Source organism: Emydura macquarii, unplaced genomic scaffold (assembly GCF_026122565.2).
Source record: "Emydura macquarii macquarii isolate MOO-44397 ecotype Brisbane River unplaced genomic scaffold, CSIRO-AGI_Emac_v2 contig_3305, whole genome shotgun sequence".
NCBI lineage: Eukaryota > Metazoa > Chordata > Testudines > Chelidae > Emydura > Emydura macquarii.
In genome coordinates, this window is record NW_027133442.1 from 4,127,128 (window position 1) to 4,199,216 (window position 72,089).

The 72,089-nt window shown below is 46.7% G+C and overlaps 1 protein-coding gene across 1 annotated transcript; it reads right to left on the reverse strand.

The window, feature by feature from the left end:
• Positions 1-9,176: 9,176 nt before the first annotated feature.
• FBLN7 (fibulin 7) lies at positions 9,177-59,477 on the reverse strand. The gene is made up of 8 exons (XM_067532825.1): positions 59,108-59,477; positions 45,508-45,667; positions 31,420-31,590; positions 26,173-26,298; positions 24,574-24,711; positions 22,547-22,684; positions 13,822-13,960; positions 9,177-11,649 (listed from the first exon to the last, which is right to left on the reverse strand). Exons 1-8 carry the CDS (start codon positions 59,180-59,182, stop codon positions 11,277-11,279), a joined length of 1,320 nt encoding a protein of 439 aa, XP_067388926.1. The 5' UTR covers positions 59,183-59,477; the 3' UTR covers positions 9,177-11,276.
• Positions 59,478-72,089: the final 12,612 nt, after the last annotated feature.

Below are 72,089 nucleotides of genomic sequence, written 5' to 3' on the forward strand. Positions count from 1 at the left end.
TCCTTTCCAAGTCTCAATCTCTTCATCCTCTTGCCCCTTCAGTTTTCATTTCACGCCAGTAGATGACAAGTTGGCCGATGACTTAACCTCCACTCTACTCTAGAGATACTGTCCTGGGTTTGTTTTGGGTTTTGCCTAAATCATGGCAAACACTGTGAATCAAACTATAACTTGAAGTAGTTTCCTTAAAGTTCCCCCTGTGAATGAACGGTTGGGATTGTGACATTCCTGTGCTAGTCCCAGCTGTGACAAGAACTGGCTAGACTGTCAGCAAAAGACAGCCTCGAGAGCAAAGGGCACAACACTGAAGCTGCATCTCCTACATGAAGACCCCTGGGGCTGCTCTGACCAAAGTTTTGGCAAATGTGTTGTTAACTCACAAGCTCCTTGTTGATGTAAAGCTGTCAAAGATGCCCCAGGATTCCTTGAACTCATGTTTATCCTTGACCCAAAGAGCTCACAGCCTGAAAGGAGAAGACGGGCAGTGGGTGGGAAACAGGGAGTGTTATCTTTCCCGCAGAACCCAAAGTCTCATGGTGAGTCTGTGGCCTAGCCAGGAATTGAACTCGGATCTGAGTCCCAAGCCAGGGCCCTGGCCATAAGACCAGCCTGCCTAGCAACAACCGACAGCAATTCACAATGTTTGGACAGGTTCTGTTTAAGGTGGCACGGGTCTGTAACATTGCATGTCCATGTATGCATGCATACCTTACATTTACCCAGCATCTCTGTCCCTCTCTAGTGGCTGGGCCAGAGCAGTTTATAAATCTGTCTCAGTCTTTGCGCTAACAGAGCTGTGCCTTTTAGCTCAGGCAGGAGCAGCTTGTGCTTTTAGGCCTAGGACTGAGTTAGTCCCTACTGCCAACCTCCCACCCTGGGCATGGCACCACGCACACGTGTATGCATGTATGCACACACTCAGAGCACATGATTCCCTAACCCATTACTCCTGCTTAACCCCAGGTGGGGTCCAATGACTGCAGTGGAGTTTCTCTGACTGAAGCTGCATTAACACTGCTGACCCAGCTCTAGTTTTCACAGCTTTTGGGACACCTTTTGCACTGCTCGCCAAACCAGGCTCTGTGGGTCCTTGTTTCATGCTCTCCTGGAGTGACCTGGTTCCAAACCTTACCTGGCCTTTCAGCACCTCTGCAGGCGCTGGCTCTGGGAAATATTTGATTCCCTTTGCACCAGCTCAGGGGTGAGGTTTTTCAGCTTCCTTCAAGGCTTGCTCTTTACAGTGAGCCTAATAAGAGCTGCCTTCAGGATCCCAGTGAAACCCACCAAGAGAAGGGCAGTCTGCACACTGAAGTTGAAGCATTTGAATGCTTGCTTGGCTAGATTTAACAGCTCTGCTGAACAGTTCCTAGAAGCTGCGACTGAGGTTTTGTCTTTTCTCTCTGGCTGATTTAAGCTCACATTCACAGTTGCTGCCAGTCCTAATTTGGAGGGAAATTCATTTTTATTCCTACTATGCCCCACATCACTGACTCCTGTCCCATTTGTGCTGAGCGCTGGTATTTTGGTTCCATTCAGTATTTTGTACCCTATCATGGCAGTGGGCGAGATGTCAAAGCACTTCAGACCTGGTACTTCAGTTCTGTTCAGTATTTTGCATCCTATCATGGCAGTTGGGAAGACAAGTGTGTCGGAGAAGAGTGGCGAGGAATTAGCTCCCACTATAAATCTTTGCTGGGGTGACATGAGAAAGGAACCAAACCTGACTCATGCTTTAAGTGCTGATTTTCTTTCCAGAGACAGAGCTGTAAATTTATTTAACAGAGACTAATCTAAGGAAAGGCTGATGAGAGAGCTACTAGGAAACCTAGAGGCCTGATTGCTGTTTCCAACTGGAAAGGCTGTCTGTATAATAGGGTTGTTTACTTTTTTCCCCTTTTGGCAGATAAAGATTTCCTCTCTCCCAGATAATAGAATTCCTAGTATTTTGGGTTGAATTCCAGATAAACCACAAGGCTCTATCCTTTGAAAGGGTTTAAGGTGTCATTTCTTGATATTAATTACAAATCCCCAGTGCCCAAGGAAGAGAAATAACATGTTGCCTCACAATACATATTTTTTGTGAATTTACAACAATGAGCACAGTGTTTGTTAAAGACGTATCCAACCATCCTGGGCTTGCTAAGAGTGGAATGTGCCTGGTTTGAGTCTAACTCTGCTCCAGTGTTTCTTCCCGTTGGAGTTGTAGCTCTATTCCTTGTCATGATTAATGGCCTTATTTATGAAGATATTGTTTCAATCTAGTTTCTGACAAAAAGTAACTTTGGGTGTCACACACACCCCATTTGAGGGAAAAAATGGAGCAGTGAGAAAGAACTGGAGTGTTTTTGATTTCCTATGGTTGATAACTCCTTGCAGATTTTTGGAAGCAAAGGGGGAGCTCAACCAGTTTTCTGCCTAGTCTGACTGGCATGCCGTTTCTGAAGCTTTAAGGCCTCTGCTTTCCATAATTAAAGACTTCAATATTTATCTTGTCAGATCATTTCTGAAAGGAATGGAAGCCTTCCCCTCCCATCCCTTTGTAAGGAACCCTCATACACATAAAACCCACTAAACTATTAATAATCCAAAGTAATCTAACATTTTCAGCATGGAACATTGGGACCAATCCTATGCTCCTTGTTCAGACAATTTCATGATTTTATAACCATGACCACCGTTCTCCTTTCCCCTCCTTCCTTTTGTCAGTCACACACTCATTCTGTCTTGTTTACAACAGCATCGTAAGCAGAGCTGGCGAAATCTTTCAGGCAAATAGTTTATTTGCCAAACAGGCAGTTTCGGGTCGACTGAAACGATTTGCAAATTGGTGCCAAGACTGAACGGGAAAAGTCAAAGTGTTGCAGTAAATGGCAAATAAAAATGTTTCATTTGGTTAGGAAAAAATTCATTTTGATTTTCAGGCGTTTTGACAAAAACCAGGGGGAAGACGATTAATCACAAATCAGCTGAGGACAGGGAAATGCTGCCACTGATGCCACCCCTATAAGCGTTAGCCCAGTAGTCAAGGCACTCACTTGGGATGGGGGAGACCTCATCACTTGACTATAGAGCCATTCTTACACTGAGTTTGTCCCAATGACCCCATCTTCTCCTGGGCTTCATCTACAAATGATATGGCTCATGGCTGTGCTTTCCCTCCCCAGGATTAGCTGGGGGGTGGCGCGGTGGACCAGCTGCCAGACTGCTCCTGCGGTGACGGGATCAGAGCTCAGAATGAGTGGGGTGTGGGGTAGGGGTGATACATACAGGATGGGTAGGTGGAAAATGAACAGGTGGGCCGGGTGGCACACAAAACAGGTGGGTGTGGAGTGTGGGGGTGCAGGTGCAGAGAGAGTAGCTCTATGTGTGTAGAACAAGTGTGGGATGAATGGTGGTAGTTGGTGCCCAGAGGAATGTGCTTGTACTGAGTGGATGGGTGGAAAGAGAAGATGCAGTGACAGCGGGAGTGGAAGGAATGCTAACTGAGAAGCATGGAGTAACTATGAGTAGGACAAACAAGCAACATGTCTCTCACCTGATGCAAATATATGCAAATATATGTCAAATAGAATTTACCAGTTGTTTGTTTGCAAATGTAGGTGGGTTTGCCTTGAACCCCTCCTCAGGATATGGACATTTTACCAACAAGGCGAAAGCAGAGGCAGGTCACAGCAGGGCAGAAATTCCCCTGGACAATAGCTGCATCGGGTGCTGGTGGCAGAGCAACTTAGCTTTGAGACTAAGGGCTTGTCTACACTTACAGCGCTGCAACCAGTGCAGCTCTGCTGCTGCAGCACTTAGTGAAGACGCTGCCTACGCTGATGGGCCGGCACAACGCTGTCTCCAGCAGGACTGGGCAGGGTGTAACCGCGTTACTCCGAGGGGTGGATTTTCCACCCCCGAGCGACATTGTTATACTGACAGATATCTATAGTGGAGACCAGTCTTAGGGCAGCCCAGAGATGTGGGGGGAGAGGAGATGTGAGTTACTCTGCAAATTGCTCTGGGTTTGGATGCAGGGGATGGTGTTTGCTGAGAGCCTTAGTCACTGCCCCTCATTTACATAAATGTAGTCAGTTTTCAGCTTCAGGCTCGTTCCTCAGACAAATAGGCAGGCTGACGGGAAAGATGGAAGGGCCCATGCTAAAGAAGAAGCCAATCAGAGTGAGTGACACTTGGATGTAGCTTGAATATTAGGTCCTGTCTGCACAGCTTTACTCATGGCAACTGTTAACAACCCGCCAAAGAGATTTAATATTCCAGGTCATGTTGCCACAGGTGCCCCTTTTGAGAATAAAGCTCAAGCAACATTGCCAAAAGGTGTGAAGTGTTTTATTTTTTTCTTGCAGGCAAAATCTACAGCATTATTTAATCACAATAAGCAGGTGTCTTGAAGAAGCATGCACAAGGTAGTGTTTCATGGCTAACATAAGAAAGCACTGAACCTGGAAAACAGCTCCCTACCAATGGAAGCGGTGATAACTCGTTACTATACTGTGTATGTGGAATTCTCATCTCTGCAGATGCAAGCAATGCAGATTATTTCTGAATCAGAAGTGTTGCCTTTTACAACTGCTTAAACAAAACTGAGAGCATAGGCGGTGGTTTATCAAAAATGAAATATTCACATCTCAAGTTGCCTTAGCTCAAGCCCTAAATGCTATCAAGGTATTTTTCCCCCCAATAATGAATAAAATTCATAGTCACTGTAAAGTATTTTTGTTATAATCTCTTGAAGTTTTTCCTTAGGACTCACTTTTTAGGATAAAAACAGCAGTTACAACATTTTTTTAAAAATGACTTCAATGATGTAGTGGTAGAAAATGTATATGGCTTAGATTAAAACAACCTATGGTTGAATTGTTTGGTGCCTTTGTTAAATGGTCAACTATTGTAATGTGTGTCAAGGGAAACTGTCACAATTTTGGACGCACAGGTGGAGATCTTTGATTCCTTTAGAATAAACCACAATGCTATCAACAATGCAATTCATAAGGAGACTTGGAGGAACAGAAAACGAGGCATAAATTCACTTTTCAATGGATTCCATCACATGTTGGCTTATATGGGAGTGAGGCAGCTGATGATCTGGCAAAAACTGGAAGATTGGAAAGTCAGGTTGGAGTGACAACAGTTGAGGCTATTGATGCCCTGTCATGGGAAATATTAGTTGAAGCAAATGGTCAAAAGATGAAAGATCCTATGATTGATATTAAAGCAGCAGCAGATTCACGTGGCTATAGAGTAGCCATGGGGTCGCACAAAATGAATTTTCATCTCAAACGGTCCCTTGCAAGCCTTCTTCCTTCGTCAATATTCAGTCTATCAGCTTTCCATCTCAGCCCTTCTGAAGCTAAGAGGATGCGGAATGTAACCTTCCATGGCAAGGCAAATTGCCCACGATCCTAACCCCCATTACCTAGGAGTCACTCTCAATGGCAGCCTTACTTATCAACAACATATGAGGCAGGTGAGCCATGAAATGAAGATACCCATCACTATAATCTAAAAGCTAGCAGGTCCTGGCTGGGGTTGTGATGCTTGAATGCGACAAATGGGAATGCTGCCTGGAGTTTATTCCATGGCTGAGTAATGTGCACCTGTTTGGGGAAGGAGCTCGCACATGCCCCTCATTGATATCCAGCTAACTGTGGCTAGGGGCCTTGTAACGGGGACTTGTAACTTCCACTGTTCAGTCCACTGCTGTGGCATCCAGTCCTTGCAAACATCCTTCCTCCAATCATCCAGCGAGAGATGGCGACATTGTGTGAGTACAAGAAAGCTCTCACTAACCAAAAGCTCCCTAACCATGACAGCCTTGTTCAACCACCTTGCACTCGCCGTAAGTCTTGCTGACCCATTCTGGGACGCTGAAGAAGCTCTTCTGTCATCCCGCTCTAACCCAGAGGACCCCGGCGGATACAATGGACAGGCTGTGATATAAACAACAAGCTCCTCATAAATGATCCCACCATTGAACCACCTGGCTTCTTGCTCCATCAAAGACAGTGGATGACCATCAACCATATTAAGATGTTACATGGAAGATGTGTGCACCTGATGTGCAAACGGAGAATCAATGATTCACCATAGTGCATTGAACACACTGTGAAGAAGTACCTCATCTTTTCATTTGCAGGAGGTATAGCAAATGTACACTCTGCATCTTCTGAAGCCTTTGAATGGCTTTTAAATCTTTGTATTAACTTGTAAATGTTGCTATTTCCATATGAAAGAAGAAGAGTCAGTATGGGAGGATTTAGGCTTCTTAAATCCCTCAAAAATTGCATCTTTTCACCTCATTTGTGGATGACCTCATACTCTACATCCTTCGACCTCAGCCCTTTAAACCTTCGGTAGAAGCATACCTTCTTCTGCACATTAGACATGACCACACCATTGCAGTCATCTTGTTCTTAGCTGGTGCAAGGCTAAGGCAAGCAGTGTAACTTGCCGGGATCGACTCATTTGTGAGAAAGCAACTTGGAAATAACATCCACTACCATGAGATTGCAGAAAGATCATACTGCAGGCATGAAAATCAATAGAGAAGAGACCAGGATAGATTCTCTCTGCAAGATGTGTCAGGAGCATGCTTCAACATTTGTGCACACTGTTCAATGTAATATTGTAAGGAAAGCGAAGCTTTTCAGATTGGACACCTTGGCTCAAGGCCTCACAGAGGACCTGGTATGGGTCGCCTGATTCATTCTCAAACTTTGTGGCCTGATATGATCATTGTGGGACAAGACGACAACAACCACTGTCACAATGCATTCTGAATGGAAACCATTTTAATTAATACACACGCTCTAAGCAGACAGAATTGGTTCCCCGGCACGGTCTCTCTGATAAGCAACCTCAGAACTGTAATGATTTGAATGCTGTCACTCAAGAGAGCACAGAAATTCAATTTCCAAGTAGCTGAGCTACTGAGGCCTGCTTCTGAACCACTGAAATCTGAATGTGAGCATAACATATTGCCCAACACCTTCGGCTGCATTCTCCTCCTCATCGTCCCAGAACTGAGGATGTGCAGGCAGCTCTAAACCTCTCCCTGTATCAGCAGGACAGGAATTAGGTGCTGCAGGCTGGCACTGAACTTCAGAGTTTCTGGGCAGCCTTTTCGTGCTGCCCTGGTGGTTCCCTGCTCTGCCTGACCCTTTTCGCAGTGTGAAGTGCGTTACCATTGACACAGCGCTACGCCACTTGCGGGGGTGGATTAACAGCGTTGACTTCTGGATTGACTGAGTGGGTCTTCACTGACCACTCAGTCGATCCAGATAAATCTATCTGACGGTGGCGACTTTGCTGCCGTCAGTGTAGACATAGCCTGAGTATGGGTGTCTCCTCCCCAGGCATGACCCAGATCCAAAGTCTGGTTGAAACGTTGACCTCAATTCTCCTCCTCTGTTTCTTTCTGCCCCCTCCCACCACCTAGCTGTGACTGCCAGCCTAAGGGCTCTAGCTATGGCTCAGCTGGCAGTGGGCATTGGCCCAGCCGGTCCTGGAGCTGCTCAGGTGACTGTATGGTTCAAATCTCCCATTCCTCCAAGGGCAGGCCAATCATGTCACTTCTGTCATGGACGGGGTCTCAAAATCAAGCCCAAAGCCACTCTCAAAACTAGAGCTGTATGTGCTGCTACTAAGTCACCATGGAGGTCTGTCTGGGCAGGTTCTCCTGTTGGCGCCCAGCAATCTGAGCATCTCTCTGTTTTATTATTTTTTAGTGGCTGGAAAAGCTGTGCCAGGGTATCAAGGGGAAGCATCCAAAAGAAGAAGCGGGTTTATGAAATCGAGTTTAGCCACAGGGCATTTGTTCTCCCAGTCCAGCTGATAGTACTTACAATCAAATAGCTCTGGGGAAGGGGCCTTTCACGGAAAGGCGGGGTCAGGGGCTAGGCTTCATTTGATTGGTTAAGCTCAGGCGCGCAAGCTGGATAGGGAACACATTTCTCTTCCTTCGCCTTCGGTCATTGCCTGCCACAGAGCTGAGCAATGGCGTGCTTCTGCTCAGCAGTGAGACCCAGGCGGGGACATGTGCAGTAAGTTAAGAATGTGCCCACCTAGCCAAACTTCTGAAAGCTCATTGGTGACCTTGGCTGCCAGCAATGCTGATTGCCCAGGAGAAGCAGTGCTATTTTGTCTCTGCAGTTCCGTTTGCAGTGATCTCCGCACAGCATCACAGAATTGCTTTGAAGATGTGACACAACTCAGTCCTTGCTGGGAAAATGCCTAGCGCACTGACCTGGGACTCAGGAGATATGGGTTCAGCCGCTGGCCTGCCAGGTGACTGTGGGCAAGCCCCTTCACCTCTCTGTGACTTAGTTTCCCCTTCTGTAAAATGGGAGTAAAGTGCTTTGCGATCCACTGATGAAAAGCACTCTGAAAGAGCTGTGTGGTGTATAGAGCCAGGCTGTGCTTTACTACTCAAGAGGAGTAAAAGGTCGAGGAGAGGATGAGGAGCTGGGAGCCCACTCACACCGCTGTACAGCAGCGGGACACCAGTGCATTCTCTGTGCTCCGGCCTCTGGCCTCGCTAGGCAGGAGCACTCCTGGAGTCCTCAGGGGAAGTGCACATCTGCCTATTGGCTGCAGCTAGCTGTGCTTGAACTGACAGGAGAGAGCCCCTAATCTGTCTCCGGAGTGGCTGCATCCAGCTCTAACACAGATGCACAGGCCTATGCCTGGGAGATGTTATTGGACTGGTAGAGCAGTTACAAAGCAACCTTTTAATTGCATGTGTCTTTAGATTAAACAACAACAAGGATTTCAAACTTCAGATGTAAATTGCTTCAAGATTACACAAAAATAATGGGCCATCTTGTCAGGTGCTGTAGGTGAGCTTCTCAGTGGAGCAACCCCCAGCTATACCGGCTGAGAATCTGGCCCCGTATTGGTACCATGTGCCAGGGGGAAGAAACACCCAGGGTCCTATAGCTAACTACTCCACTAGTGGGTTATTTGCAGTGCTGTGCAACAGGGATCAGACCCAAAGCCTTGGGGGAAAGTCTGTGGGTTCTAGTCTCCCATGAATGTGCTGGGGAGATTTCCATGGGGAATCGCCCTCAGCATGAGTAGATATTGTGCGTAAGACTCTTGGATGTATTCATAGGAGCATGGTCTCTAGTGTCCTTCATGTATCTGATGCTACTACACCAGAAAATGAAGGATCATGAACCTCTCATCCCAGTGTGTTGGTGCTGGAATAAAACAGACCCATTTCCTCTGGCTGATGGACGCTTGAGAAACAGCCATTTGGGTAACGTGCTGAGGCGCCCTGGTAATGAGAGCAGGATTAAAAACCGAATGAACCAACAAAAAACAAATCCCTAGCTTCACAGCAGTTGAATGCACAGCACCAAGTTCTACTGTCAGCTTCATTGCTTATAAACCCATTGGGCCAAATTCTTCCCTGTACTAACTCCAGTGATTTACCCCAGCGCAAATTTGACTTACGAGCTTCTCTAGGGCTGCACAAGTGAAACTGGCAGCAGAATTTGTCCCAAGCACTGTGCAAGAGCACACACTATTCTGCATTAAAAATGCAACACCGTGGGCCCGGATGATCTCAAAAAAACGTTCATTTTCATAGTCAGATGTGAATGAATAATACAAGGATTAAAAAGAGACAAAGTCTAAATTGTGCATTTAGTAACTCCACTGAAATCAATGGAACTATGCGGAGTCACCCCACGTCAGGATCTGGCCCATAGAATGTAATGCAGAATGACTCCTTTTAATATTTTTAAAACCATCCAAGAGAATTCTATAGCAGGGCTCCATTAAAAGCGGGGGAGGGTCTATCAGACTCTATAGGATGGATCAAAATTCCTATAGAAAGCTTAGCAGCCAGTAAAATCCAACAATTTTTTTCATGAGAAATTTAAACCTTAATTGCTTTCTCATAAATATATTTTTTAACAAATAGTTTTACTCTGAAATGTAGAGCAGGCCTGGATTTTTTTTTTTTTTTTTTTTTAAGGCTAAGTAGTATCTCCATGATACAGATGTTGGGTGTTTTCTGTTAATAAAACCACAAATATATTACCCCTTTTAGGGAGGGAGTCAAGGTACTGTACTCTGTAATTGTAGCACATTGTGCTGTTGGTCTGGGTTGTTTTGTGCCATTTTCCATCATGCTAAACACGAGACTTGGATTCTACCTCTAGCTCTGTTATGAGTGAAAGGAATTGGTGGTCTCAGTCTACCCCCTGGAAATCCATCCACGCCCCAGAACTCCCACACATTTTGGTGCAGTTCAGACTCAAGGAACTTTATTCTGCACCACTAAATTAATGAAAGTTTTCCCCCTGATTTGAACAGGAGCCTGATCATGTCCTTGGAAGGCTGTGCTCAGTAGCAACAAACATAGGACTAGAATGACAGGAGTAATGGAGCCATCAACACTGAACAGAGAATCTTGCAGCGCCAGGTACCTAGCTCGGATGTGCGATCAGCTCTTTGCATTTGTATACACCGCTGTTCAACAAACCAATTCAATTGAGTTTTCTAAAAAATGTTCCTGGCCTTAGTTAATTTACATCAACAGCCTGCAGTCCTTTATTGAGGCGAATGCTTTGGGACATTTTTTTAAGGGGATTGGACAAAGGAGTTATAAGCAACATCCATCTGTTCAAAGAGTTCACACTAGCCCATCTTTAATTGGCGCGGAAGCTACTTGTTGTTAGAGTAACTGATAACTGCTGGGCGTATGCCCTGTTGCTAATCTGACTCAGGGCAGACCAGATTTCCAGGTGGGAGCAGCTGCCTGCTGCTGGATCCGCATGATTTCATTCACACTGCACTGGCTGTTTGTCATGGACATGCATGTAAAACCAACCAGGAGACAGAGCAGACAAATCAACCCTAAATCAGATGGAAGGAAATTTACTCTAAGGAGGTTAACATAGGCTATAATCTGGACTTCATTGCTACATCTCTGTTACTGTGATTAGTGTTCCTGGCTGCATGGGCTACAGAAGATGGTGAGAAACAAAGTCAGAAGTGTCCAGAGTCACAACATCCCAAGAACAAATGAGTTTGAGATTATTGCAAGCCCTATCCAAAGGACCCTGCTATTGCCAGAGTAATGTGGTTTCTCTTGTCTCTCAGTACCGAGCTTTTAATCTCCTGTTTTTTAGAGCTGCTGCAGCGCCGGGGCCTTTCACAATTGCGAAAGGAAGGAATTTCGTTTGAGTCAGTGCTGAAAGAAAGCGATGGACAGGGCCGTCCTTGCGGCTGCTTATTTGCTGATTTGTAGAAATGATGTCTCTTTAAAACTCATAGGGAGACACAAAGACTGTGATCTTGGAAACATGCTTCGCCTGGAAGGTGCGATCCAGATACTCGGACATGTCCACCTCCACCTCGATTGTCTGGGCGCCTTTCAGACTTTGCACAAGAATCAGTTCTCCCGTCTGCCGGTCTGAGCGCTGCATCACAAAATGCCCTCGGCTGTTGCCCCCGATGATCCCGAAGCGCAAGCTGTCAGGCCCAGGCCGTCCCGGAGCAGAGGCAGTCGCCATACGGAAGAGAGGGGTGGGTGTTATTAGGTTGGAAGGCAGAGGGAGATAATGGAAGGAGATGGACTTTGGGGCGTGATGGCACGATCTGCTGTCCATTGGGCAGGGATTGCGTTCACATTGGCTAGCAACAAAAGAAAGGACAAGGGTTAAGGCTCCCACTACTTCTATGTCATTGCCATTGGGCCTTTGTGCTCTGTTCGGTTTCAGAGGGGCCATTTGTGATAATGCAGAGAATTGATTGTCATGTATATTGCCCACGCATTTCCTAAACCACCGCCACCCAACCAACTTTGGGACAAAGCAGCATTCACTGCTGGATAGCCAGGACCCCACAGACATGGGGCAGCACTGCCATGGCTTGGAATCCTGCAAAGGAGCATCCCGGGGGCCACATTCTGTTCTCAGTTACACCAAAGCAAATCTAGGGTAACTCCACTGAAGTCAATGAAATTACTTTGGGTTTACACCTCCATAGCTAAGCATAGAATCTGACTGAACTAGGATCCTCCCATGCTGAAGGTGCGAGCCTCTCCTGGTGTGCTACAGGGGAGGAGGGAGTGACCCTCCCAGACTGGGTAAACAGATTCATGCTAGTGGGGGTTGAGTTAGCACGCTGAAAATAGCTGGGTGGATGTTGCAGAGGTTCTGGCTAGCCACCCAAACTTAGACCCACCCTTCCCGCTGCATCCAAGCTCCTGTGAATAGCCCAGGCTTCCATCACTGCTGCAACACCCACACTGCTATTCTTAGGGTGCTAGCATGAGTGGGGGCTGGGAGGCTCACTTCCACCTGCAGTGTAAAACAAACAAACAAAAAAAAAACCAACGAGACTGCTGTAGCACTTTAAAGACTAACAAATTTAATTTCTGCAGGCATAAGCTTTCATGGGCTGTAACCCACTTCGTCAGATGTAAGGAATAGAAATCACATAGGAGTTATATATATACATATCCAAGGGTAAGTAACAACAAGGGGGAAGGTAGATAAAAGCAAAGTCCATTCAGTTAGAGTAGTTGAGGCCTATTCACAACCATTGATTAGGAGGTGAGAATGTGTGAACAGTGACATGCCATCATGTGCCAGCAATGCCCCTCTGCCATGTACATTGGCCAAACTGAATTGTCACTACGCAAAAGAATAAATGGACACAAATCAGACAAAAAATAATAACATCCATAAACCAGTTGGAGGGCACTTCAATCTCCCAGGACACTCTGTCACTGACTTGAAAGTTGTCATTCTTCAACAAAAAAACTTCAAAAGCAGACTTCAAAGAGAAACTGCAGAGCTGGAAATCATCTGCAAACTTGACACAATCAGATTGGGTCTAAATAGGGACTTGGAATGGTTCTCTCATTACATTACACTGTTCACACATTCTCACCTCCTAATCAGTGGTTGTGAATAGGCCTCAACTACTCTAACTGAATGGACTTTGCTCATATCTACCTTCGCCATTGTTGTTACTTACCCTTGGATATGTATATATATACCTCCTATATGATTTCTATTCCTTACATCTGATGAAGTGGGTTGCAGCCCACGAAAGCTTATGCCTGCAGAAATTAAATTTGTTAGTTTTTAAAGTGCTACAGGACTCTGGTTGTTTTTGCTGTGTACAGACTAACACGGCTACCCCACTGGAACTTTTCAGTGTAAACAAACTGTAACAGAGCTTGAGTTAGACAGCTGGGGCTGCAGCAGACATACTCTGAATCTCAGGCACAGCAAGGGACATGAACCATAGGCTGACCAGTGTGTTACACACAGATCTCTCATTAACACAGAGAGAAGGCACATAAGAAGGGTACAGTACTGCAGCCGAGAGCTGCTGGGTGAGTCTGAGGGCGAAAACCATGCAAGTCAATGGAAGTTTTGCCACTGACATCACCAGGGCCAAGATTTCACCCTGGGAATGCTATTTAGCTCATATTCATAGATTATAAGACCAGAAGGGGCCACTGTGACTATCTAGGTTGACCTCCTGTATATCTCAGGCCATAGTTCAAACAGGAATTCATTCCGGGAGGTCCTAAGGCATCCCTCTTCAAGATGCTACCCCATTTTGGATTTAGTCAAATGAAGAATTGAACCACTTCCAGCTGAACAACCTGGGAAGGGTTTTCTTCTTACCAGAGTCCTTTCCCCATGTTTGACAGCCATCTCCCGAAAGCAGGCATCTTTTAACATTGTAGTTCAAAAAGGCAAATACACTGTGGTGCTTTTTCAGCTGGTCGTTATTTTATCTGGAGTTGCTAGGGCATCGGTTCTCTTGCATTTCTCTAATACTCACAATGGCGATGTTTTCACATAGCTGGCATTGCCGCTAGACCGCGGGCATTCGGGGCTAACGCACTGAAAGCCTCCTCCCGTGTTAATGCATGTCATCCCCCTGGTGCAGTTGTGCTGGGATAGGCCACACTCATCTATATCTGCAAAACAGCCAAAGTGGAGAAAAGTGACCATCAACTGGCACCAAGGGCCTTCCACGGTCACTGTCCTTCAGTGATGCCTATAAAATATGCTCCCTTTCGCAAACAGAAAAAAGGGGGGTTATATTTAATTTCCAGCCCTGCAAACTCAGCCTGCATGTGAAGAGGTAAGTTGGGATTTATCCAATGCAAACTCACGCGCAATAAAGGCTTTGAAGGCCAAGTTCTGATCTCTTTTATGCCCATGCAATGTCAGTACCTGCTGTCCACAGGGATACCAGTGCAGTCCCAGGTGAAACTGAAACTTAGTAAAGAGCATTTTGATACTTCACAAGGAGGTAGCCCAGCTCCCTCCCTCTCCCTCCACCTCCCTTCCAAGTGCCATCAAAATGGAAAATACTTGCTTTGTTTCTAAAAATCAGCAAAAATTCATGGCCTGATTCTTACATGGGCTTAGCACCCAGAGGCATGGCCTGATTCTTACAAGGGCCCAGCATCCAAATCTGCTGAGCTCTTTTGAAAATCTGACCCTCCAGAAGCAGATCTGCTAAGGGTCATTTTTCAGAGTAGATCTGCACTTGGACGACTTCACACAGTAGTGAGACTCAGCTCCGTTTCTATGGTCACAGACATACGAACGCCCTCTCTTTATATCTGCCTTGTTATAAATTATTTTAAATCATGCTAAATTTTTTTTACTGAGCTGAAAGGGTTAACACTGATTATTCCATTATCACTCACTCTTGTCCGCCTACATTTGATCTGATTACTGGGGACCTTTTTTATTTTTTAAAGGGGGTCAGAAGCTGCTCTTATACCCTTTTAGCCTATTACAATCACAACATCTTCTAAAGTGGTGAAATGGTTTAATATAAGAAAGAAAACATGCTAGCAGCAATTTTTACCTGTTGCCCCTTAGCCCCTTTACCTTGCGGCCAGCATCTTCTAAATACACATTACCTTTCTCCAACACAGTGAGTTAAAAAAAAAAATCTAATGAAAATCATCCAGACTTGAGAGAAACGCTAGCATTCTCCATCTCTTCCTTTTCTCAGTTGGTCTGGCACATAAGTGGATGCTTTTCATATTATAACCTCTGCTCGCAGATAGGTTAACCCTTGCTAGCCCAAGAAAATCAAAGAAAGATCTAAACTAAAACAGAAAAATGAAAAACTATTTTTGTGATGAATTTCAAAATTACAGAGTTATTTGAAACTGACCCATTTTTTGTTTTTTAAAAAATTTTGTAAAAAAAAATATGAACAGAATATATTAATTTAAAATGTTACCAAACCATTTTAAAAAATTGTATGTTTTCAGTAACTGCTCCTTTCCTCCCAAAGTTAAAAGGCACTACATTTTTCACAAAAAAATGGTTTTTTTGTTTTTTTGGTTTTTTTTTTTACAAGACATGTTTTTTCATAATGAATTTCAATTTTGAAAAAAGGCTATACTTTGATGAAAATCTGTTCACCTAAACAATTTCAACCAGGTCTAGTCAAATCTTTTAAAATAACCAACTATTTCTCCCCTGTGAATTCAAACTGGAACAAATGAAGAGAAGAGCTTCAAAGATGATCAGGGGAATGGAGGATCGGTCTTATGAGAGGAGACTGGAAGAGCTTGGCCTAGCAAAATGAAGGCTGAGAAAGGATCGGATTGCTTTCTATAAATACATCGGGGGGTAAATGCAGGGAGGGTGAGGAGCTATTTAAGCTCAAGGACAATTTTGGCACAAGAACAAATGGGGATAAACTGGCCATGAACAAATTTAGGATGGAAATTTGAAGGAGATTTCTAACTATCAGAGGGTCAGGTTCTTGAACAGCCTCCCAAGAGCAATCCTGGGGCTAAACAACTTAATTAGTTTTAAGCTGGAGCTTGATAAGTTTACGAACTGATCATGGGACGGGGTTGCTTGTGATGGCAGGGACTGGACTTAATGACACAAAGTCCCTTTCCAACCTATGTTCCAATGTAACTGGGTTAAAATAAATAAATAAACCTTAAACACACAACTGCCTCCGAACCAGAGAATAACTCTAATCCACTAAAACTCCTTTTTAAAGGGCATAACAATTATCTGTTTTCTTAGAACAGATACTTTTAGTGTGTTTTAAGGAACTGTGCCAGGGGGCCGTTCCAGATCATGCTCCAGGTGGCCTGGCTTGGCTCTGCAGGTAGCCTCCTCTTAGTCCCCTGGGGGTTCTTGCAATAAATGACTCCCAAGCCAGAATGCTTCAATAAGTTTTGACTTTGTTGAGACTTATTTATTAAGTCTTATCAGGATACAGACTCTATGGCCCCCCAGTCCCAAACTGTGATTCTCTTAAAATTCCACAGTCTTCCTTCTCGGGGCCTATGCTGTGATTAAGGCAAAGGTGCTGCTGGTTTCCTAATTACACATCCTGAATGTGTAGCCACTTGGTTATCTGGCTGGCCATTAGTTGTAACAACTGGCTCTGGCTGATTAGGTATCTTAAGCTTCCTCTTCGGCATGCACCATCTGTAGAGTTTACTGATTGTTAATTTGGAGAAACAAACTGTAGATGTCGATGGTTTGTTGAACTCTCCACCATCGGTCTGAATCAAATATGGTCTGGATGATTAATTCTTTTTCTTTATGACAGCTGGAGTTCTCCATTCCTTTTTACCATCCAGTTTGACACAAACATGGTCACCAGGTTCTAGACCCGGCAGTTTTCTGAGGGTATGTCTACACTGCCAGCAACTTGGGGAATCAATGCAGCTGGATTGACTCAGCATGTTGTGGAGACCCACTCAATTGATCCCGGAAGCGCTCTCTGGTCAATGCAATTAATCCACCTCCCCGAAAAGAGTAAGGCTAAGTCGACTGGAGGGTGTCTCTGGTCGACTCAGTGCAAGTGAAGATGCTGCAGTATGGCAACATAAGTAAATTGACAGGAGATATTCAAGCTACTTTATGTAGCTTGCATATCTCCCGTTGACCGCCGGCAGCAGTGTAGACCAGGCCTTAGTGTTGTCTGTTGTAAAAGTGTTTGTAAGCTCTTTTTGCCTACTTTCTTCATGTTTGGACAGTTTGGAAGTAGATTCTTTTCTAAAGTTGAAACAGACGTTCTGAGTTGTCTTCCCATTAGGAGCTCTGCTGAACTATATCCAGTAGCCGCTTTGAGTGTTGATCTGGAACCCAGAAAAGCAAGAAATGGATCTTTCTGCTGTAGGATTTTCTTAGCTCTCTGTACAGGTCTCTCAGCCCCTCTATTTGCTTGTGGGCAATGTGGGTTGATCAAAATAATCAAAATCATGTTTTGTTTGGAATAATTTAAAATCTGCTGCAGTGAATTGTGGTCCGTTGTCCGTCATTAGTTGTTTTGGAATACTGAAGTGAGCACAAGTGCACTTCAGTTTCTCAATAACACAGCAGCATGTTGTCATTCAAGTCCGTTATTTCCAAATACCTGGAAAAGTAGTCCACTATGACCAGGTAATGATGTCTTCTAAATTTGCATAACTCTGCAGCTAGTCTCTTCTAAGGTCTGTCTGATAGGAGTGTTATTAAAGGTTCTTTGTGTTGTGTTGGTCTGTTAGTTCTGCAGTGTTCACATGCAGATACTTTATTCTTTATATCCTTGCTGATGCCTGGCCAACGCACTGACTTTTTGGCCCATTCATGGCATTTAGCTAATCTGTGATATTCATGAATGAAGTTTAGGATTTCTCCTCTCATTTTGTTTGGAATTATGATGCAATCACCTTAATCAGGAGTCCATTTGAATCACTTAATTGTACATGTATGACAAAGTAGTCTCTTGTCGCTTTGGTAGTTTCCTTTAGATACTAGGGCCAGCCAGCTGTTATGTAACTTGGAACTTCCTGAAGTTACATGTCTCTCAAGGTTGCTTTTGTAGCTGGAGTAGTCTCTTTTCTGACTGTTTTGTATGCGTCCACAACATCCAGGTATGCCTTTATGTCATCTTTGAGCTCAGGGACAGTTGAGTGCAATGCTGGGCTCCATGACAGTGTCTGCTACTACCAGATTTTTCCCAGGAATGTATTTAGCAATCAGATTAAATCTCATTAACCTTATCAATAGATGCTGGCATCTCAGCAGTGTTTTATCCAGGTTTTTCTGTTGAAGAGGATTACAAGATGTTTATGGTCTTTTAGTGTCAAAGAATCCAATCCACACAGATATCTGGAAAAGTTCTCACCTGCCCATATGCTTTCCAGGCACTCCTTTTCAATCTGCGAATATGGTTTTTCTTCTGTGAGTGTGTGAGAGCAAAATGCAACTGGCTTCCACTCCAAGCCATGTTCTTGCTCCAAAACCCCACCTAAGCCATAGGTGCTTGTGTCCTCACTGACCACAGTGGGTTTGTTCACATGGTACTATTTGAGAACTGGAGTTATTGGGGTCATTTCTCACCTTGTGGAAGGCAATTTCTTGATTTGGCCCCCATAGCCAAGATGTGTTGGACTTTAACAATTCATTCTGTGGTTTTATCCCTGTGGAAAGGTCTTGTAGATATTGACCAAGGTAATTTACCATCCCCAGTATGAATCTTGGTTCTGGTACATTAATTGGTGCATTCAATTCTCAAATGCTTTTACTTTCTCAGGGCTAGGATTGATTCCATCTTTGATTATTGTCTGTCCTAAAAACTCAATTTGGGGTAGGCAGAAAATGGATTTTTGATTGTTTAGCTTCTGTCCAGACTAACTGATGAGGCTTAGAACGTCATTGAAGGTTTTCTTGTATTCTTCCATTGAAGATCCATATATCAAAATATCGTCCATGCAAACTACAACTCCATTTCTGTTTGTTAATAGTTCTGCCATCTTTCTTTGGAAAATTTCAGGTGCACTAGTAATCACAAAAGGTAATCTTTGAAAGCAAAATCCTTAGAGGGAGTGCTAAATGTAATATGCCAAACTCCACTCAAGGCATCCAGCCTAGAGAATACTGTAGTGCCTTTCACTTTGGGAAGGCAGTCATCCAGTGTTGGGAGGATATATTTTTCTCTCACAACTGCTTCATTAAATCTTTTAGGATTCACACAGATTCATATTTTTCATTATAATTTATACTATTGGGGCACACCATGTTGGCTCAGAGATTTTCTCTATGACAATCCACTCCATTCTTTTTAAGTCAGTTTCCACTTTATGAAGTAATGGGATAGGAATCCTGTGAGGTGTATGTACACTACATGCCACACGTCTCAAGGCAAATTGTACTGGATCTACTTTCAAAAGTTCAATATCATCAAATATGCCATCAAGTTCTTCCATCTTTCTCACTAGGCCCATCATGGCTGCCATGCTGTGGCTGAGAAGGATGTTGGTCTGTGATCCTTTGATCACCTACAGAGACAAAAGCTTTTAATTCAGAACGTAAGTTGTTTCTGTGGTGAACTAGCCCATGCAGTTCAGAATACTTCTAGAGATAGTCAGAGTTGTGTCAGGTGACTTCATGTTTGGTAAGGGTTGAAGGTGATTGAAAATTCCTTCTGTAACTGTGATGTCTGCTCTCGAGTTAGTTGTAAAATCAATAGCCTTGGTGTGAATATTCAGTTTCATTGTTCAGGCAGACTCTGTGTCATCACACGTGATAGATCCCAGAAACAATGGCTCTTGGTTGTCCGTAATATGAGTCAACTCCCTAACTGCCTTGGTACAGCAAACAGCTACAAGATGCCCATACTTTGTGCATTTATTACAGTTCATGCCTTTGGCTGGACACGCATCAATCGCTTGTGAAATTTTTCCACATCATGTGCATTTAGACTGAAATACTTTGGTGTTTGCCTGGAATTTGCTGAATGTCTCAAGACTTTTATGGTAATGACTTTTAGCACTCATTTGTCTATTTACAGCTTTTAAGCTAGTTTTAAGTTTGGCAAGTTGCTCTTGGTTTTGCTCTTGGTTTTACTAGCTTCAGACTGTTTTGCTATTTGAATAGTTGTGTGTAGGATTAAGTCTGTTTTAAATTGTAGCTGCTGTAAAAAGGTTCTTATCTGTTAACCAGGCAATAACCAGCCTGTCTCTGATATTTTCATGTTTTGCAGTCCCCAAATTACAGTTTTCAGCCAATGCATGTAGAGCTCTTATAAAACATTCAACATTTTCCCCTGGTCCTTGAATTCTCTGGTGAAAACATGCTCTTTCATAAGCCACATTTCTCTGAGGTATGAAGTAAGCATCAAACATAACCAGAACTCTTTCACAGTCATCTTTGTGACTGTCTACTATAAAGGTAAAACATTTAATGCTATGTTCTGCCTGCTTTCCCACAGCATGCATTAAAGAAGATATCTGAATATCTCCAGTTTCCTGGTGGAGCTTTATAGGAATTCGAAACCTTGCAAAATACTGCTTCCAGTCTGCCCATTCGGAAGGCTTGTCAAAACAGAAGTTCTCTGGGGCATTGAAGAATGGCACGCTTATGAGATTGATCCTGCAACCTTTGTTGCTTTTTCCCCCCATCTGTTTGCAACTTTTGTTGCTTTGTTCCTTTTGTTTCTGCTCTCCTCTCACACTAGTTTACTTCTGACATCAAGTCATGTACACCTTATGCATGGTAGTGGCAGGGCTACTATTAGCAGGCCAGGATTCTGCATCAGATATGGACTGGCTACCGAGCTTCCTTCTTAGAGAGAGATGCCATGTGTCTTCCCTAAGCTCCTTTAAAGTACTTTTAGCTATGGCTGAAGTTAGCTTACATAAGGTATATTATATACAGCTCCACACAGTGGCTGAACCATGTAATACAGTTTAACATTCTGGTGCACAGCCCTTGTCCTGCGGTCTGTGCTGATGACTCAGGTTGGCTGCAGCCCTCAATCAGCTTCTTTGAGGGGGGCCCTTTTAATCCTGTGCTTTTTCCTTGTGCTATGGCTTCCCTAATATTCTGAAATAGCTAATGTCACCTCTGATGATTTCAACATAGACTTATGGGCTATCACAAAGCACTGGTCTCTTGCCTGCTATTCATTATAGCAAAGTGTCAGTGATGTCAAAAAGTAACTTAAAGATGAGTCTTTGGCCAGGTCGATGCCCAAAAGTTAAGTCGATCCAGCTATGTCATTCAGCGGTATGAAAAATCCACACCCCTGAGCTACATAGTTAGGCCGACCTAACCATCAGTGTAGACAGTGCTAGGTTAATGGAAGAATTCTTCTTCCCACCTAGCTACTTCCTCTTGGGCAGGTGGATTAACTACATTGATGGGAGAACCCCTCCTGTTGGCGCAGGTAGCATCTACACCAAAGTGCTACAGCAGCAATAGCGTTTAAAGTGCAGGTAGGCCCTTTAACTTGACCTGCCAACTCCTGTGAATATCAGGGGGCTGCCTTCCTTCACTAGTTAGTGAACACCAGCTAGCGACACACCTTTCCTCCTAGCGAAGACAGGGCCATACAGATACAACAACAGCCGGAGGCTAAATAAGCCTACTGGCCCAGTTCTCAACTCTGCTCCACTCCATTCACACTGCTGAGGCCACACAAAGGAAGCGGAAACTGCCCTCAACTCCCATGTGGGAGAGCCCTGAGTCGGAGAAGAGCCAACCAGCAGTCAGCTGCTAGACCACCCCCCTGGGACCTTGGCATAGGGATGCCAGGAGGCAGATGGGAGGAAGGTGTCACTGGATCCCAGCCTAATGGCTCCTTCCCTTTCCTTCGCTGCTGCACTGGGGAATTCTTTGCCATGGTACAGAATCCAGCAAGGAGCGGTTAAGCACTACTGCTGACCCCTGAGCACTGAAAAATCATGAGCCAGACCACAAAAAAAAAAAAAAAAAAAAAATCAGGTGACTGTCTTCAGATCATGAGACTTTTTTACTTTGGTTTTTTTTTATTTACCTCCTGGTTTTTGAGCTTTCGGAGTCAGGTTTTCCAGCTTTTCTCCACAGCCAGGAGAGCCAGACCCTGACTTCCGTTTAAACAAAAGCTGGGGTTCCTCGCCCTGATGCCTGGATCTGGGGCTTTAATAAAAAAAAACATCTAATATATTGCAAGACTTACGATAACATCAGGAGAGTTAGCAGCATCGAGGCCTTGACTCAAAGCACTAAAGCACAGATTTAGTTTGGAATGGGGAAAAATCCCACTGTCTCTTCCTTTGACCTCTCTCCCCCACTTTGTTTCCATTGGGGAAAGGGAGAAAAAGAGAAAACAAGACTTTTGACCGGCTCTGTTAGAGACATACCTTCCATGGGAATGCCTTGGTTGAGAGGTAGAGCCTGGCAGATTTGGGACACCCAGCTCCCGGGCTCGCTGATCCTTGGCAGCCTGGAATTACCACTCACCATCCAGCTCTAATAATGTATACACACAGGGTGAAATCCTGGAGTCAACAGGAGTTTTGCCATTGATTACAGCGTGTGAGGATTTCACGTGTTGGGCCTAATCCAAAGCCCACTGAAGTCATTGGGAGTCTTTCTAACTATAAAACCTCTGCACATGTTCAGTTGTACCCAGCAGGTCTTTGTGACAGGAAATTACACATGAAATCAGAAAATCATACAGCTTCTGCAAATGCTCTTTTGTTTCCTCCAGTAGGCTGGAGAGTGACTTGCCTAGCTACCAGTGAGCAATGCCTCACCTTCACAGCTTTTCCCATCACCGAGAAGCTTGTATCCACTGGGGCAGGAGCAGCGATAAGAGCCAGGAACGTTGACGCAGGCGTGCATGCACAGACGAGGAGCTCCCTCCAGCTTGTAAACCTCACACTCATTGACGTCTGCAGAGAAAACACACCGTGCCGTATAATGCAGACCTTGCACACAGGCTCCATCCCGGCAAAGAGTTCATGCTGACAATTGTTTTGCTCTTTGCCAGGACAAGAGCACCTGGGAATGGCAGCAAACTGCTTGTTTTCTCCCAAGAATGGCCATGAATGGACCACAATGGTAAAACTCGTGAAACTGCAAAGGCACAGTGTTACCAGAGCAAGGACATTTTGGTGCTTAATGCTGTGGGATGAAATCTGACTCACCCGCTTTTGGAGCTGGCTGGTTTGATTCTAGCCCATGCTGTATGACAATACGAGTGAGCGCCGTACGCAGGTCACGGGCCATGCAAAATGTGCACTCAGAATGGACTAGTATTTCTTTAATGAAAGGACTAGTGTGCTGGGCTTTGCAAGTTATGGCGTTATCAGGGTGCCGCCAGTTGTAATAGATTATCTGGGTTTAAAATGCCTGGCTTTTATCCAGGCTCTTATCCACAGACCACAACACACTCTGAGACACCGATTGACAGATTGGGATTGTTTCATCCACTACTGAAATTCGGGCACTTTTGAGTTGGGAGGCTGTAGCCATGTAACACAGCTGATTAGAACAGTCAGAGGAGGAGAACAGCTTATCATAAAAATGCAGGGACTCTGGCTCCAGGGTACGATGTGGCCTGCAGGCACATAGAAAGTAGCCCTTGCATGGCTTCTGCCTGAAACTGCAAGGTGAAGGCAAAGCTGTTCTGCTTGGAGGTGTTTCTTGCTAGTGAAATCAGATTCTAAGCAAATATTAAGGCTATGGTAATTTATTTTTTATCTTAAAAATGTCCTAGGTCTGTTCTCCCTCTGAGGCAATACGGGACCAGTGTCCCAACAAGTTGTTAAGAAACACTGTGCTTTTGATAGTGCCATCTTTTGGCTGAGACATAAAATCAAGGTCTTAGTGGCCATTAAAGATTTCCCAGCATTTTTGGCAAAAACAGGAAATTATAGTGCATTCTACCTACTGTAAATTACTGCACTGCAATTTCAATTGGCCTAGGCAAGGATGCTCAAACTTAGTGACATCTAGAACCTATTGGGAAATTGTCATCTCCCAAGACACCACTAGCAGCCCCTGGATTTTCCTCGGCAGTCTCCGGTCCAAGTACTATCTGGCCCGATGTGCCTTAATGTATGAAATGAGAGCAGAGCACAGACCTAGGAGATCACAACTTCAGGACATAGCTCAGTGCAGTGGAAACAAGGCAAAGAGATGTCTCAGAGCAGAAAGAAAGAAGGAAAAATGTTATGCTGTCTGAAAGAGCAATGTGGTGATATCTGGGCGCATCGGGGAATAGCGGTTGACCAGCCCACATGTTGTTAAACCAGATTCCCCAGGATTTTCAGAAGTGACTAGTGATTTGAGGAGACTCTTTTTTTGCGTACCTACCTTGAGACCCATAAAGGAGCCTGATGTTCAGAACATGCTGAGCACCCGCCCTCTGAACACCAGGGCCCTTAAAGGTGCCTCCAGTTTGGCACCCCAAAATAGAGGCACCCCAAATCACCAGTTGCTTTTGAATACTGGCTGAAGACTAGTGAAATTCTAGAGCTTCCAAGAGGTCCAGAGATGGGTTCCTCCCACCAATCCCCCCTGCCCTAAGGTGCTGAATAGAAATATACAGAGTCGTGTCCCACATCCTTGACATGATACAATCAATAAAGTTAAAAGGACAAAGGCAATAAATAAGGCCAGTTCAATACCAGCAGATACCAGCCACCGGTAACGCCAACACAGCTTCTTCCAAGCAGCCCTTTGCATGGCAATAGTCCATAAAAGCAGCTGCTGAATATTTAGCTGCTTAGATGTGTTGTGTGCAAGCAGCCGATGGATATTTCTGCTCAGCTCCTACCCTGACATATGCTGTTGTCGGCTGTGCCAGTCATGTGGAAGCCAGCTTCGCAGCTGCAGTGCTGGGTCCTGTCGATTCTGGCGCAGCGTGGCTTGCGACTGAAAGCTGGGTCGTTTGTAACACTCCATGCAGGCGGGGCTAAAAAAGAGAAGAGAGGAAATGTTAAAGTGCTCGTAGGACACTTGGCTCAGGGGCCTCCCGTAACATCTTCAAAAGTGCCTAAATCACTTAGGAGCCTCCTGTAACATCTTCAAAAGCAATTTAGGCACTTAGGCACTTTTAAAATCCCACGAGGCACCTCTCTGCATCTTTAGGTGCCTAAATACTTTTAAATCTTAAGGAGGAGGAGCCCTGAGGAGCTTACAACCTATTGAAAATCACTGGGACTTAGTTGCCCTTGGTTCCTACTTGAGCCATTTGATTTTAGTTTATCATTCATATCATTTTACCTGAGTTTTTAATCACAATTGCTCTTGCTCATGGGTCTCTCGTATTTGAATGACTCATTACAAGGCTTTCAGGGTAACTAACCAAATGAAACCTAGATCTAGTTTGTATTGGTTTTAGGTCAATATTTTAATGAATCAGAGAGCAAAGATTTGTAAGTCCCACCAAGTTTATTCAGTATAACAGATAGGTGGCTTGCAGAGTTCTGTATAACAGACACAGCCTGCCTTAAGAAGACAGAGGTTCAAACAGGTCAATGGAAAAAGATCCGTTTCAGAAACTGGGAGAGACCATCATTCCTGTTTGCATAGAGAATGAGTCTTATCGTTAATGACTGCGTGTGGGTTTGCATGTGTTATAATCATGTGGGAGCAGATAATGGGGCCAGATCCTTAGCTGGTGCAAACCAGCATAGCTGTGTTGATTTCAACAAAGCTGTGCTGGTTGGCATCAGTTGAGGATCTGGCCTACAATGTCACACACTCATCATAGGATAATAAATTCACAGTCTATATTTATCTACCTGGCACCTTTAATCCCAAAGCCCAACACCACAGGTGTGCCCTCAGAAATGGTGCCTTGAAAAATCAAATCAACACATGTGCAAATAGTTACTTGTGTGTGCAGCGATCTGACTAACCAAGACAGTGACACTGTTCTGAATAATATTCATTATGAATCAAGTCCCTCTGTTGGCTAAAAAAACATTTTCAAGCCAGCCCCGATTTCTTTCTACCTATTGGTGTTTCTTTGTACATATTCCCCAAATAATTTCAAGGAACAATTTCCAGACTAAGACCTGTTCGCAATCTGGTAATTTTGCTATTCATTAATCCTGTTGCGTCACTGGTTACCAAAGTCACATGACATTTTTTCCCTATTTCTTGATTAGGCATGGTCTGATTTTTGAAAGTTCATAGTCTTATACTAAAATGAAAGCTCTCTGGGGCAGGGACTCTCCTTTTGTTCTGTGTTTGTACAGCACCTAGCACAGTGGGCGTGGGACCTCTTGAGTGCTACCACAATGGAAATTATCATTGTTCTGAGGTTAGAGGCAGATATCTGCAACTGGGCAGTGGGCTTCTGCCTTGTAATTCATTGTTTGCCTAGCTAAGATTCTCTTTCTCTTTCACACCTAACCAAATTACATACCTGTTTGCATTTGGTATTGGCAGTTATCGCCAGTCCACCCTTGAGGACAAGTGCATTTGTACTGGTTTACTCCATCCACACAAGTTCCACCATTCTGGCAGGGACTGCTAGAGCATTTGCTGATCACTAAGGGGAAAAAACATGTTTAAAAACAAACAGCACAGGCTCAATCTTTCATAATGTAAGGTCTGAACCTGCAGTGGAGGTCAGTGGGTGCTTTGCCTGAGCAAGGACTGCAGAATCAAGCCCATAATTTGTAATAACAATACATGAAATATAATAATGATACCCTCAAATCAGGATTTTAAAAATGGGTGCCTACATTTGGGCTCCTAAGACCTCTATAAAGGTTAATGGGGACTGCTAGGTGCTCAGCACTTTTGGAAATAAAGGATTTAGGAGCCCAAAATAGGAATTTAGGAGCTTAAGTTGAGGCACTCATTTTATAAACTCTTGGTCTTAGTTTTTGCTCACGTCTTTCCTTGCCAAACCACATGTACCACGGTGAGTGTACAACACAACTAGCCACGTCGTGTGCATTGGGTTGGTTTGCTATTTCAAGTCAGTCTGTGTCTCGCTGCAGATGCTGTTAGCCCGTCTAACTACATCACTGAAGTACTAAACCTCCAAAGGAGCTTTTAAGATAGTTTTTATTAGTGAACAGCCCCTTTGCTATGACTGGCCCCATCTCTCTGAAAGCCATCTTCAACAGTCAAACAGCAAAAAAGACGGAACCCAAGGCAGATAGATCAACGTGATCCTGGGGCGGGGGTGTGATTAAGTTGGGACAACTCTTCAGCTTTGGAAACAACAAAGAATTCAACTGAACTCATCCCCCTGAAGTAAAATCCACGCTGAAGTCTTTACTTGCTGGGTTTGGTCTGAATGCTCCCAAATTCCTGTTCACTTAAGCTGTATTTTCACCCCTGCCCAGCATATTCAGTTTCTAAATCATTAGTTCAAAGGAATGTCAGTGAAGAATCAGGCTGTGAATGCCACATGGATTCCTTAGCACATGCCAAAAGCTGAGCTTGCTTGGTCATCAATAGCATATTCTAAATATTTAAGGACTGCTAGAGCATGAAGTTATTGACCAAGACGTGAGAGAGCATGAATCTTCTACCGCCCTTGAACTTGCTGCCAGCAGAGATCCAAATCTCTCATCTCCCTCTTTCCCGGCGGTGATTGCGGGTGGGCTACACTAACCCCTGGGCGACAAGCGTGGGGGGAGACAATATGTCTTGAAATGGAATGCAAGTCAGTCCTGGCCCAGGTGTTCAACAAGGGTATGCAGGGTTTCCTTTCTTGGTGTTGGCTGCCAAGCATTGTCATGTCAAGGAAAGCTTCATAAAGCCTCCTTTATTTCCAATCGACATATCGAGCCTGGGAAGATTAAATGGCTCTCTGTCCTTACCCCCAGCTCATTCTATTCTCTTTTTACTGCCAGGCCAGGCTGTCAGCTTATTTAGTATGGCTGAGTTAATCTCTTTAGACACTTCATAATAGACAGCTATAGTGCTCTGTGATGACAGCAGTGCGGGGGGCATATGTCTGGAGCTTAATCGCCTATTAGCATTTTGGACAATGGGGAGGAATTTCCTTAAACAAACAATACTTTCAATATACAGCGCCCCAAGCTATGTAAACCTTGAGAGCCCCGCTACGTAAATGGCAACCATGCAAGCTAAAAAAAGCATATTGGAAATCGGGGGTCATTTGAGGACCCAAAAGACTGATACAAACATAGGCTTCATTCAGAACAAATTACACAATTTGTTTCAGATGGCATCCATGCTTTATTTTAACTAATGCTCGAGTTCCATCCTTCCCAAAAGGACTGGTACTAAACAGCCAGGCATAGTGGGTAGGGGGGTTTATTTTTCAAACTCTCTCACATAGCTCTGCCCTGGCCCTCAGCTCCTCCAACAAGCCACTCCACATGCCAGCCACGGTGAGCTCTGTGGGAAGTTTGCAATGTGGACAAACTCCTTATAAGCTTAATGGCAAAATCAAAGGCTCCGTGTGGTACGAGATGGCTCGCTCTCTTTGCAAAAAGAGGAGAACACAGATTTCTCAGTGGGAGGCACCAGAGATTGCTAAAGATCAGCTGGGGGTGGAGGTGTGCAGGGCTGTCACAGTCCGTGACTTCGTAATTCTGAAGTGTTTGCTTGTAACAGGTGTTGCTTGTCCATAATCCGTGTTATGATTATGTATAGCTTTGTAGAATTGTTTTAAAATCAATAAAGACTTTATAAGCAAAGCAGATTTCCATGTTTGCAGCCTTCCAACTTTAAACAGTTCATGTTGCTTTAAAGACAGTTTATTATCAGGATCATTGACTTTGTGCCTGCCCAAGTGGTCTGTTTTAGCAGACCTGTGAGGCTCTGATTGCTTTCTCAACTTGCCTTCGGGGATTCTGGGGAGCTTGAGTGTTGGGGTATTTTTCTTTTAAAGAACTCATAAACCCAAGCCTAAAAGAGAATAAATAATACTACTACACTTAGTGTTTCTTTAGTATCATTATCCCCATTTTACAGATAGGGAAACCGAGGCAGAAGGCGATGGCGTGACTTGCCCATGTTGACTTGGTCAATGGCAGAGCCAGGAGTAAAACAGCAGGTCTCCTGAGTCATAGGCCAATGCTATAACCACTAGGTAATGTTGCCTTGTATAAAGACGGAACTATCCAGATCAGGGTAGGCATTTTTCTGCCACTCTAGGTTAAAATGGCCTTAATAGAGAGCAGCAATTGTAAGGCAATTCATTGGTTTCCTGGCTGAAGTGTTCATGTTAGGAGTTGGCATAAATCATTCTTCTCCCACAGGTGTTTCTTAATGGGGGAATCTTTGGAAGGTCCACGTCCATTAAGTAAAAGCAGATGTCAGTGTCTTGTGATCGACATATAACTTTTTCTATAAATGATGTTCAACAGTGGAATGATTCAAAACGTTGCGTTCCAAAGGGAATGAAACCCAGCACAGCTCTGGGAACCACAAGGGCAAGTGAATGGTGTTGATGGTTCTAGGAGGGATTCCAGGGTGGGTTGCTGTGATGGGCTGCCAATGTTTTAACAAAGGACCCCTCAAAAATGTTCCCTCTTTCTCTGAGATAAGGCTGACATGCCAGGGTCTGAGCACTGCTGAGAAGAGATGTGCATGAGGCACTGAGCAATGCTGGATAGCTTCCTCAGGGGAAAGTTTTTAAAACAGCTGCCTTTTGGTGCAATCTGCGCTGTTCCCAATTCAAAAAATGGGGTCTTGAGAAGTATTTCCAAATGCCCCAAGCATTCAAAAATCATGAGTTGTGTCTCCAAAAATCACAAGACTGGCTTAAAAAATCATGATTAAAAAAAGCCACCTAATATTTTAGGTCCTTTTATTTAGCCTCTGGTTTCCGAGGCTTTGGGGGACATTTAGGTGGCATTTCCAAGCTTTTCTCCACATCCAGGGGAGCAGTTGGCTCTGTGCAGTCGACAAGTTTTTGCATAAAATTATGCATGGGCCTTCCACTGCTCCGCAGAGACTCCCCACTCCCACTTGGCAAACAGCCCTGGATCCACAGTCTCACGTGTGCTACCTTGCAGGGTCAATCTTGAAAAACACATGGTGCCAGAGGACAAACTAGGATAAACATAACCCAGCCAACAAGTGCTGCCCATCTTTCCTACATCTATGAAATACACAGTATTTTAACAGGAAGGATAACCAGTGTCTTCAAAAAGAGAGACATGTTACATGGCAATGTGTTACACCAATTTTAAATGGATGTAAATTGGATCAGAATTTGGCCCAAAAGGAAGATGAGGGCAAGGATCATGCTGGTAGAAAGCTCAGATGTTGTTACAATAATATGCCTGTGAATTAGATATACATTTGAGAGCCATGGTCTCAAAGAAAGTTTATTCTCCATCCGTTGCACTTAGATAGGGTCTTTCTGTTGAGGATCTCCCCAGGGGCGTGTCATCTCCCCATTATACGGAGGAGGGAATAGAGCTACAGAGACATTAAATGAGCTGCACAAAGTCACTGAGTGGTGGAGAGCTGGGAATAGAACCCGGGACCCCATGCGCCAGCCCCTGAGAACACTGCCCGAGCTCAGGAACACTGCTTTGGAGCAATGTCTTTCCTTTGGAAATTTGTGGGGATTGCATTTCTGTTGAGTTACTTTGGTGGTCAGAGAACTACAGTGGATGCTGTAGCCTTGGAATACCACTTTCAATCAGTCTTTTGGTTTGGAAAACATACTTTAAAAAAAAAAACATAAACCAAAACCCTCTTTTTTATGCAACTGCATTAAGCCAAATGCCTGTTAACCACCATGAAACAAATTTCTGCCCAGTAAATTATTTTTAATAGAGGTAATTATATATAATTTTCTTGTTTGCCAATTCAGATCAATCACACATTGGACAGACAGGCAACCGTCCAAAGAAGCATCTGAATGGAATTATCATGAATGTGCTGTGCCAGTTGCTTCAGACGCTGATATTTTTTGTTATGAAATAAACTGTCTGTTAAGGAGTTTGTTTTATGCTCAGAGCTTTAGCCTGGAGCATAATAAATGAACCTCATGTGGGTTCAGGAGGAGGAAAGTGGAGCAGATGTAAAGTACACTGTTAGGGCTGTGGAACCTTGTTTTGCATATCTGAAAACCAGCTGAGCTACGGGTATACAATGCAACATCCCCAGGCATTATTATTCAAAGCTGAAGAGGGGTGGACACAATGACTTTTCCAGTTCAGTGGAGACTGTCGAAGCACAGCTTCAAGTGCACGGACTTGCTAAGTAAAGCCCGCAAAGGGCCAGTTGTGAGCTCTGCAGGCAGGAGAGGACCAGCAATGGCATCTCCATGCCTTACGTCCCTGGGATTTGAGATTTGCGATGCAAAGAATAGAACATCACTAAGATCAATGCTGAGTTCACAAGACCAGCCTGCTACTCAGTAAAGAGTGTAAGGTTGCTAAGATTCAGAAGAAGGGATTAGCTTTTTTAAAACACACCTCCCCCCATCCCCACACTTATTATGCAAGAAGCTGAAGTTGGGGGCAATAACTGACAAGCCAAGGGATGAGAACCTGGCCTATGCATTAGTCTTTCCTGCACACCAAGCATCCACGCTAATGAGTTCCGACATTTTGCAGAAGGATAGCTATAGTCTGAGTTTTCTAACCGTGGCATGTACAAGCCTGTGCCATGACACGAAGACAGGCTCACACACTTAAACCAAGGGCAAGAAAAGGCAAAATACCTTCACATCGCGGTGCATCTCCTGTCCAGCTGCCATTTGCCTGACACACTCGGGTGCTGGAACCGGTGAGCTGAAAGCCAGGTTTGCAGGTGAAATGGACTTCGTGATCCACAAAATACTTGGTGCCAAATATTCTGCCGTTCTCAGGGGCATCCAGTGCAGGGCAGGACACTGCAAAAGCAGAGTAGGAAATGCTGAGGTTAACTCGTCAGTATGCTTGCCACCCCCAGAGACATGGGACACAGTACTTGGACAGCTAGCTGGCTCATGGTCTTCTTCCTCTCAGATCAGAACTGCTCTATGCTGGAACAACAAAGTCACCTTCTTGGAGAGCTTGCGCAATTGTGGAAATCTACAGCATAGTTTCTAGGTTAGTTAGGCAAGATGCCTCTTTAAGTTCAACAGAGATATCAATGAGATGGTTGTTATCCTTCTCCCAACTCCCTTTCAGCTGCCCCTATCTGCCTGACAGGGAGGCTTTTAACTGCTGGGGCAAGCTCCTTAATTGGCCCCATTTGGCCTAATTGACCTGGAGTAACCCTGGCTGAATCACCCAGGGAACAAGGATTCGGTGATCCTGGGGCTAATATATTTCCCTTCCAATACTCTCCTTTAGCCATCAGGTCTGGCCCTGTCACAAAAGCAAAAAAGAAAAGAGAAGTACTGACATTTAGAAAGACTCCACAAACCACATCAAGAGAGTGAAAGGGCTGCGCCACTAAAGAATGCTCTGTCCTCAGGAAAAAACAATCAGTATGTCAATAATAGGTGTATGTTCAGAGCCTGCTGGCTGATTTCACGACAGCATTGTCTTCATGCCCAGATGGTTAGTCATGAATGAAAGAAAGGAAAGAATGAGCTGATACCTTGCAATGGCAGACTCTACAACAAACATCCCTACTTGGTTGGTCCCTGTTTTGCGTAGCCATTGGCTGAATGAAGCATTTGATAACACACAGCAGGGAGGGAGTTGACCATTAGGGATCATGCATTCGTAAATATTGCCTAATGGTTACGCGTTCTGGACCAAATCTTCTGCTGGAGTAAACTGGTGCAGTGCCACTGAAGTCAGTTTCTAGCAGCAAAGGATCTGGCCATTTTTCTGTTTCACATGAAACCGCTTCACTTTCCACAGATCAAGAAATGTGTTTCTGTATTTAGTGAAAATCTTCTTGATAGATGAAATCCCATTATATAAAGTAAAAAAAATGCCCCTCAAACAGGAGGTGCAGAGCGCCATTTAGAGTGGGGGGAGAGGGGAAGGGGCATAGATCCTCCCCAAAGCCTTCTCATCCTATCTCATGCACCTCTGCCCAGCAGTCTGACTCTCCTGGGCCCCAGGAGTCCCTGCACCCACCCACTCCAAATCCAAATGGTGTTGCAACCCAGTGTATCAGGTTGCTATGCCATTCTGTTACATTTGGCCCGCCTACATCCTTGTCATGACAGAGGGGCTGCTGAGCCAGATTTCAGTTAGTGAAGTTCTGACCCAGCCAAAATGCAGTTTGGCCATGGCCCGGGTGGCCCCTCTGGTTCTGCAGCCTATGCTTTTAAGCTCCTGGTCCTGCCAACACTATGAGTGTAATACTTCCTGCCGCTGACTCCATTAGGCAGGGGATCTCACACCTACACAAGCTGTGTGAAAAGACCTTTTAGGTTGCCAAGTCAAACAACCAAAAATTACAAGCGTCAGCTTTATGGAGGCCTGTGCAACCTTAATTCAGTCTCCTTGTGGGTCCAACCTGTGTGCTGAATGAGATAGGGACCCGGTGTGTTAGCCCATAATTAAAGGGGGATGGGCACTATGGGGTAGGAACGGGTCTGCCTGCTCCGGTCCTATTCTCTGTCCCCAGGGCACAGCCCCAGCGGGCAGCAAGCTGTGGCTCCATGTGGTGGCTGTGGGGCAGTCGGGGTAGAGTACTATTTTTAGTGCACTAGCTTGATGAGAGCAAGCATGAGTATGTCTGCATGCCCTGAGACTCACACCCCTTGCTCCAAGTGTAGACGTAACCCAATGACCAACTCCTAATAAACAATCTGGCCTTTTTTTACAAATAAATCAATGCTCCAAGGTCAAGTTGGAATTTCAACTGAAATCAGCAGCTCCTTCACTTGATTATATAAATGCTAGTCCTTAGATGCTACTCAGCATCCCTGATTTCTGAATTCCTGGGTGGCCACAGTTAACATATCCCTAGCTTTGCAAGGACATGTTTCTCCACCCTGGTGATGAGCAGGGATTGTTGCCAGCATCTCAGGCCTTGTAATCTGGGGTAGCAGAACTCTGGGTCCTCAGTCTAAGATTCTATTTTTTGTCTTCCCCCTATCCGCATTATTCTCTAGTGCTGCCAGGAGCTGGCCAGGCTGTCAGCACAGGGTCTTTGCGACATCTGCCATAACAACAGGGTGGAGTTGTTTCGAAGCTCACCGTAACGGCTTCTGAAAGAAGATTTCTAGAGGCTTGCGGGCTGAGTTGGTAAAACGACCACATCTTAACCGTACAAGTGCAGACCACATCTCTCATGGAAATGCTATTGGGAGAGACTTTCATTCTGCACATACTGCTCTCTGTAGGTGAAAAAGACTTTGATACAAAAGCTACAGGCTAACCTTTCATGTAGCTTTTCCATGGACACTGTAGTAGCTAAAGAATGGCTACTGTACCAGTACCTTTTAGCGAAAAGCTGTACATTTAATTCTTTTTGCACACCTCATGGCTCCTCTGTCTGGCTCCCTCTAGTTATGCAATCCATTTGTGATCATGGTAAGCCGTTACTTCTTTCATTGCCTCACCACATAAAGAAGAAAACTTTATCTTAGGAGCTTTTTTCTTCATTTAGGCAGTTACAATTCCAGTAACTACAGCTTTCCATTCTGATTGTAAGAACACCGAGTTAACAGCCAGCTCGTTCTCGCATGCCATGGAGGATGGAACTGGAAGTTAGCTAGCAGCCATTTTCCCTTTTTCTGATCATTCAAGCTTCATCACAGTAAATCCAGCCTGTTTCTGTCATCATTGCAGCTTCAGGCTTAAAGATAATTCATCTTTACTCACTGAGGGTCTGATTTTATACCTTAAAAACACTGAAGTCCAAATAGCCCTTCCTATACCATGTTTCCTCAGAGCCTCTGCGAACAACAATTTAATGGAACCCAGTGAGCTAACATAACAAGTACCATAATCTGCATTACCATACACTGGAGCTCTGTCCACTAACTTATAACACCGGGGACAGTCTGAAAACAGCAATCCTCCTGGCTCATCAGGGATTGCTTGTGACAGACTTTGAAAGGAACGCGGCCCACAATCCCTAAGGGACAGTCACTGTGGTAGCAAGAGTTAAATGAATAAAGAAAAAAAAGACAGAGCTGCTCATATGCAGATCCTTAATATAAAGTGTGCCATCTACTGGCAGATAAGAATGTGTGACATTCACAAATTTGTAGGACCAATAAAGTTATTGTTGTTGTACACTGAATGATAGCGCTTTTAATGGTGACATGAAGCTATAGAAAGTGAAGGGACAAAACAGCAAATTAAAAAATGGGGGGAGGAATTGTCAGACATATATTGCATGGTTTACAAAGTGAGCTCCCTAAAACATGAGCTCCCTAAAAGCCAACAGTCCAAACCCCTTTCAGGTCCAACTGGAAGAAAACATTGCCTGCTTTGTTCAGCCTAGCTGTGTGAATATGCAAAGGGCAAAAAAAAAAAAAATATATATATATATATATATATATATATATATATATATATATATATATATATATATATATATATATTTCTCAGACTAAATAAACTTGAAGATGAATTTGAAATAATGTCAGACCTTTTGCTGGGGCAGCCACTGTGTTGAAACTTGACAAGGTTTGTGAAAAAGAAAGTCTCTGCGTCAGAAGGTGGTAGGACACTCAGAAGAAGTGTCTTTAAGCTTTGGATGAATGACTTTTAGATGAAGCCAGACTCAAATGGTGGATCACTTGTTTCTTTGCCACATATTGTCAGCCACAGGGGTACCACATAGCTGTCAGAAGGCGATTTTGTTCTTTGGGGAGTAATAAAACATCGCACTTCAGTAGTGTTCATTGTCCTAGCATCTCAAGTGCATTACTGCAGTGGATCAGTGCTATCTACAATACACAGCTGATGGAAATAAGGAAAGAAGGTAAATAACCCAAGATCACACAGAGAGGCAGCAGGGGCTGAGTCAGGAAAAGAACCTAAGTCTTCTGACTCAGAACAATTGTTACACGAGACAATGCTTCCCTAGAATGTTTAATCATCTGATATTGTATTGGAAGGGTCTGCTTCTCCACCACCTAGCTCCTTGGCAAGTCAATTGCACCAAGCAAATGAGCTGCAAGGCAGCTCACAGATTTCAAGACAGGAAGGACCATTATGATCATCTAGTTTGACCTCCGGCATAGCCCAGGCCATAGAAGTTCACCCCGTGACTCCTGCATCCTGCCTAACAATGTGGGGCTGAGCTAGAGTGAATTTTGTAGACAGACATCCAGCCTTGATTTACATCCTGCAGGTGATGGAGAATCCACCACGATCCTAGGTGAATTGTTCCTATGGTTAATTCCCACTCTCTGCTAAAAACTTGTACCTATCTCTAGCCTGATTTAATCTAGTTTGTGCTTTGAGCCACTAGATCTTATTGGGTGGCTGTAAGACATGACCACGAAGATCTGGATCAAGTAATAACAAAAGAATGAAATGTAAGAACAGACATGCTGGGTCAGACCAATGGTCCATCTAGTCCTGTATCCCATAGTCAAACAGTGGCCAATGCCAGATGCTCAGAGGGAATGAACAGAACAGGGCAATTAGCGAGTGATCCATCCCGTCACCCAGTTCCAGTTTACGGCAGTCAAAGGTTTAGGGTCACCCAGAACATGAGGTTCCATCCCTGATCATTTTGGCTAATAGCCATTGATGGACCTGTCCTCCTGGAATTTAGCTAATTCTCCCCTTAGTCATCGCTTTTCTAAGGCAAACAGACCCAGGATTCTGATTGCTCTTGGTATGGAAACTGTTCCACACACCTAATCATTTTTGCTGCCCTTCTCTATACTTTTTCTAGTTATAATACATCTTTTTGAGATGGGGTGACCAAAACTGCAAGCAATATTCAAGGTGTGGGCGTACCATGGATATATCAAGTGTCATTATGATATTTTCTGTTTTATTATCTATCCCTTTTCTAATAAGCTTTTTTGACTGCTGCTGCATATTGAATGGATGTTTTCAGAGAACTACCCACAATGACTCCAAGATCTCTTTCTTGGGTGGTAACAGCTAATTTAGACCCCATCATTTTATATGTATAGTGGGAATTATGTTTTCCAATCTGCATTACTTTGTATTTATCAATATTGACTTGCATCTTGCATTTTGTTGCCCAATCACAGTTCAGTGAGATCCCTTTGGAACTCTTCACAGTCAGCTTTGGACTTAACTTGAATAATTTTGTATTGTCTAAAAATTTTGCCACCTCACTGTTTACCTCTTTCCTCAGATCATTTATGAATATGTTGAACAGCACCGGTCCCAGTCCAGATCCTTGGTGGCTTACGCTATTTAACACTTCCCATTGCGAAAACTGACCATTTATTCCTACTCCGTGTTTCCTATCTTTTAACCAGTTACTGATCCATGAAAGGATCTTCTCTCTCACCCCATGATTGCTTTCTTTGCTTCAGAGCCTTTGGTGAGGGACCTTGTAAGAGGCTTTTTGTGAGTCCAAATACACTATATCCATTGTCTCACCCTTGTCCACATGTTGCTGACACCCTCAAAAATTCTAATAGATTGGTGAGGCTGTGTTGACTCTTCCCCAACACACGGTGTTCATCTATGTGTCTATAGTTTCAATCAGTTTGCCTGGTACTGAAGTTAGGCTTACCATTTTGTAATCTCTAGTATTACCTCTGGAACCTTTTTTAAAAAGAAAAATCAGCATTATATTAATTATCCTCCAGTCATCTGGTACAGAGACTGATTTAAGTGATAGGTTACATACCACAGTTAGCAGTTCTGCAATTTCACATTTGAATCCATTAGAACTTTTGGGTGAATCCCATCTGGTCCTGGTGGCTTATTAGCATTTAATGTATCAACTTGTTTGAAAACCTACTGTAGCGACACCTCAATCTGGGACAGTTCCTCAGATTTGTCACCTAAAAAGAATGACTCAGGTGTGGGAATCTCCCTCACATCCTCTTCAGTGAAGACTAATGCAAAGAATTAATTTATCCTCTCCACCACAGCCTTGTCTTTCTTGAGTTCTCCTTTAGTACCTTGATCCTCCAGTGGCCCCACTGACTATTGGGCAGGCTTCTTGCATCTGATGTACTTACAAAAAATTTGGTTAGCAAACGACACAAAATTAGTTTCTCTTCAAATTCTTTTTTAGCCTGTTTAGTTATGCTTTTACACTTGACTTGCCAGAGTTTATGGTTCTTTTTATTTTCCTCGGTAGGATCTGACTTCCAATTTTTACAGGCTACCTTTCTGCCTCTAACTGCATCTTTTCCTCTGCTGTTCAACTATGGTGCCTTTTTTTTTGGATCCTACCATTCTTTTTTATTTGGGGTATGCATGTAGTTTGAGCCTCTATTATAGTGTTTTTTAATAGTTTCCATGAATCTTGCAGGCATTTCACTCTTAAGACTCTTCCTTTTAATTTCTGTTTAACTAGCTGTCTCATTTTATGTAGTTCCCCTTTTTGAAGATAAGTGCTACTGTAGTGGGTTTCCAGCCTACAAAGATGTTCAATTTAATTACATTAAGGTTGCTATTACTGAATGGTTCAGCTATATTCACCTCTTGGACCTGATCCTGTGTGCCATTTAGGACTAAATTAAGAATTGCCTCTCCTCCAGGACTAGCTGCTCCAAGAAGCAATCCTTAATGATGCCTAGAAATTTTATCTCTGCATCCCTTCCTGAGGTGACATGTTCCCAGTCAATACAGGGGTAGTTGAAATCCCCCATTAGAATTGAGATTTCTGGTTTTGTAGCCTCTCTCATCTGCCTGAGCATTTCACAATCACCATCACCATCCTGGTCAGGTGGTTGGTAGTATATTCCTGCTGCTATACTCTTATGTTCAAGCATGGAATTTCTATCCATTGTGATGGGGCCAGCCCTGTTGGCTATAGGAGGGTGCTGGAAGGCATATCTATCAGCCCCAGGCTTAGCAAATCCCTGTTCCCTGGGTAATCCATCTGGGGCTACTCCAGGGCAATTAGGCCAATTAAGCCAATTAGCCCAGATGAGGCCAATCAAGGAGCTTGCCCCAGCAGTTAGCCTCCCAGTCAGACAGATGGGAGCAGCTGAGAGGGAGTTGAGTGGAGGAGCAGAGTAGAGCTGCTACAAGGCGTGGAGTCAGTGGAGGAGCAGAGTGGGGTAGAGCAGAGCTGCTGCAAGGTGTGGAGCTGGTGGAGGAGCTAGTGTGGGTGTGGCGAGAGCACGCAGCCACGGGAGTTAAGAAGGAGCCTGTTCAGGCAAGACCAGAGGACACTGGCCCCAAAGAGACTGAACGAGGACCACAGGCTGGGGGGGCTACAGACGAGCGACATAGGGAATGTAGTAGCCCGTGGACTAAGCTGTTTGAGGCTACTCCTCACAGGGTCCCTGGGTCGGGGCCTGGGGTAGAGGGTGGGACCGGATCCCCCTCCCCCCCGCTCCCACCCAGTCACATCACCGGCATAGCCGTAGGGAGTGCAGACCCACAGGGCCAAACAGGCCCGCCTCACCACAACTGGTGTCAGAAGTGGGATTTGTGCGCAGCGGCTAGAGAGAGAGAGAGAGAGAGAAAACAAAACAAAACAAAAAACCCCCCGCCATAATGGAGGACGTAGTCAAGGCCCTCATACAAGCCACGGCGGCCCAGCAAGAGGCCACCAGGACTCAGATAGCCACCCAGCAGGAATCGTTGCAGCTCCAGCAAGAGACTAACCAGTTGCTGATCAGCCAGGCCAACCAGGACCGGGCCCTCTTGCGAGAAATGGTGACTCACCTGTAAACCCTGACCTCCCACACTCCTGGGCCAGAGGGGATGCAAACACTACGGGCCACCAGCTATCTGCAGAAGATGACTGCGGAGGATAATGTGGAGGCATACCTCCTCACCTTTGAGAGGGTCGCCACCCGTGAGGCTTGGCCCCAGGCCCAGTGGGCCAGTATTCTTGCCCCCTTTTTGTGTGGAGAAGCCCAAAAGGCCTATTATAACCTGCCTGCAGTAGCTGCAGCCAACTACCACCAGTTAAAGACAGAGATCCTGGCTCGGGCAGGAGTAACAATGGCTGTGCGGGCCCAGAGATACCATGACTGGAGGTACCAGGAGGATAAGGCCGCGCGGTCGCAACTATTCGACCTTGCCCATCTTGCACAGAAGTGGCTGCAGCCAGAGATCCACCAGCCAGAGGAGGGCCTTGAGATTCTCGTTAGTGACCGGTACATGAGGGGACTACCCCCAGACCTCTGTGCTTGGGTAGGCCAGAATGACCCGTCTTCCTACGATGAACTAGTTGCCCTAGTAGAGAGACGAGTAACGGCCAGGGGTCTTATCTGACCCACCAGGGAGAACGTGCCCCAGGTCAAAAGGCCTAACACAGTTCCTGGGATCCGGACACCCGAGAATCCAGGGAAGACTGGGTGGAAGATGAGGGAAACGGAGGGCCCTCTGGAGGCCACCAAAGGACGGGGTGACGTGGGCAGAGAGTACAGGGTCAGACCCCTTAGCCCAAAGGATAAAGGTGTGCCTAGGGCCTCCTACCGATGCTATGCATGTGCGGAGTGGGGACACATAGCTGCCCAATGCCCCAATTTGGAGGAACCCATGCAATGTAACCTGGGGACCTGGGCAGACTCCTGCAGCCTAATCCATCTGGTGGGGGTCGCCCTAACCCCACATAGGTATACGAGGCCTGTGAAATTAAACGGAGTTAAGACCCTGGCCCTGGTAGACTCCGGGAGCGCCATTACGCTCATCTCTGGGAAATTCGTAAAGCACAGCCAATTGACACAGGCTAAACGCACAGGAGTAACTTGCGTTCATGGGGCCATTAGTTACTATCCAACCATCCCAGTGGATATCGAAATTCCGGGAGGTGTCACCAGGATGACAGCAGGAGTGGTTCCTAGGCTTCCATATCCGGTACTCATAGGAAGGGATTTCCCAGGGTTGGAACCCTACTTCCCCTGGAGGGGTCAGGGGAAGGGGAGGGCCTTGAAGCTAATGGACTGGCCTCCCTAGATGGCCACCCCCCGATGTTCTCCGAGATTGCTGAGGATCTGTTCCTGGCCCCAGGGAAGGGCCGAAAGACCAGGGCCGAAAGGAGGGCAGCCAAGGCACTGGGTACAAGGATCTTTGCCCAGGGTCTGAAGTCAGCCATGGTAGGCAGGCAGACGCGGGCCGCAGCTAGAGAAGCTGCCCTGAGAGAGGAAGGGCCCGAAGCGGACCCTGAACCAAATCGCACCAGACCGGAAGCAGAGGTGGAAATGGGTCCCTTGGAGCTTGGACAACCCGGATTGGCACGAGAGAACTTCGGCCGAGACCAGGCTGAAGACCCAAGGTACATCAATGCCAGAAAAGACGTGGCAGAGATAGATGGAGTGCCTGTGGAGGGGAAAACTCAGGGTCTAGGGCTGTATTTCATGATAAAGGGGGATTTGCTGTATCAGGCTACAGAAGTGAACAGAGAGAAGGTGCTCCAGCTCCTGGTGCCCCAGAAGCACCAAAGAGCTGTGCTGAGCTTGGCCCACAGCCACCTCTTTGGAGGGCACTTGTGGGTAGAAAAAACACTGGCCTGAATCTTAAGGAGGTTCTTTTGGCCGGGCATACATGAGGAGGTTCGGCGCTATTGTGCCACATGCCCGGAATGCCAGCTACACAGCCCCCAGCCTCACTTACAGGCCCCTTTAGTGCCCCTCCCCATCATCGAAATCCTGTTTGAACGGATTGCCATGGATCTAGTGGGTCCCTTGGAGAAAACGACTCGAGGCCACCAACACATACTTGTCATCCTCGACTACGCCACCAGGTACCCGGAAACTGTCCCCTTGCGGAATACCACCTCGAAGGTAATCGCGAACAAGCTAGTGAAGATTTTCGCCTGGGTGGGGCTACCCAAGGAGATATTAATGGACCAAGGGACCCCATTCATGTCCAAACTGATGAAGGACTTGTGTACTCTCCTACGTGTGTGGGCCCTACGGACTTCTGTCTACCACCTTCAGACAGATGGCCTTGTAGAAAGTTCAATAGGACCCTCAAGGCAATGATAAAGAAGGTTGTAAGCTGAGATGGAAAGGACTGGGATGTCTTGCTGCTGTACCTCATGTTTGCCATCCGGGAGGTTCCTCAGGCCTCCACAGGGTTCTCTTCCTTTGAACTACTATATGGACATTACCCCCGGGGCATCTTGGACATAGCCAGGGAAATATGGGAGGAGGAGCCCACACCAGGGAAGAGCATAATTGATCATGTGCTCCAGATGAGGGACCGGATAGCCCGAGTCACCCCCATTGTACGGGAACATTTGGAAAAAGCCCAGTGGGCCCAGCAGGTCCACTATAACCGTCAAGCCACGGTGTGACGATTTCATCCAGGGGACCAGGTAATGATACTAGTCCCCACCGCCGAAAGCAAGTTGTTGGCCCAGTGGCAGGGGCCCTACAAAGTGGTCGAGCCCGTGGGGGAGACAAACTATAAGGTACAGCAACCAGGGCATCGCAAACAAGAACAGATTTATCACATCAACTTATTAAAGCCCTGGAAGGCCCGGGAAGTATGTGTGGCCGTAACCCAGGACGTAGAACCCCGTGAAGATATCCCCGGACCTAACACCAAACCAGAAGGCTGAGGTGACCGAAGTGGTAGCCCGAAGCCGGGATGTCTTCACAACTAGGCCAGGACGAATAACAGAGGTTGTTCACCCCATTATCACAAACCCTGGAGCCAGGGTTACGATGAGGTCCTACCAAATACCCGAGGCCAAGAGAGAGGAAATTAGGGCCGAGGTCAGGAAAATATTGGAGCTGGGGATCATAGAAGAATCCCATAGTCAGTGGTCTAGCCCAATCGTGCTAGTGCCTAAACCTGATGGCACCATGAGGTTCTGTAATGACTTTCGCAGGCTCAACGAGGTTTCTCAGTTTGATGCATACCCCATGCCCTGGATAGATGAGCTCGTGTATCGATTGGGCAAGGCTCGGTTCTTAACTACTCTTGATCTGACCAAGGGATATTGACAGGTTCCTCTAGCCAAAGAGGCAAAGGAAAAGACCGCATTCTCTACACCAGACGGGTTGTTCCAGTATACTGTCCTCCCCTTTGGACTTTATGGGGCCCTAGCTACCTTCCAGCGTCTAATGGATAAGCTACTGCGTCCCCCTGCCGACTATGCAGCCGCATATCTGGACGACATAGTCATTCACACTCCAGACTGGGAAACCCACCTGAGGAAGGTAGAAGGGGTATTGAACACCCTGAGGCAGGCCGGCCTCACTGCCAATCCCACCAAATATGCCATAGGTCTAGCTGAGGCTCGATACCTCGGATACATCGTAGGGAGGGGTGTGGTGAGACACCAACTAAATAAGATAGAGGCTATCCAGAACTGGCCCCGGCCTAACCAGAAGAAGCAGGTCCGAGCATTTTTAGGTGTGGTGGGGTACTACTGGCGATTCATCCTGCATTTCGCCTCCAGAGCCAGCCCCCTGACGGACCTGATAAAGGCCCGGAGCCCAGAGATGGTACGATGGACCACTGCAGCTGAAGAAGCCTTTATAGTCTTATGGACAGCCCTCTGCAGTGACCCCATACTCTTCGTCCCAGACTTTACGAAAGAATTCATCCTGCAGACCGATGCCTCTGAGGTGGGGTTGGGTGCAGTCCTATCGCAGATGGCGGGAGACGAGGAACACCCAGTAATGTACCTCAGCAGGAATCTCCTCCCGAGGGAACAGCGGTATGGTAGAACGGGAATGCCTCGCTGTCAAGTGGGCTATGGAAGCGCTCCGCTACTACCTGCTGGGGCGCCACTTTACCCTTGTGGCTATAGGAGGGTGCTGGAAGGCATATATGTCAGCTCCAGGCTTAGCAAATCCCTGTTCCCTGGGTAATCCATCTGGGGCTACTCCAGGGCAATTAGGCCAATTAAGCCAATTAGCCCAGATGAGGCCAATCAAGGAGCTTGCCCCAGCAGTTAGCCTCCCAGTCAGGCAGATGGGGGCAGCTGAGAGGGAGTTGAGTGGAGGAGCAGAGTAGAGCTGCTACAAGGCGTGGAGTCAGTGGAGGAGCAGAGTAGGGTAGAGCAGAGCTGCTGCAAGGTGTGGAGCTGGTGGAGGAGCTAGTGTGGGTGTGGCGAGAGCACCCAGCCACGGGAGTTAAGAAGGAGCCTGTCTAGGCAAGATCAGAGGACGCCGGCCCCAAAGAGACTGAAGGAGGACCACAAGCCAGGGGGGGCTACAGACGAGCGACCCAGGGAAGGTAGTAGCCCGTGGACTAAGCTGTTTGAGGCTACTCCTCACAGGGTCCCTGGGTCGGGGCCTGGGGTAGAGGGTGGGACCGGGTCTTCCCCGCCCCCCACCCCTCCCCGCTCCCACCCAGTCACACCACCGGCATAGCCATAGGGAACGCAGACCCACGGGGCCAAACAGGCCCACCTCGCCACACCATAGAGATTCCATGGTACAGTTTGATTCACTTAAGATGCTTTCTTGCACATATAGTGCCACTCCCGCATCAGCACAACCTACTCGGTTATTCCAATATATTTTGTACCCTAGTATTGCTGTGTCCCATTGATTATCAATGTTCCACCAAGTTTCTGCGATGCCTATTATATCAGTATCCTCATTTAATACCAGACACACTCAAATCACCCATTTACACTTCTAACATTTATATATAAGGACTGATAAGATTTGTCAGTATTTAGTTGTGTGCCTTCTTTGTTTGACTGTTTCTCTTCAATTCCTACCCATACTAATCAACTTCTATCCTCTCCTCTTCAGTAGGCTATAGAGTATCCCTTTCCATAAATCCTTCCGTAAGGATGCATGATCCTCCATACCCATAGGCTTTCCCCCAGCCCTTAGTTTAAAAATGCCTATGTGACCTTTTTAATTCTACATGCCAGCAATGTAAAATGAGATGCAGTTTTATAATGAAAAGGCTGGAAAACTTGAGAGTCAATGAGGAAAGTACCTTCCTTTCAAAAGATGTAGTAATAATGATGGGTGGGAGGCTCAAAAGAGCCCAGTGACTTACATTTCAATGGGATTTGTTCTCCCAAGTCACTTCGATGCTTCTATAAATTTCACCTGATATCTCTCTGTTTCTACCCTGTTGTGACACTGCAAACCATGCATGAGAAGTAAAGCTTTCAGTAGCCATTGTTTTCCACATAAAACATATTTTCTGCTTATTATGTGCTGAAAAAACTGAATATCATTCTAGACCACAGAGAGACATATTTATTCCTACGGGTCTCTCTACTGTATATAGAGACAAAGCACCTCCCGAGGTGAGAAACCAGCAAGACGATTTAGAGAGAGAGCCTATAAATATACTGACCTGATTTTAAGATCTAAAATTGAGATATTGGGCTGCTAAATGATCAGATAGTTAATAAGGCTTGAGTTGGATGTGTGGGAAGAAAACATCACACTGAATATGATCTACTGTAACCACTTCGGGGCAAGTCCCTTATCTACTGAGGTGTGTGTAAAGTGCAGCGTACAGCCGTGGCGTGAGATTGATGAACAGTCTGGTATGGGGAGAAAGGGTGTCTTGGGACTGTCCCCAGAAAGTATAGAGCCCTTTGGGTGAGACACATGTTCCCTCTCTATTCCAAGAAGTGGGGAGGGGAAGGAAGAGCGAGAGAGAGATGCAGCAGCACTCTTAGGTCCTGGCAGTCCACAGTACAACATAGTATGGCAGGCAGCAGAATGTGCCAAGCCCTCCCTGCCCATGCTGGGGGTGGCATCAGCCTATCGGTACTGGTTTACACTGGAGCCAGATGCTCTATGGCTGCCCTTGTTGCTGAAAGGCCAGTTGTGGGTTTTTACCAGATTGTGGGTCCGTGGCGGCTTTCATCACCAAGTTCTGCAGAGTTATCAGCCGGTTCTTCATGATGCGCACTCCCTCAGCATATCGCGTTTCCTGCCCCTTTAAGAACTGCTGCATTTGGCGGATGGCAGTCAGGAGCTGCTGTTTGTTGAGACAGTTCTGTGAAAAAGAAAGCAATCGCTGTGTCAGCACTGAGAGTGAACATCACGCAACTATGCATTAGCTCCTTTGAGCTGCAACAGCCAGCAGTGTAGGAACAGCTCATTAAGCACAATTACAGAGCAATCATTGCGCTTCCCCTCCTGACACACATGATCTGTGTACATTCAGCGGGGTTACGATCAGTTTTGTTGGCACACACGTGCCTTTTCAGGGATACGGCTTTCAAATAACAGCAACACGCTAACCAGAGTGCCCGTCAGAGGGACCAAACTTAGTTCCATGAGCTTGTGAAAATCCACCCATATTTTTAACTGTAGCAACAGAAATTCAAGCCCTCCAGCGTCATCCTGTTCTGTGATTCCTCCCCACCTCCCTACAGCCCCAGCTGAGCCAGGAGCCCAGTGCCCCCTTTCTTGCAGACCTCTGAGTTCGGCCAACCCTCCAGAATTGTCCTGGCATCTCCAGAAATTAAAGGTTAATTTTGTTAAAGATTAAAAGATTGTCATGTGATGAAACCTCCAGGAATACGTCCAACCAAAACTGGCAACCCTAATACCATCCCCTGGCATACCCAGCCTTGTGTGACCCAGTTTTATTTAAACATGAGGGGATCCGGTGAAGTTTAATCCCTCAGAAAGACCGAGTCAGTCCAGCATCATCGGGGCGTGCAGGTCTGTTGTTGCCCGGCTAAGTGGCAGAGCTGCGTCACTCTGCCAGTCTAGTGCTAGACGAGCAGCCACCCCTTTGCCGGAGCCTTTCCTAAGCAAAGACAACTGCCAGATGGACTGTGAGGTGGCCAGGAGGTATTCAATTCAACCTATAGAAGGAAATAGCAGACAAGCCATACCCTGGCTGTGATAGTTTGGCAGGGAGAAGTGGGAGGCAATCCAGATCAATGAGGGAGTGTGTCACCACTTGCCCTGCAACCCCAGAAGCCTCACAATGCCAGCTTGTGATGCTCCCAACCAGCCTACTGGCATGCAGGTCACACACTGAATGTCTGCATGCCACACACCCCTGGTCCAGCAGCTCTGACTGCAGTTGCCTGTCTGCAAATTCACAGCCTCACTCTGGCTTCCACCAGCCTAGCTTACAACCAGCAAGGTGACCCCAACACACTCCCCCCATCCCAAATTTTCCCAAACCGTGTGCTCTGCAATGTCCAGGCCTCTTCTGGACAGCTTAGGGAACTAATAAGGTTCGTTTGTTCCTCTAAAGACACAAAAGCACATCACAGCTTATTAACTCGTGTAAATACGTCCTTCTGTTTAAACACAGCACTGATCTGGTGTATAGTAAAAAATAAAACAAATTGACTAACAATAGGACACAGGTTAAGGGATGCCAAGTAAAAGCAATAAAGTTGGAAAGGGTTGCAAGCAAATAAATGTGAAAACGTGCATCTAAAAATCTGAAACAATCTAGCAAGGTGTAGACTTTGTTCAAGATGGTTTCTCAACTATAGTCAGTTTCCAGAGACATCAACCCCCTTCCCCCTGTGGTTGAAGAACATAAGAATGGCCATTCGGGGTCAGGCCAATGGTCCATCTAGCCCAGGATCCTGTCTTCTGACAGTGGCCAATGCCAGGTGCTTCAGAGAGAATGAACAGTGCAGGTAATCACCAAGTGATCCATCCCCTGTCACCCATCTTTCTCAGCTTGCAAGATCTCTGTTCCCTTGTGCCCGTCTAGTGATGGATGCCAAAGATAGCTTCTGTTTTTGCTTATCTCTTCCAAAGTTCAATGACTTTGTTTTAAGAGGCAGAATGATCACATGCTTTCTTTCCTTCCTTCCATTCCCCCTGATTGGGAGGAAGGAAAGAAATGGTGTATGTAAATGGAGCTTCCATTATTTTGATTCCACCATGCTTAATTTACTTGGGAGACAGGTAAGTCATTGCCCCTTCCCCCCCACCCCCACTCTTGTCTGGGAGGGAACCCTGTTTCTCTTTGTTTGGCTGCAGACTTTAAAAGATAACATCAATAAGTATCCATATTTCCTCAGTGTGTAAATACAAACATTTCACAATGATGTTAATCACCAATGTGTCATTAGCTCTCAGTAAAGATCCCACGCCGTACACTCTTACAATACAGTAATATTATATGCACTCAGTTGATTTAATTTCTTGTCACTTGAGGTTCAGCCCCCTGTCTTTATAGACCAGTGAACCTTTTAAATGGATTCTTCTGAGGGAGACGCCTCACAGTAACGTTTATTCAAGCTGTGAGGAAGGTGAAATGGAGACTGGTGGTGAAGGAGGCTCCATGCTCTTTCTTCCCCCACTTGTGTCTGCGGAAATACAAGTTGTTCTGTTTCTTGCCACCTCGGCCCCCTGTTGTCCTGATGGTCCTATTTACTACTTATACCAGCGGCTCTCAACCTTTTTTTCCCCAGTACTAGTCGGGTCAGTTCAAGTACCACTAGTCCTGACCCGAGTGGTACTCGAGAAAAAAAAAGGGGAGAGCTGTATTCTGCGCCGAATCTTGCTCGCCATTGCACAAATTTCGGCGGCAGGATTTATACCACAGGGACATGCGGAGCCGGCCGGGTTGCCTGAACGAACCGGCACCTGCCGCCTAAACCCTGCAGAGGGAAGGAATTTCGGCGGCAGCAGAGGGGGGGTGGGGGGGAATCCGCGGCAGTAGAAAACGCATATTCGGCGGCAGGGGGGAAATTCGGCGGCAGCAGGGGTGCAGCCATCGGTATGATACGCGTCTTCAGCGGGGGGGGGGGTGTTCGGCGGCGGAGGGGGGGGATTCGGCGGCGGCGGCAGGGAACGCCTCACGTACCACCAAGCCGTCCTCCGCGTACCACCGGTGGTATGCGTACCACCGGTTGAGAACCCCTGACTTATACAATTCATTGCCGATGCATGCAGACTGGGCTGGTCAGCATATCAAACACACATTCCTTTGTTTAGGCAGACCCGTTTACCAACTCCCCGACATGCCTGGTTTAAGCACACTTTAGCCAGGGATATATGCTAGAATTATAACTCTCAGTGCCTACCCTGCACATACATCATGCAAGAATATTAGACGCTCAGTGAGTTCTTAGTTTTCAAATCGTCCCTTACAAGGCACGTTTTCTAACAGATTGTTACAATAGTGTGTAGGGTGTGAATACAGGGATGCTTAGTGTCATGCCGGATGAGCTTGGTACAGCACATGAGCAGTTTTCTGGTTACTGTATAAAAGAAAGGGGAAAAGCGAACCAGCTAGGGTTGGAGCAGGGAAAACATAACATCCCTCCCCCCTGTAAAGCTCTAATGGGGAGTCTGGCACTCAGGAAAGTGCATCAGTTGCACTTGCTGAAGCCAGATCTAGCACAGGTAGGGACCGGGTAAGCTTCTGCCTACACAGGGACCAAAGCCATGCCGCTCAGCAGAGCTTGCTCCTTGTGCCAAATTCTATTGTGGTTTGAGACGATGGACCATGTCCACTGAATTCATTTAAACCTGCCCTTTAATGTCAGCTCTTCAACCCAGGCCTCCAGAAAAACAGGTTCCAGACAATGCACACTGCCTGCCTGCATTGCCTGACCTCCTGGGCACATTTAACTCAGCCAGCAAAAGTGTTTTTCCAGTTACAAAGAGCAGCGATATATTTTCTGCCCAAGTGACTTATTTTAGTTCTTCCATTGTTGTCTGCAGTGGTGTGGTAGCCGTGCTGGTTCTAGGGTATTAGCGATACAAGGTGGATGAGGTAATATATTTTATTGGACCAACTTCTGTTAATGAGAGAGACAAGCTTTTGAGCTTACCCAGAGCTCTTCTTCAGAAAGATCACAGCTAAATACAAAAGGGAACAGATTGTTTAGCATAAATAGTTAACACATATTTCAATGGACTATTCACGGTGAAGTAGCCTGTTAACACCTCCAGTCATGGGGGCAAAAGGAAGGGGAAAAAAGTTGAGGGGCGGGTTAGTGGGTTATTGATTGCTGTAATAAACCATAAATCCAGTGTCTTTATTCAGTCTATGATTTTTAGTGTCTAGCAAAGTGATGAATTTAAGCTCCCAGGCTCTTCGTTGGAAGGTGTTGTGCAGGTTTCCTTTGAGGAAGGGAACTGAGAAATCAGATATAGAGTGATCATTTGTGAAAAGTGTTCGCCTGCGGGTGATATGGTGTTATCATCATGTTTGTGTAACTTCATTCAAGGCACTGAGGAATTGCTGTCAGTGGGAGCTCTCAGCATTTGGCCCCTGGCAATTTAGAGGGCCACCAAAGAGGCAGGATGTAGCGGAGTGGGGCCACTTGTTATCCCCTTACGTGCACAGGAGGGCTACCATCAGCTAATGTCTGGAGAGAAGGTGAAAATCCACCCCAGTTCCCATCGATGGACACTGAATGGAGGGAAAAGTGTGACATCTGTGGTATTTCTACATTAGGCCCTCCAAATAGGGGAATTCCCTTGACTCTTCACCCACTCCTAGCCAAAGCAATGGCAACCAGAATACTGACTAACAGCACTGCATTTAACCACCGCTCTTTACCTTGGCTGCAGGCACTGGAAGTTCTCTCATCACAGGAGACGGCCACTGGAGAACACCATCTAGCTCTTCTATAGCACGTTCTATCAGTAGCTCTCAAACCTGCCGGTGCCATTCCACGCAGATGCTCCGTACAAATAGCTATCGATCAAACCAATCAATCAATCTGTTAATTGCCCAGTGACTGTTCAAGCAAGGAGTTCAAAGTGGAAATTTCCGGTCTCCCAGAACTCCCTTCCAGTAAAACACACGCAGGTCCATGATGTTGCAGAAGTCAGACCCGTGGCAGGCTGGCGCAGAAGATATGAACCTCTGCAACAAAAGCCATTCCGTATTTTGCAGTCAGTTGCTGTGATGCTCCACTCCGCCAGACCCAAGTCAGTTCTGACTGCCTTGGTTTGTTAAACCCTCACTCATGGTTGGGTTACTAATGTGGGGGGAAAAAGTCTCCTCGGAGAGAGAGTTTCAGGGGACAGAGCAGAGATCCTGTTCCACTGACCGGGAATCTTGGTTGTAGGTGAGTTATTTTTCACACGCACGTAAAGCTGAACAAGAAGTCTTCCTGGCAGAGCTGGCAGTCACTCAGGTTTTTTCTTCCTTTTCCAATATTTTAGTCCTCCTTGCTTAGGTCTGCAATCACAATTGGCAGGCACTAAAAGCAGCCCTTTTAGCGACATTGTATGTCTGGTTCTTGATAAAAGCTGCAAGAGCTTAAAAAAATGCGTTTGACTACGATTCACGCAGATTAAATGTGTTCTTGATGAGCCCAGCACGGGGCTTAAGGGTTGAATCTGGCTCCAGATTTGGGCCTTGATGGCTTTGGTGGAACATTCTTTGTAAGATCTGTCCAGTGCAGAATCTGGGTCTCTGCAGATTTTGCTTTTCATTTGACTGGACTCTGAGCCATTCATCCTAATAAAGAAATTCTTATTTCAAGAATGGTTTCCTGTGTACTACTTGTCAGAGAGTAATTCAGTGTTTTGTATGACAAGCAGGGCTGTAATTACTTTGGAAATCCTGGGAGGGATTCCATAGCTCATGTTAAGTCCTTTTGGAACCAGAGATATATTCCACTTCAGTTTTACAAAATGATAGGAAGACAGATGTCTTGTGCTTTCTTAGAGTGCCAGGAACACTTGCGGGATTCATGCCTGAAAGCAAATAGTTCTGATTCAAAGCCAGAGGAACTGATTCACCCGGGAGGTGTGCATCTTTGTGACAGCACACAGCAGAACTAACTTAAAACCAGAAAGCAAGCCTGAACCAAACAAGGCAATTCTGTAGCTCGGACTCTCACCAAAACTCAAGTTTCCCCGTAAATAAGCAACTTCCATTCTACTGGGAAACACCCCTTGCCAATTGGAATTGGCCAGACCCATCAGGCATACTTTAAAGACCCAGCAAAAACCACAGGAGAGAGAAGATATGGTTCCTGCCTCTTATCAAGAGCATTTCTGAAGGACCTTGGGTGTATATGGATTATCATAGCGTCTTTAGCTACCTGACCAGACACAGTTTGCTCAACTTGGCCTCTGCCTCAGGCAGTGCACAAAACGGAAAACAAACAGGAAGAGAAATACAGTCTTGGATGCTGAAGACATTGGTTTGGGACTCAGGAGAAATGGATACAGACTCTGTCTGTAGCTGGCTAGGTGAGAGAGGGGAAGTAAGCTGCACCCTCTCCTAGGTTGCCTCTCTGAGGAACAATATTGGATCTCGAACTATTCCTGCGGGTCCTAAAAGCCCCGTTCAATTAGTGTTATGGCAGGGGTCACCAGATGGTGCTGCACTGTGGTGCAGATTCCTTGGGGAAGCTGTTGGAGTCAGCAAGGGAATTGGCTATCTGTGTTAATTTCACTAATTAGAGTCAGTTCTGGGGCAGAATCCCTTGCTGGGAACCAGGCCCTGGTGTTTGGGCTGAGATCCCTGGAAGAGGGCTTTGCCTGCAGGCCATTTGTGACCAGCTCCGTTCGGGGACTGGTGGACAAAACAAGTTTCACCAAGAAAATCCCCTGACTCAACGTCACTGATTTCTCCTGCAACAGGAAACCTGCCTGCAAGGCCTCAGCAGCTACTGCTGGGCCGAGGGGTGACGTGTACAGTGCTGCCTACGTCACTTCTCCCTGGTTGCAGGGTCCGCAGAGCAAAGAAGCCCGCGACCAAAGCCTGGAAAGGGGCAGGAACTGCCCCAGGCCTCTTTGCTGAAGCACCTGTGAGGCAGGCTGCTGGCTGAGAAAGGGTGGCTTGCTTGGCTGGGCGTCTGTGAGCTAGGACTGCTGCAGAGAGCTTGCTATGCTGGGAGAGAATGGGAAAAAGGCATTCTCATTTAGCTACAAACCCAGTGGAGCCAGAGTGAGGAGTGAATGGAATAACCCAGCCTAAGTGGATAATGGTGCTATGGGAAGGTAACTTGAGGAGGTGTGGTTTAGCCTGGCTGGAGATCCAGACACGGACAAGTGGAGCAGCTAAGACAAGGATGAAGCCCAGGGGTTGAGCAGAGTATCCTGTAGAGAACTGACAGGAATGGCCTGGGGCAAAGGAGCAGAGACGGCTAGGAGATTCAGACCAGGCACCCCCTTCCTTTGTGGGGCCTCGGGGTGAAGAGGGTGGGCGGGCGGGAACTCCCTTTCAGCCCTGCTCTAGCACAGCGGAAGCCGCGCACCTCCCGCTAGCACAGCTGTATCATAAGGATTGGGCAAAGCTGCCAGTACTTGTAGCCAGTTCCACAACCTTCTCCGGACAGCAGGTGCATTGGTCGGTTTATCTGTTGTAGTCATTCTTGCTTGCAGGCCTTCAGGTACCTAGTCCTCCTGGCCAACACGCTGTTACTTTGAGGCAGATCAGTGGGAAACGGCCCAATGTAATTTCAGTTTAAACAGGCAAAACCCAGGGAACGTTTCTGAAATCAGGGGGATGTTATAATCAGCGTGCGGTTAGCAACCAAAGGCACATTCATTAGTAGCATCAGTAGCTCTAGGGCCCTGATGCAGCGCGAGGACTAAAGGAGCTTCTGTGGCCATGGTGCCCCTCCCACACAGGCAGAGTAGGGATGTGCATGTGCTGGTGGGCCAACTAGTCTTGGATATTTGGCCTGCCCCATCCCTATCCTCCTGCACAGCCCAGCTCTCAGAGACCTGTCTGCCTGGTGAAGTGCAGTGACCTAGCCTGGCTTCCTTTTTTGTGCCCAAGGAGGAGAAGGGGGAGAAATGGAGCTGGGCCTATGTGAGTAGTCATTAAATAAACAATAAAATGATCCTGTGCACATCTATAGCACCTTCCATCGAGGGCTGCAGTGCAGGCCACAGGCGTTCACTAGCAGCTGTGAATCTCATACTTATTCCCACAATGGAGAAACTACGGCATGAAGAAGTTCAACAGTTTGCCCCAAGTAAGTGACTGACAGATGGGAGTCAAGAGTAGAGCTGGCTGTCACATCCAGGACCCCTGAATCCCTGTCCCGTGCTCTGACACTAGATTCTCCCCCCACCCAGGCCAGCCACTCTCCCTCTTCAATCGATGTACAGTTCTGCTAGGGTATTTCACACAGTGGAAACCAGGCAGCATTTAACACAAATTGCTGTTACAAGTTTGCGGAGCTGAAAGCATGAGAGAAGGTTAGTGAACACTGATCACTAGGAAACTGACCTGACAAGTTGGGAAATGTCTGGCCATATACCCACAAGTATTTTCCTAGCTCCCTGGTGTACCCTTCAGATGCAACATGCTTCCCTAGTCCCAACGGGCACAGGAATTTGCTACTGGCCCTTACTAGCAGGGAATTTCTACTTCTGTGTGCCATGTCGTCTCCTCTCCCTGGCCATCTGCTGTTGGGGTAGAGTTGAGAACTGGCATACACCACCTGCTTACCCCGTGGTCAAGACTGAAGGTCTGGGAGGCCATGCAGGAGCGTAAGGTGGGGCAGAGGAACCGATTGCCTGTTACGCCGCTGAGTAGACTGACTCAGGTTAGCCCTTCTATCTTCAGAAAGCTCGCGTGTGTATTCTTATAGATGGACAAGCAGCACCTGGGTTGTCCCCCCACCTCTTTGTAAGAAGTGGGGAACAGAAATTCAGGCACAAAACATAATAGATGGCTACAGATCACAGGCAGGGCAGGGCAAAACAATTAAGAAGCGAACATTTCAACCCTCACATTTTGGCAGAAATTTTGAATTTTGACCAAAAAGGAGAGATGATTTTTTTGGGGGGAAAGTTTTGTCCTGTTTTTTGAGCCGCTCTAATCACAGATAACATAAGACAGAACATATCTGAAGGAAGATCTATCCCATCCATCTACCGCTCCAACATCTCACTGAAGCTGCCAGATGCAACAAGCAAAAGCTGCTAGGACATAGGATTTCCTGCCATGGTGCAGCCTGGAGCCATTTGCCAGAGGGGTTCCAGGAATGCAGGCAAAGCTTCTCACCACGGTGGGAAAGTTCGCACTGGCTGGTGTTCAAATACAAACACCTGCCTCCAGGCACACACTGGGCTCTCACAAACACAGGCAGCTGGGATCTGCTGACAGGAAGCTTCTCTTTAACAGTGCCTTGGCACCACTCAGCAAGAAGTTTTCATAAACTCCAAGGCCAGAAGGAGCCAATGTGATCACTTCATCGTACCCTCCTGCATAGCACAGGGCAGAGAATTTCCTGCCTTGGGTCCCTGCCTTCTAGGTGAGCTACAGTAAATCTCTTCAAAAGACTCCAAGTGATGGAGAAGCCATCACATCACATCGCAAACTAAGTTGTTCCAATGGTTGATTCCTCTCACGGTTTAAAAATCTGCCCCTTATTTTCAGTCTGAAGGTGTCTAGCTTTATCTTCCCGCCATGGGAGCTCACCGTGCCTTTGCTAGATTAAGGAGAGCTCTGTTGTCAGAAATCTTCTCCCCATCTGACGCCTACCCAGGTGCCCTTGCTCCAAGTCCTGCCCTTCCCCGGGTATGGGGGTTTCCTACTCACGCCTCAGAGGTAGGCCCGATCTGGTGTGCCACGGCGGCTGCTCCAGCCCCTCCTTCGGGTCCCGCTCTCACCTCCATTCCCCACACACGAGTGCAGGGCCAGAAACATAGCCGGGGCCCACTCTTGCCTCCGCGAGGTATCGTGGGGCTGGAAACATACCCCACTCCACACCCTCCAATATTTCCATTGTGGGGGTGATAGCCTCCCCAGCCCCACTTCCACCGCCCCTGTAGGCACTGATAGGCCAAACTCAACTCGCCTCTTCAATGTCTCCTCACAGAGGAAAGAAGGCAGGTGTCCAGAGATGCAGGCTACAGCGGGGGCACCTGAGGGGAGCTGGCAATGCCTGCACAACATAGCGGCGACGCGGGCGACTAAGCAGCTGCCACGAAGCAACCCCTGTCCTTCGCAGCACTTTTTAACCTGGCACTTCTGCCCTGCCACGCTGAGGTCTTTGGCCCTGGTGTCTGTGATAGGGTCCTACCCCAGAGCCAGCCCTGTCAGTGTCCCCATGCTCTCCATGGCTGGGTGCAGGGCTGCCAAACCTTCCCCTTGGTTGGCACTGCCTGACGGCCACCCGGACCTTGCCATGGTCGGGGTCGGGGATTCCAGCCAGGTCACACTTCAGAACTCAAGCCCCTTTCAGGGTCTCTGGTGGGGCCCTAAGCTGACTTCTCCCAGCAAGCATTCTCCCCGCCCTCCCTGGGGGTCCTTCTGTCACCACACGCTGCCTTCGCAGTCACTGGGCCCTGGACTTCTCCCAGGGGCCCCTCAGAAGAGCTCAGCACTACAAATCAGCCACCACCAACCCCTTGCCCACCCGCTGCAGACTCAGCCCTCCTGTCCCTCTGGGGCATCTCCTCAGGAATGCCAGGCCCAGCACTGCCTCCCTGAAGCCTGGCCCACGCTCTAGTGCCCATCACAGCAAGTAGCTCCACCCTTAGGCTGTCCTTCTCCAGCTTGGCTCTCAGCTGCAGGGCTTCCTCCCATTTTAAGTCCCATGCCCTGCAGCTGTGGCAGGGCAGGGCTAACTGAACAGGTGCTGGCTAGCCCAGACCTCCTGGCCTTTACAAGGGCAAGCCCCACCGTTACAGAGCCTGTGAAACCAAGCTACTCCTGCATACCCTCCTTCCCAGAGCACCATGCCAACGCAGAGCATCATGAACAAACAGATAACACTAAGTCCTAACCCAACAGCTGCTGCTCTAACCACTAGGCCACACTCCCCCTTCCAGAGCCAGAAATGGCTCCCAGGAGTCCTGACTCCTTACATTCCACCGCTGGACAGCAAATAGCTGCGTCATCCGCTAGCAAGACATGTCTTACAGCCCTCTCTAGGGGCTGGCCCCCAGGGAGGATAACAGCTTTCTACTGCTGCCAGTCACTCCTTTAGCTCAACTGGTAGAGGTCTAGGACTCAAAACTTGCTAATGACCCATGAGGAGGGTCACTACAGTGGCACAGAGGGGAAAGCCTTTCTTTTTTAAGGTTTTTTTTTTAAAGTCTAGGTAATTGCCTTAAAAAAAACATATTAACAGAACATCAAGGTTGCAATTCAAGGGCTTAGACGTTAGGAAATGCCACAATTCAGATTACCTATGAAACTTTCATTTGGCCCCCCATTTTTTATGACACAGTCTTTATTTTCATGATACTCTCCTATTTGTGCTACAGGATCACTGCCTCATTCGGTGCCCAGGGTAGACAGTGAATGAAGCAGGAGAGTGTAAGAAATGAAATATTGCCTTGTGATTGAGCCACTGGCCTAGCATTCAAGAGAAATGGCTCCTAAGTTAGTTTAAATAAGAGAATGTTAAGGGGTGACTTGAATAGTCTGTAAGTACCCATAGGGGGAATAGATGTTTAACAATGGGCTCTTCAATCTAGCAGAAAAAGGTCTAACATGATCCAGTGGCTGGAAGTTGAAGCTGGAGAAACTCAGTTTGGAAATAAGGTGTATGTTTTTAACATTGAGTAATTAACCACTGGAACAATTTACTAAGGATCGTGGTGGATTCTCTGTCACTGATAATTTTTAAATCAATATTGGACGTTTTTCTAAAAGATTTGCTCCAGGAATTATTACTGGGAAAGCCTCTGGCCTGTGTTATCCAGGAGGTCAGATTAGATGATCACAATGGTCCATTCTGGCCTTGGAATCTATACATTCCTGGCTCTGCTACAGACATCTTTTGTGAAGCTGGGCAAGGTATTTAAACCAGGCTTCAGAGGTGGCTGATTGTAGTGGTAGCTGCCCGTGCTCAGCACCTCTGCAAACTAACCCCTGAGTGTCTGCAGTTGGGCACCCAGTCACGCCAATTTTGCCTTTCATCATTCCATGCTTCAGTTTCCCATCTGGAAAATAAGAATAATAATATGAAGCTACCTCGCTGGGGTGTTATAAGGGTACGTTCACTCACAGCTCTGAAGGGCTCAGATGAGTACCATAGAAAAGCCCATGAGAAAACAAAAAATTGCTTATTTAGTGCAGGTTTAGGCTGGTGGGCAGTAAATATGGGACAGGGCCACACAATGAATGAGGGGGAGAAAACAACTATTGAACAGCTGCCTCATTCACTGAAGCGCTGGCTACCCTATGCACTGAGAGAGGCTGGGTCAGGTGGAAAAAGTCATATGGAATTCTAGACTGCATGAGAAGACATATGCATCAAGGGACTGAACTGAAGTTGCATGGGCAGCTAATTAACTTTTGAATGATTAATTTTGCAACCTCAATGATGTTCATTTCTTTGTATGGAATATATATATGTAGATATATATTCCAGCTATTGTTTATTGTCCAATGCGGTCATAAAAAAATTATAACTGCTGGATGTGGCATACAGAAATCTGAAAAAAAAAAAGTGAGTTGATTCCTGGCATGTCATTTACTTTTCTAATAAGCTCTTTGTTAAAGGGTTTTTAACATGAACAGCCAGTGTAAGCTAGCTGCAGTATGTCTAACCGTAATAAAACAGAACTATGGACCAGTTCTCAGAAAATTGGTTCTAGTCTGCATCTCTAAGAGGCCAGCACACTTTGTTACGTGACTAAGCATGTGCATTGTATTCAGTAGCTGACTGAAAGACCTATGTACTAACACTACTGTCGTATGATGAGAAAAGGCTGGGGGATACCCTTCATGATTCTCCTGTTACATATAAACTGAATTATAGTCACTAGGTTGTCACAGGACTGCAGAGTTCAAATATTATGTGACATCTATGCAAAGATCCAAAATCACTGCCCGTGTTTTACTGTGAGAAAGGCTGTATTACAAGTAAAAGACAAAGGGAAGATCATTTTGCTGAAGTCTTTTTTTAATTGCCAGGGACACAGGTTCAAAACGTCCAATACCTTTGACTGTGTGTGGTGAAGAAAAAGAAGCATTTGAGAGCAATGCAGGACGAAATTACGAAGACTACAGCACCTGTATTTTCATGAATGTGACTTTTAACTATTATTTTGCCTTTGAAAGAGAAAAATGTTAATGACAGAATAGTCAGAAGTAATGGCCTGCAATGGGCAGTTTTCCAGTAAGTTTATTCACAGGATGGGTCTAGAAAGGAATATCATGAGTCCACGAAAGGAACAATCTTGAAGAGCAATAAAGTCTCACTCTGTACAAACTATTCTGTTCCATAAACCATTTTTTAGCAACACAATTTTCTGTAACTGTACAACTGTAATTGATTAGTTAGTTCTGCGAAAAAGAAAGCTGTGCCACACTTACAGGCTCTTTCTGCACTGGGGATCATGCACATTCTCTCACCTACATTAGAAGGAATTGCTTGTAAAATACACACACCGATTATTTTGTCTTTTAAACCTGGTTGATGACTGGAAGATTCCCCAAACGACCTGGGAAAACACACCAGACAGTGCAGGCTAGGGGGGATGGGTGGGTGGGTAATCGACTGGAGACAGCCACCTTCTGTGATTTCGGTACTGTAATGATAGGCGAGAGAGGGGGGCTTACCTGGGAAGCCGGAGACCCCTGGCATGCTGTGAAGCACAGGAACAGAAAGAGGCTGTACTGAAATCCAGAAACCATGGTCCTAGTTTCCAGGTAAAATCTCTTCTCAGATTATTTGCAAATGCTTTTCCCTCTCAAGAGTTTTTCCAACCTGCCTCAGAAGTCCCTGGGAATGTCTGGAATGCAGCCGAGGGACAGCTGACTCCCGCTTGCCAGCTCCAACCTGGCTGCTCCTCTCACTGAAGGGCTGAAGAATGCCACTCAGTTTTCACGTCCTCATCTGCCGACTGCCCTCGCAGCTGCTGCTGCTGCTGCTGCTGTGTGAGCTCTTACAGTCCAACACCTAAGCTGTGTCGGTCTGGCTGGGGCTTGGTTTCTCCCTCCCACTCAAGGTAGCAGCAGAAGGCTGCCTGGCTCGCTGGGTCCTAGCAGTAGGTGTTGATCTCAGGGGATAAACACTTGCCAAATGGATATCTCCTTGTAGCTTGTACACTGGACAGTGGCTGAAGAGAGAGGGGGAGAGTTTCTTCCCATTTGTCTTCTAGGAGGAGTTGGGGCTGTGTTTCCATAGAAGGCCCCTGAGGAATAAGAACTCCTTTGGGATCGAAGTGATTTATATTAGCCTTTCTTCCTTCTCTGATGGAGAAGAAGAACGGCTCCATCTGTGATGCTGACCAGCCGCAGAACCACTGTCGATGGTTATTGCTGGCCACGGGTGAGAGGAGGGGTTGGGTGGATGCCATCTCTCCCTCGCCCGGCCTGTGAGGGCTCTATAGTGGGAACACAGGATTCTCGGCCATGTCACCATGCTTCTGCCTTCAGCTCCCATTGTAGCCTGCGGACCCAGGCGTGCGTGTGTATCCCAGGACAGAACTGGGCCTTAGGCCAAAATGTGCTCAGCTGGAGAGCTCTCTTCAAGACAGATTGCGTCTTGTACGCAGTAACCAGCAGCTGAGCTCCAAAAGCTTCTCGGCAAGACACCTTCTGGGGTCCCCTTGCTGTACACCCTGCTATCAACTCAACACAGCTCCACCAATACACTGCTTTAGATGCTGGCAAACTGCCGCTTGCATATAGCCGTCTTTAGACTCTCCGATCTGGTGGGAGGCATTTGTATAGACACGGTGGGTAAACAGGGCAACATTTACCCTGCCTGCCCACCTTGATGAGTTACAAATCCCAGAGCTAGGTTGTTGATTTGGGGTGAATAGGAGGGGCCGCTTTGAGGGCTGAGTAATGGCAGCAGCAGGCTCTGAATGTCCCCTCCCATCCTCCACATCCTACCTTCACCCCTTCCCCTTTCCTTGGTAGCTGCCGGCTCACTCTCCCTTCCCCATCTCCGGGGCACCTGCAGCCCTGGAGTAGAACTACGAATGATGGGGAACATTAAGCAAAGGAAAGCGGAGCTGTGTTAGGTGTGGTGTCATCTCCCCTGCGAAGTGGGGGAAGCCCCGCCACTGAGACAATGTAAGGCTAGACTGGACAAAGCAGTGTCAAATATACTGGGGGAGACAATGGCAGCAGCAGGAATGTGGACTAAATAGGACTGGCCAGGAAACGGTTTTCTTGTCCCCTGAGTATTTCTGAGAGTTTAAAATTCCCCTCTCTCCCCCTGCTCCCCATCCTGAATTGGGAAAAAACCCTCAAAACATTTTCAAACCAAACAAACTGGTTTTTATCCTGTTTTGGGTCAATCACAAAGGTTCATTTTGATTTTTTTTTAAATTCTTTGTTAGTCTAATTTGCTTCAATATCTAAAGGAAAAGTCATTTTGAACTGGACCACCAGAACTGCTTGGTGCAAAAGCATCAAAACAAAATTTTTCAATAGTTTCAAAACTTTTTTTTCCCTCAACATTTTTTTGAGTCGGGAAATTCATGGAACCTGACCTTGTTTGGTAAATAATTTTGGTTCTGATTAATTGGCCTTCTTACTGAACAAATAACATAAACTAAAATAAAAAAGCATAAAAAAACCTCCCAACCAGCTGGAGTGCTAGCAGGACTGTCTCTGCCCTTTGTAATGTCCAACCCTTCCGGGGAAGTCCAGAAGCTAGATGTTTTGACTAAAATAAGCAGCACTGAAATGGTTAATAGTTTAAATTGCCATGGGACATGGGGGAGCACTTCACAGCTCTCAGAGCTGTTCCTCCCATCTGTCTGACTGCAAATAACATTTGGAAGGTTTTCTTCAGAACCACACAACGAAAGACATCAGCTTGGTTCCCAGGATCAGGGCCATTGTACTTCAAGTGAAAGCTTAAATTAAACGGGCCTGGCCACCCCATGACATGTCCCTTATTCACATCCCCTTCCAGCTCTGGGGGCGATATGGGTGGGAGGGAAGAACGCAGCATCCACTCCTGTTAGCACAGCCACTTCTCTGGGGGTAGGAAACACGGAGAGGAGACAACCCCTCTGACATGATTGCTGGGAACAGGGCCAGAGAGTCACACAGTTTGAATTAGGTGGATGTAGTTGGCTTTGAGGATGGGTGGTGTTAGTGGCCTGTGATGTGCAGGAGGTCGAACTGTATGATCTGGTGGTCCCTACTGGCCTTAAACTCCAGGACTCTGTGATTGCTATTTTGATATCTGCTCTTCTATGTCTCTTTTTTCTCCCTCTAGAAAGTTATGGCTCTAACTGCAACAGAAGTCTTACCTGTGGGAGCTTTGCCGTAGGAGACAGATAGGTATTTACCCACACCCCACAGCAGTAGTCTACACTCAAAAAGTACTTGTGCTCCTCTGCTCATATCCAAACTCATGTTACCGATAATTAAAAAACGTTTTTAAAAATCAATTATTAATCCTATTATATCATGAGCCAATCATGTACATTTTGTGGCCCTGTCTACCCTTACCTGTGAGATTCGGCGGCAGCCGACGGGAGTTATGCAAAGTACGCAAAAATTTGCGTAACTCCCGTTGACTGCTGAGCTTCTCTTCTGTGCTCCGTCTTCACTGCACTGTGCCAATGGGAACAACGTTCTCGTTGATGCAGCGCTATGCTACTTGTGTAGCTGGTCTTAGTACATTGATTTCTGGATTGACTGAGTGGGTCTTCACTGACCACTCAGTCGATTCAGAGAAATTGATCTGACCATGGCGAATTTGCTGCCATCAGTGTAGCTGTAGCCTGAGATTTGTATTTGTTTTATCCCCGCCAGCTTCCCTTAGCCTAGTGGTTTTCAGCCTGTGGTCTGTGGACCCTGGGGAGTGCCCAAACTATGTTTAAGGTTTCCAAAGGGGTCTGGCACCTCCATTTGAAATTTTTTAGGGGTCTGCCTATAAAAAAAGGTTGAAATCTACTGCCTAAGCCAATTCCTTTTGCTATGTCTAATTTCTAGCTTCCTCAGCATAGAGGTCATGTGTTTTTCATCTCTGTAGTGCTGCATGCACACTTCCAGTGTTATAAACATGTTCATTAATACGAATATGATTATAAATCCATGGGATATAGCAATTCAAGCAATAACCATTGAAAATGACTCAAGTGAGTTTTTACGAGAGCCTAGCCCTGACAATGGACTTGGTCCTGCAGCCCTTATTCTTGGGAGCAGACCTACAGATGTCAACACGAGCAAGGTCTGCACCATCATTCATACATGGTGAAACATTAGTCTTGCCTGCTCCAGTGATCTGGGGGGATCTTATGTAGGGTTTTCTACTGGAAGTTTTATTTAGTTGTGTTGTGTCTTTTTTCTTGTGAATGGAAAGTGGAGAATCTGCCCCAAAGATTTTTTTTTTTTTTGGACAAGGACTATCAGAACATCAGTTATCGTCCGAGGTGGTGTAATCAGACTTTACTGAGCTGGACTTGTACCTTTTGGGATGACAGCTATAAAGATGGCAGCATTTACCTGCATGTGCTTCACATTGTAGGGCCATGTTCCTGTAATGCCATACAGGTCTCTCAATCAAACAAAGGTCCCAGCCAATCCTGGACCTGGTAAAAAATTTCTTCAGGATAAGTATTTCCCCATGGAATTCTAAACCACAGCGAGACGTCTGCTGAGCTCTGGTGCCACCTACTGGACAATATAGAAACGTGACAGTCCTATATAGCAGGCTGGTGGCATTCGTTATAGGTGGAGGCCCAAACATGGGGACATAAAACTCTTTGTGGCAAGAGCAGATGTTTATCAGAAGCTTGTACAGGGCCAGTGCAGTGGGCTCCCACCTGGGGCACTACCCTTACTAGAAATGTTAAATAATAAAGCTCTTGTCGGACCTGATGCAAACCTTGATGGGGTGGCGGGCTCCCCTTGATATGAACTGGTCACTCCCACTGGAGTTATCTGAAGAACATAAGAATGGTCACACTGGGTGAGACCAAGGGTCCATCTAGTCCAGGAACCTGTCTTCCGACAGCGGTCAGTGCCAGGTGCTTCAGAGGGAATGAATTGAACAGGACAATTATCATGTGATCCATCCTGTCAGCCATTCCCAACTTCTGGCAGTCAGAGGTTTAGGGACACCCAGAGCAGGGGGTTGCATCCCTGACCATCTTGGCTAATAGCCATGGATGGACCTCTCCTCCATGAACTTAGCTAATTCTTTTTTTTAAACTCAGTTACACTTTTGGCCTTCACAACATCCCCTGGCAACGAGTTCCACAGGTTGACTGTATTGTGCAAAGACATACTTCCTTATGTTTGTCCTAAGCCTGCTGCCTGTTAATTTCATTGGGTGACCTCTGGTTCTTGTGTTATGTGATGGGGTAAATAACACTTCCTGATTCACTTTCTCCACACCAGTCATAATTTTGTAGACCTCTTTTCTAAACTGAACAGTCTCAGTCTTTTTAAGCCCTCATCTTATGGAAGTAGCTCCATCCCCTTCATCATGTCTGTTGCCCTTCTCTGTACTTTTTCCAATTCCAAGAGATCTTTTTTGAGATAGGGTGCCTAGAATTGCATGCAGTCCCCAAGGTGTGGGTGTCTGATGGATTTATACAGTGACATTATGATATTTATTGTCTTATTATCTATCCTGTTCCTAATAGTTTTTTTGACTGCCACTGCATGTTGAGTAGATGTTCTCAGAGAACTATCCACAATGTCTCCAAGATCTCTTTCTTGACTGGTAACAGCTAATTTAGACCCCATTGTATAGTGGGGATTTTGTTTTCCAATGTGCACTACTTCGCATTTATCAACATTGAATTTCATCTGCCGTTTTGTTGCCCAGTCCCCTGATTTAGTTTAGTGAGATCCCTTTAACTCTTCACAGTCAACTTTGGACTTAACTAACTTGAATAATTTTGCATCTTCTGCAAACTTTGCCATCTCACTGTTTATCCCTTTTCTCAGATCATTTATGAATATGTTGAACAGTATGGTCCCAGTACAGACTGCTGAGGGATACCACTATTTACCTCTCTCCATTCTGAAAACTGACCATTTATTCCTACCCTTTGTTTCCTGTCTTTTAACCGGTTACTGATGAAGGAGAAGACCTTCCCTCTTATCCCATGACAGCTTACTTTGCTTAAGAGCCTTTGGTGAGGGAGCTTGTCAAAGGCTTTCTGAAGGTCCAGGTACACTATATCCACTGGATCACCCTCGTCCACATGTTGTTGACACCTTCAAAAAATTCTAGTAGATTGGTGAGTGTAGGCATGCAGGGTCTTCCTTCGCTGTCAATCTCAGAGGGAGGCCATGACTCTTTGCTACACGCTCCTAAAATGGCAGTCTGCAAAAGGGGAAGTTAGTAGTCTCTAAGGCTCAAACCTTTAGGCAGGGTAGAGCAGTGAGTAGTCCAAGGGTCAAAGCCCTCAGGCAGGGGTGAGAACCTTACTACAGGCCTCCTGGCTTAGTGGGGAGTGGGTGGGTCTGCCACTCCAGGCGTGGGATGCCAGGAAGTAGAGAGACTCAGGCCCACCCCACTCCACCGGGTCCCAGCCCAGGGCCATAACAGTGGTGGAATATTCCGCCACTGGGTCAGCATGGCTCCAGCCAAAACGTGCTAACCAGTGCTCAGGCAGGAGCACAGCCAGACTATATTTGGCTATCACTGGATTGCTTCCTACCCTTCCCTGGAAGTGTACCTGAATTCTGGGGTCATCTTCCGCTTCCCCAGGGTACACAGCTAGTGGCAATCCCAGGAGTCCCTCAGCATAGGGTGCGTCTGGCAGCTCTGGTGCATTCTTGGGCCAGCAGAAGTCTTCTGCGGGCTCCTGCTCCAGGAGCAGGTGGAAGCATCTGTCTCCCTCTGTATCTCCAGCACAACTGAGCTACAGTGCCTGCCTTTTGTACTTTTGGTTCCTATCCCGTCACTCTGTTTCCAGTGTGGTGGGCATGGCTTTCCTGATTCCACCCACAATGGGGTGTCTGGCCCTCCCTTGCTGTCAATCTCTGAAAGAGGCCACCCCTCTTTGCTACAGTGAGGCATGACTTCCCTTTACAAAAGCTGTGTTGACTCTTCCCAACAAATTGTGTTCATCTGTGTCCGACCATTCTGTTCTTTACTATAGTTTCAAACAATTTGCATGGTACTAAAGTTGGGCTTACCGGCCTACATTTGCCAGGATCACCTCTGGAGCCTTTTTTAAAAATCAAAGCATGGGATGTGAGGCACAGACAGGAATTCCAGTGGTTGTGCCGCCTCTGCCCTTGACCAATCAGTGCGGGGATGGGTCCGGCAATCCCAGTCTTCTATGTCTCTCAAGTTCATGCCTATGGGCATGTGCCACGAGTGTTTGTGCTTCTGGGGGTGAGCTAGCCACCATAACCCTATCTGCATCCTGCTCACATTCCTCTCCACCAGTCTGTCTCAGTCTAGGCCTCTATGTAGGCCCAAGTGGGCGCGTGAGATGATCAGTGGGGCCTCTGAGCCCCAGACCAACCTGAGGGTGTACCTAGGCTGGAAATCTTAGTAGTTAGCCATTGTCTGTTAGACAGCACCCGTCTGGAAACTCTCAAGCCCTTGAGGTATAAAAGAGGGTATCTTGTTTAAAGACCCCATTTTCAGAAACCGTGGAAATGTGGAGAGGAAACTTGGAACCCCTGTGAGAATGACAGAATTAGTTTCAACTCTGACGGTGCTCGGGCACCCGCAGAGAAAGTGCTACATCAGCAGCAGTCCTAAGGTGGGACGAGGGGAAGCTGCTGCTGGGGCCTCTGGAACCTGACCAGGAAACCTGACTGATCGTGAGGCCAGCTGACATAAATGAGGCCTCCCACTGTCTGAATCATGGAGGAGGAGGAAGCATTCAAGGCTGCAGAGTCTTTCTCAAACAATCTGAACCATGGAGCCAAGTCATAGGTAAATAGGACATAAAATACTGAGGGGCTGGAGGTACTGGGTGGTAGAAACCGACCATGGCTGTGTAAACATAAAATGGGTGCTTACCAGTCTTTCTTTATGGAAAATCTCTCAAAAACTGGATGACACCTTCTAGAGACCCCGGAGATCCTGGATGGCCGTAGAGCAGAGCACACAGAAGACACAGGCCCAAGGTGCTTTTCCTCATCCCAAGACAAGTTGTTCAAGAGGCACCAAGGATGAGAATGAGAATAGCTATAAGTAAGATTAAGATTTTTGTCATGGTTATTTTTAATAGAAGTCACAGATAGGTCACAGTGTGACACACTGTACTTCATAGCAGCACCCGATAACCCCCATATTGATCATCCATATATAATTTATATTTCATACAAAGCGTGCCATTTGAGATACCATAGGAAAAGTCATGATCTGTTAAAACCCGCTGTGCTGTCCAAATATGTCTATCGTTCGTGTGTATCAAGTTATGAGATTTTGCTGTATAGTTGTTAGGAAAATACGTTGTAAGTTTGAGAGTCTCTTCTACAAGTGGAGGGTCTCCACCAAGGAGGATGTTGAGTGACTATTGTCCAGCAAGGGAGTTGTAATTGTAATCAGAGGATTTTACAATTCAATGACTGTTGCACAAGCACCACATTGCTCAACTCTGTAACTCAGTTGCACAAGAAGACACCAAGGGGATTGAGCAACCTTGTGACTCAGCAAAACCCACCTGGACGTGTTTGGAATAATATCTTGCAGTCACATGGTCAAAAGATATAAAATAAGGGACAGGAGCTTTATACTTTGGGTCTTTCTCCTCCCCCACCTACACTGGAAGCAATGAGGGCACTGAAAGACAAAGACTTCGATAGGAGACTTGTCCCAAGTTTCAGGAAGAAGCTTGTGTACTGAGAATTAGAATATCTAGTGGGATGAGAAAACCGCTTGATCTAAATACTGTTCTAAGGTTTAAGATTTAGACTGTGCATGTATCTTTATTTTCTTTGGTACCTATCTCTGATCTCTTATGCCTGCCACTAATACTCAAAATCCATCTTTCTGTGGTTAATAAATCTGTTTTATATTTTAACTAAAACAGTGTGTTTCAGCTGATGTGTTTGGAAAATTTCAGTTCAGTTAACAAAGGTTTCTCCACAATGAGGGAGTGGCAAACTGGGTAATAAACTTGTATTGGTCAGGCTTCTGAGCAGGGCAGGACAGTGCTTGTTTGGAGAGCAAGGCAGGGAGAACTGGCTGGTGCCTTTCTCTGTGAGATTCGTGAGTGGCTCTGGGAGCAGGACTCCACATGCTGTTGTGCTAGGTGATTGATAACAGTGCCTGGAGGGGTTTGCTGCCTGTCATTGGCAAGGCATTGTGGGGGACAGCTCAAGCTGGAGAGTTAAGGGGGCACAGCAGTACCCCAGTCCCAGGTCGTACCCCGGGAAACCCATCACACTTGGGCAACACACACAAATTCACAGAAGCCCGTGACCTGTCTATGACTTTTACTAAAAATAATGGGAGAATGGAGGCTGAGCGGGCATTACTGAAGCCTGGGGGTGGGGTGTGGGGTGAAAGCCCTAGCTCTGCTGTAGAAGGGAGACGGTCTAGCAACCACCACCCACAGCAGCTCTGAATTCTGGGGCCACCCTGCTGCCTGCAGCAGCTCCAAACTTTAGGGTCCTGCTGTCCACAGAGGCTGATGGTTTCGGGGTCCACCCATGGCAGCTTGAGGCTGTGGGACCAGCCATGATGGCTGGGGACTGCAGGATCACTCTGCCACTTGGTACAGCTGGGAGCTGTGGGGCCACATGCGGCAGTTGTGGACTGCAGGGTCCCCCCATGGCGACTGATGTCTGTGGGGTCCCCCCCACTGCCAGCAGTGGCTCTGAGCTCTGGAGTCCCTCTGCTGCCCATAACTACTGAGAGCTCCGAGGCTTCTCGCTGTCAGCCGCCATGGGCGGTCAGGTGCCCCCAGAGCTCCAAGGCTCCCTGGCTGCCCACAGTGGCTGATGGCTCCAGGGCCCCCACCACATCTGATGGTGAAGAGCTGCGGGGGGAGGAGAGGCCCTGCAGTGGCTGGAACTGCAAGGCCCCCCCACTGGCTTGACAGCTCCGTCCGGTGCCTGCTGAGTGAGGCGGAAAATGCCATGGAGGTCTCTGGGAGTCCCAGCATCCATGACCTCTGTGACATAATCTTACCCTTAGCTAGGGGCAGTCCCTAGGCCTAGCGTTATCTGCGCCTGTGTCATGGCAGGAGCACAGGAGAGTTATGTATTCTATCATGAGTTTCTGTTCTCTGGGCCCGTAAGCACTGGTGCAGGGAGAAGCTTTTTGAAGGTTGCGAGTGCTGTGTTACAGATGTGCCAAGCCACCGGCACCAGGTGAACTGGACCTCAGCGGATAGACACCTTGCTTTTCCCAGCCGCTTACAGAAATTACACCACCCCTCAATTTGCTCAGGGCTTTGTTCCCAAATTTTGATTCATCTGCCTGGAGCGAGCCCACTTAAACCAATAAGTGCCTGTCTCAATCAACCATTGCAAGGGGCACCCCCGCTCTAGGAATTCAAATGGGCCCATCTCGACTGGCCGTGTCAGGGGAATCCCCCTCTTTAAGGCCAGTCCAGCTGCCCCCAAATGCCTGGATCCTTCCCTCTTCGTATGCGTGTGCCAACAGAAAGCCCCGGCCCTAGTCTGGTGCCTTTGGGGCCACCTCACCCCGGCACGTTTCCCCCAATATGCACAGAAACTGAAGTCTTCTGGAAGCTTTTTCTTACCCCTGGAGCAAAGCTGCTACTGCAACATGCCCCCCTGTGGCCAGATGTAGTGCTGGACAAACTCTGCTTCAGTTTCCCCTACTATCCTTTGGCCTACTCCAGCCACAGGAGCGTCCTGGCCCTACAGCCAGACCACCATGTGGAGTCCAGGCCCTTCTGGGACCACAGAATCCTTTACCAAATACCAAGAGAAATGTAGAAACAACCAAACCTTCAGCTGGCAGCTGCCTCATCCCGCTGCAACACATGCCCCGCCCCTGCAGCGCACCACAGGCTTCTGTGCCTTGTCGGAGTCCTCAGCTCGCCCCAGGGGCTACAGGCAGGCCACAGCGCTCCAAGGCCCCTGCCTCCAGTCAGGCTTCCAGAGAGGCTCTCTGCTCTTCTCACCTTCCTCCCGCAAATGCAGGGATTCCTCCTTTTTAAGTCCTGCAGCCAGACCTAACAGCCGGGCCAGTGGCTCCAGGGGATGGACTAACAGAACATCTGGCTGCAAGTTCACACCTGCCAGACCAGGACAGGGTTTATATACCCGGTCACATCCCCCCAGGTTTTTCTGTGCCTACAGCCAGGGGTTGGGTTCTTGCTGCCAGTCCTTGGCATAAAGGGCAAGCTGTTAAGACCACGTGTTGAGTGTGCATGCATCAAAGGGGCTATTCCCAGTTACCCAGCTAGCAGGCCCAGTGTCCAGGCTGGGCAGCAGCTTAGAGTCTTCCCTGCTCCACGGTGCTTCTCTCGTCCTGTGAACAATGGATCTGCGCCAGACACTGATGCCCGATACACAATCACTGACAAGGGCAGGGCAGAGAATGGGGAAGAGGTTTGAGTCACCTTTGCTGGATCTAATTAGGCAGCTGTTTCTAGCCCTCCCAGAGCCAGGCACGCATGGGGACACCACGGGGGCTGGCATTCCGAATGGCCATACAGGCTTGGGCAGCCTGCCCCCGTGGGACTGCTCTCCACCCCGGCCTTGTGGGCCAGCCGCGGAAGGGGTGGCTATGGGGGCAGCTGTTTGCGTAGCTCTATCTTCCTGCACAAGCCCAGGGCTGACTTCGGGCGTTTTGCGGGGGGCATGGATCCGGCCTGAATTGCACCGGCCTGTATGTTGCCGTGACCGTCTCACACCATGGGACCACCCCGATGATTCTTGGAAAGCCAGTTGCGTCCCCGCAATGCAGTCAGATCAACAGCAGGAGATGTAGTCCGGAGACATGCGCATCCGCACTTCACCCACAATCCACAAGAGAGGCAGGAGGGATAACCGGCAGCTTTGCTGCACAGTCCGATCCAGTCCAGCAGGTGGTGCTCACGAGATGTAACTAACCCCAAAGACACCTCCAGGACAGACCCACTGCAATCCCACAGCCCTGCATTCTGCGCCGGCAGTTCAGCTGCGGTTCTGAGAACCAACACAACTGGGATCTCAGACTCCGGAGTCTGGGCCACAGCAGGGCACATTCCAGGTTCCCCTTCTAGAACTGGAGCGTTGAAGGCAGTGGTCGGGAAATACAGGGAGCAAATCAGCCGGAGCTGGCTTGGGTGGACATAACTGGAATCTCGTGCTGCTAGTTGTGAATACTCCCTCTACCCCTGGGAAGCCGGCTCGGGGGTGAACAACATCTTCTGAAGGCTTTATATAGTCCCAGCACGCTGTACAGTGCCGACCCTTTTTCCATGCTGGGCAGCCCAGTCACATTTTCCAGAACCAGCATGTTTTTTACTTGTGGAATCCACTAGTCAGCCTCTATCATTATCTCACAGAGCACAGCAATGATGTATCCAGTGAAACAATCAGGCCTGTGTTTTATTTCCACAGGACTCTGGGAACTGCCAGACTGGATCAGACTCAAGGTCCATCTAGTCTCCTGTCTGTCTCAGACAGTGCTCAGCACAAGATGCTGGAGAGGAAGGTGGGAAGGGAGATAATCTGACCAGACATTAATTGTCCCCGTGATCTCTAATAATTAGAGACTGGCTGAAGCCCTGATACATGAGCCCTTCTGGAATTTTTTTTGTCATTCATTATAATTCTTGGTATCCATATAAACATCCAGTCCTTTTTGCAGGAACCGTTTTGCTTATCTGCCGTTCAGAAGCCCGTCAGATTCCATCTCGCCGACAGCTGACACCCAGAAATCCGTCAGCGCCTCTTCCCCACTGCCAGGTGGGCCGCACTACTCACATCAGCAAGAGAAGTGGAACTGGGTCCCCCCATTGCTAGGCAATAATATTTTTCCTGGTTATTATTCAGTTATGAGGTTTTGTGTGCTCAGTACCATTTGCAACAGCACAGAGTGGAAACAGCACACGGAGAGTCAAGGAAGGAAACAAGAGGAAAAAAGTACAAACTGGCTAAGTCAGATTCTGCTCTCCACACATGCAACGTGCCTTGGAAGACAATGGGCACATCCCCCCCGCTGGTGGTGCAAATGGACTTCGCTGCATTAGAGTCAATGGAGTCACCGTATGCTGAGTTACTCCAACTGAGGCTCTGTCCCAGTGAACACCCGAGAACAAACTTTGACCTTTTCAGACATTTCAGAATCTAATAAAACATGCTGCCTTCTTTCCCATCATCAATATGAAATGTCCCTACATTACGAAAGAAGGGACTCAAAGCAGAAGAGGAATATGTTTCACGGCTGTTGGATAACCATTACCGACAGCCTTTGCTATGTGGCGTTAGAAAGTGACATGAGAAAATGTAACAGATTACGCCAGTGCCAGAATGAGAAGTTAGAGACACTTCCTTGCCCGTCTCATGGCAGGGAATCTGGCAGTCAGCAGCATTTAAGAACAAGCCCTTGATTTACTTCTAAAGTGACAGAAAGCCAGAGTGCAAATATCGTATGGCAAAATTCTAAGAAAACTTGTGACTAGGGACTGAGCGGAGGTCCTGCTAAGGCTTTGACGGTCCATCCCTTCATGCACTGCAGCCA

Bases quoted from the DNA above. Each gene is read 5' to 3' on its own strand.
- FBLN7 (XM_067532825.1), bottom strand. From the start codon at position 59,182: ATGGTTTCTGGATTTCAGTACAGCCTCTTTCTGTTCCTGTGCTTCACA. The intron at 31,591-45,507 runs GTAAAAACCCAC...CTGCTTTTGCAG, and splicing joins CGCCACGGACCCACAATCTG to TGTCCTGCCCTGCACTGGAT. The intron at 13,961-22,546 runs GTGAGGCATTGC...GCTGTTTTGCAG, and splicing joins TGATGGGAAAAGCTGTGAAG to ATATAGATGAGTGTGGCCTA.